Genomic DNA, 72,089 nt, shown 5'->3' with positions numbered 1-72,089 from the left:
TCAGAATGAGGGCCTTTATATCACTTTTTAGTAATATCTTCACAAATTCACATTGCAACTTTATTCGTTTTGACCTACAAGTATCCTGATAAATATTATATATTTTTCTAAACACTGTGTGGTGTATTTTTGTGGTGCTATATGGTGGTATCGTATGATTTATTGCACAAATACTTAACACATTGCCTTCTAAGTTAAGCCTGACTGCTCGTGCCAAGCTACCAGAGGGTGGGCACAGGCTAATTTTGGATTGTGTGTGACTTACCCTGACTAGAGTGAGGGTTCTTGCTTGGACCGAGGGTAACCTGACTGCCAACCAAAAACCCCATTTCTGATATTGGTGACCGGCGGTGAGGATAGGACTTGTACTTGTGCAGTGACATACAGTAGCTAAGTATTTCACTACCTACCCACAGTTGAAGGTCAACTTGATTTTTATCTCTTTTTGCAAATTCATTTCTCTTCCTGACAATTTTCAAAAACTAAATCCTCACTCAACATGTCTCTGACTGGGTCTCAAATAGGAGACTTTGACCTAGTCCTGTTGGATACATATATGGTCAAACAGCTAAGAGGGTTCTGCAGGGCAATGAGGGTACCCACCCAAGGGGCCTCCAAAAAGGAGGACTTTCAAGTGGCGCTTAGGGCCTGGGCAGAAGCCCATTTAGAAGAGGATGATGAGGAAGAGGAGCCAGAAAATTTCTCCTCAGAGTATTTGTTGCTATCTGTGGATTATGTTACCACTGCAATTGTGCCCCCTACCAGACCAGGGAGCAGTGTCTCTATGCAAAGCCTGACCGCAGAGGAAAGGAGAGAGGAAAGGGAGTTCCAATTGCAAATGGCAAAACTGAAAATTGAGGCTGAACAGGAGGAAAGAAGGGCAGAGAGAGAAGCCAAACAGAGTCAAGCTGCAAGGGCAGCCAAACAAGCTGGAGCTGAAAGAACAGCCAAACAAGTGGAAGCTGAAAGAGCTTTGGCTGAAAAGAAACTATTGTTGGCTCATGAACTGAGCCTCAAGGAGCTGGAGATCAAGGCGAGACAGTCTGAATCCAGCAATAATGGTGGCAGCATACAGACAGGACTTGCTGGAGAAAAGAAGGTTTGTATACCCAAAAATGTGGTGCCCAGTTCTGTGGTGGGAGATGACATAGATAAATGGTTAGCTGCTTATGAAGTTGCACTAAGGGCTCATGAGGTTCCTGAAGGGCAATGGGGGGTAGCTATGTGGGGTTATGTGCCGCCATTGGGGACGGACACACTTCTCACATTGGATCAACCTGATCAAAACACATACCCACTTCAGAAAGCCACTTTACTTGCCAAGTTTGGGCTGACCCCTGAGGGATACCGTCAGAGGTTCAGGGACAGCACCAAACAAACCACGCAAACATGGGTAGATTTCTTTGACTTTTCCAGTAAGGCACTGAATGGATGGGTGGGGGGCAACAAAGTAGATAAATATAAAGGGCTACATGACTTGATTCTGAGAGAGCATATACTCAAAGTTACCTATACAGAGTTGCGCCAGCACTTGGTATATAGTAAGCTGACTGATCCCAGGAAGCTTGCTGAGGAGGCGGACCTCTAGGTTAGCACCAGAGTGTCCAAAAAGGTACCTGGGGGACACCCACAAAGGTGGTCAGGGTTCCCAACAGAAGAAAGAGGGGGGAGATAAACTTACAGATGAGGAACTCTCAAAAGGCCCCCAAAAGAATTCCCTGGGAGGGGGTTGCAACCATTCCTTTTCCAGATTTGGGAAAAAAACAGGGACATATGATAGGTCAGGGAAATCCAACCCCAAATGCATGGAGTGTTACCAGTATGGTCACTATAAAGGCGACCCCCAGTGCTCCAAGAGGGCACTATCCACTACCGGACAGACACCTGGATTGACTAGTGTAGTGCTTGGAGGGGAGATGGATCCAGATAGCTTTGGGGAGCAGGTAGAGATTTCCCTGGGAGAAAGAGAAATGGTCCCCAAAGCCCACATGCCCCGAAATACTTCCAAGTACAGGCAGTGGGTCCCTATTAATGTATAATATCAAAATAAGTGCACTGTTCCACGACAGAGAGAAAACAAGAAAGAGATCAGAGGTGGCGAAACTATACTGAGTATACTCAGGAGAGCCCTCAAGCACCCTTTTGGGTGACAGGTATCATCATCGGGCTTGCTCCTCGCCAGACTGGTGCTGCAATGCCTGGCGGGCCGCCCAGCATTCTGGGTGGCACTCAACCATAATAAAATTGCTAACAACGGAGGTCTGGGGAAAGAATTGAATCGAAGATGGAGAGTGTGGAACAAAAGACAAGACTCTAAAATTAGCTCTGAACCTAAGCCACTATTTTAATGCGATAGAAATTGGGTTCAGGCCAATATTAAAAACAAAAGTATCAGAGTGTTACTGGGAATAATGTACCGTTACACTCTAAAATCAGGGAAGGTAGTTCACCTAATCCTGCATGGTCAACATGTTTCGCGTCTATGTTTGGTCACAAAGTGATCCAGTGACGCTTCTTCAGGACCCACAAAAAAAGTCTATGATTATAAAACTACTTCTCCTATATATCAGTAATATTATCAAGTGCACATACAGTCACTTACAGAGTGGAAGACAGAATATGCCTAAGTCAATCGGTCAGTATAGTCGCCCTGCATATAATCAAAAAGACACAAAACAATTAGTGCCAATAATCAACACCGAAAAAACATACAATTAGAAAACAATTATAGTGACAACCACCCATAATCAGTGTATAGTACGTAAAGGTGAAAAAGTATTTGCGATGCTTACCATCCCATATTAGAGATTGGGCTCCCTAGGTCTGCGCTCGCATCAACCAAGGAAAACGAAATAAATAAAAATATTAATAAAAATTGATCATGTAGCACCGCATAGTAATACATGGAGACCTAGTGTCGGACAAATCTGAGTATTTTTGTCTAGGTTATGTCAATATATTCCACATTGGACACACTTGTGCATACAAATATGTACATATTCATTAAAAGGAGCAATTGTGAAGAGAAAATTATGTTTAAATATATTATAGTACATTAGATAACAATGCCTCTGACCTTGATTTTTTGTCAGTATAAGCCACACAGTCTTCTCAATGATCGGTTACCCTAAAAATATATATATACTGGGGTCATAGTGCCAAAAAACATGTGTTACAAATGCTCCTCTATTTGGTCATTTGATGTCCTCTCTTAAAAAATGTTTGTGCTATAATTTCCAAGAGAGGCTAATGTACAATGCTAAACGTCTGTGTGGAAGGTCATAATAGCAAAAAATCCTGATGTCTCCTAATCTTATTAGCTCATGGCATTTTTCGGTAAAAATGGGAATAGAACCACCATGTAACCAGTAAACCAAACCTAACCAAACCAAATGGCCGTAGTATGGTCTATTAAGCCTGCAAAACGCGACAGATCTCGCTTCTGGATATTAGCTTACTTTGTCACGTCCTTGGTGTGTCCGAGAACCTGCCCTCTGCTGCGCGTCTGTAGACGGCGTCTGAAAGGTGCGGGAGGTTATTTAAACTCGCGCTGTATAGCGCGAGTAACCCGGAACACCGGCTGGTGTTCCGGGTACTAAAAACAAAGAAAGGACTACCGTCTCGGCGGCCATCTTAGAAGGTCCGGAGACATCGGATAGTTGTTAAATGTCACTATTCGAGTACAAACGCCCCAAAAGAAAGGGAAGGTTGATGTTTTTAGGGGCCATGTTTCATTTAGACAGAGATGTTGGTACGAGATGTTGAAAAAGAGTTGGTAAAAGACGGGGCTTTTTTGGTGGGGGTGATGGCACTATGAAGACAACATATCCAAAGGCACCCAAATTTTTTTTTATATATATAGTAATTCCACAATTCAGAGATTATCAATTCAGTATTGAAAAAATACTCTGTTCAAGATAAAAGAAAAAAGAAAAAAGAAGAAAAAAGAAGAAGAAGTAAGTCGATCATCCATATTCATGAACAAATATATATATATATATATATATATATGCATATATTGCCCAATCTGTTTTAGTTGCATTTCAATTGATTTCAGAAAACGAGGGGGTAAGTAGCTAAAAAAATTTAATCTATCGAAGTTGAAAGTAGTGTGACTGGAATAAAATGACCCTTATTATTTCAAAAAATTAATTCAAAAATGTTTTTAACGAGTCAATAAATTCCAAGGTATGTCGTCATTCAGTCCCTCTTTATGGGTTTTCAATCAGAAGACCCATTTCTGTTCGATCTTGAATAGATAGTTAGGGTTATTGCTGTCATATCTAGGTACTTGTAGTACTATCCACCACATATCATCAGGACCGTGTTTAGCATCCAGAAAGTGTGCACTCAGTTTTGTGGTAATGCGGGAGCACCTGATATTGCTCCGGTGTTCATTAATCCGTAATTTCACTGGGCGAGTAGTCATGCCAATGTATTTTAAGTTGCAGGGACAGGAAATTAGGTATATACACTGACGTGTGTTACAATTAGTGTGTTTTTTAAGATACCAAATACCAAAGTAGTCAAGGTCAATGCTGTCTAAGCGTTTGGTGAGGGGACAGACATTGCATGTGCCACATGGATAGTGACCCATCACTGGAGGTAAGTTCCATAATGTAGTTTGTTTCTGTGTCTCATTGGGCAGGCGAGGGCGAGTATGCACAAGTAAATCCCGAATATTTGTTGATCTTTTGAAGGAAAAAAGAGGTTTTGGAATTACCGTTCCGCCACTCCGTAGTATATTCCATCGTTTATTGATTAGTTTTTTGATGGTATTGGACAATGGAGTGAAAGTAGAGACACATGTCAAACGTGATTCCAGTACTTTGGGTGTCGAAGTTAACAGTGATTCCCTATGGTTGTTGCGAGCTCTTTTATAAGCTGAATTGATGATTTTATTAGGATAGAATCGATCCTGTAATTTGTCTTTCAAATCGCGGGATTGAGTCTCAAAGGTTTGGACAGTGCTGCAATTCCGTCGTAACCTCAAAAATTGCCCGAATGGAAGATTATCCCGCAAAGCTTTTGGGTGATGGCTATTGTACATGAGTAGACTGTTCCGATCAGTAATCTTATGAAAAGTGGTGGTGGTAAGTATGCCATTGTCAATTTTGATCACCAGATCCAGGAATGATACTTGTGTGAGAGATGAGTGAGCTGTAAATCTCAGGAATGGGTCCAGAGAATTGATCCAAATGGTGAATTCGTCAATTTCATCATAAGGACCATTCCAGATGATAAGAATGTCATCAATATACCTCTTCCATAAGGAGATCTTATTATGGAATGGATTGGATGCTTGTAATATGAAAAGTTTCTCAAAATTATACATATACAAGCATGCCAGACTAGGGGCAAAAGTACTCCCCATTGAGGTCCCTTGAATTTGGTGAAATAGAGAATCTTCAAATTGGAAGAAATTGTTTTTCATTGCTAGAGTGGCGCACTGCATAATAAAATGGACAGGAGTAGTAGATGTCCAAGTGCTAGTAAGTAGAGCAGATTCCACTACTTGTAAGGTCGAATCCTGTGGAATGTTCGTGTATAGAGCTTCCACGTCCAGTGTAATGAGGGCTTTCGCTTCATTAGATCCGTTAATGCTCTCGATCAAATTAAGAACATGAGTCGTGTCCTTCAAAAAAGTGCTTGATTCTTTTACTAGTGGTTGAAGGAAAAAATCGCAGAAAACGGAGAGAGGTTCTAGAATGGATCCGATGCCTGATACAATGGGTCGCCCAGGGGGTGGGAGAGTCCCTTTATGTATTTTTGGCAGGCAATAGAAGTAAGGAGTCCTAGGATGTATCGTATCTAGGAACTCGGCTTCCTTAGGGGAAATCCATGCATTGTTCCTAGCCTCTTCTATCATACTTCTGATAGTTTTCTGTAGATCTGTAGTAGGATCATGGGTCAAGTGGGCATAGTGGACACTGTCGCTTAAGAGTCGTTGACACTCCTGTCTATAATCTTCAGTGTTCATAATCACAATCGCCCCCCCCTTGTCGGCTGGTTTGATAGTGATTGTTTGATCAGAGGCTAGGTCTTTTAGAGCCTTCCTCTCAGTGGCGGGTAAGTTCATGAATGGTCTGTTGGGATTGATAGTGTCTAAATCTGCCAAGACAGCTTTTTCGAAAGTCAATACCTCAACAGGGAGGGAATGTATTGGGGGAATAAAGGTAGATGGTTTCTTGAGACCTGTGTCATTATTCTCAGATAGAGCCGGCCTATCCAAGAAGAAAAAATGGAGGCGTATTTTCCTGAAAAATTGTGCCAATTCACAGTTTAGACGGAAAGAGTCTTCAGATGGAGTAGGGACGAAACCCAAGCCTTTGTTCAAGGCTGAAAGTTCGTCAATAGATAGGTTTTTGTTGGAAAGATTGACCACTAAACTCTCGGTGGAGGGGGAGTTTTTCCCTGGCTTCGGGTAACCATTTGGGGTTCTTCTCTGTTCCAATGGACCCGTCTGCCTCTGCCTCTCCTTCTTCCTCTTCCTCTGCCCTGGCCGCGGCCTAAAAAAGGTACGTAGGGTGGCATAGGGCGAGGTTGGAAGAAGGGGTAAGGAGGTTGCCAAAATAGGGGTTGATTGGGAGGGTATGGTGGTTGGTTATATATGGGTGGATGGTTGAATATAGGTGGTTGCATCCCGTCATCAGTGCTCCATCCATCGGATGAAGAACTGTTGCTATAATTGCGAGTTTTTCTGATGGAAGATGTGGAGTCATCGGATGAACGAGACTGTGTATCTGCATCGTAGTCCTCCTTAATATAGGGATAGACTTTTTCACGATCAAATCTTCTGATGTCTTTCTGTAGTTTAGTTATTTTCTGCTGAGTTAAAAACTCCTTCATCTCATTTAGTTCTGTGTTAATCTCCAGAAGGCGGCTTTTAAAAGAAGACAGCGTTATTGAAGTTTTGATGGTGCTTTCAATACAGGTGATCTGTATCATAATTGATTCAGCTAGCCGCTTTGAAGCATTGATAATTAGTACTAGCCAATCTCTGGTGCATTTCCACGCGGATTTCCCTGGGAGGGGGTTGCAACCATTCCTTTTCCAGATTTGGGAAAAAAACAGGGACATATGATAGGTCAGGGAAATCCAACCCCAAATGCATGGAGTGTTACCAGTATGGTCACTATAAAGGCGACCCCCAGTGCTCCAAGAGGGCACTATCCACTACCGGACAGACACCTGGATTGACTAGTGTAGTGCTTGGAGGGGAGATGGATCCAGATAGCTTTGGGGAGCAGGTAGAGATTTCCCTGGGAGAAAGAGAAATGGTCCCCAAAACCCACATGCCCCGAAATACTTCCAAGTACAGGCAGTGGGTCCCTATTAATGGGCAGAAGGTGGAGGCTCTGCGTGACACAGGAGCCAGTATGACTACTACCCAGAGTCAGCTGGTGTCAACAGAGCAGATAGTACCTAATACATTCCACCAGGTCATAGTCGCTGACAATCGTGAGAGTCACCTACCGGTAGCTCTGGTTCCCTTTGAGTGGGGGGGGTACTCTGAAAGTAGCTGTGAGTCCTGCCATGCCTGTAAATTGTCTGTTAGGCAATGATCTTGAGCATACTGCTTGGAAAGAAGTAGAGCTCAGATCTCACCTGGAGATGTTAGGGTTACCTGAGTGGGTCTGCATGACCACAGGGTCCATGGCTGCCAGGTAAGGGAGTCAAGGGCGTCTGGAGCCTGGAAAGATGGCCCAGACAGCTGCCAGAAGGGAGGTCCAGGGGTGAGGGAAACCCGCCTCCAATGTTCCCACGGTGGTAGACGAGGACCCTGAGGAGGAGGAGGCCCCTGAGGAGGAGGAGGCCCCTGAGGAGGAGGGCGCCCCTAAGCCAACCAAGGAGGACATAGCTGCCCTGGGTAACCTACCTGAACTTGCTGGCTGGCAAGTAGAAGTGGGGCCAACCAGGGAAGCATTCTGCAAGGCACAGAAAGAATGCCCCACCCTTGAGGGTCTGAGGAAGCAGGCCACAGACCACGCAGCAGGTGACACCTCTGGTGCTCACCATATTTACTGGGAGAATGAGCTCCTTTACAGTGAGCGTAGGATTCCAGGTCCTGGGGCACACCGTGTGCTGTTGGTCCCACAGTGTTACCGGAAATTCCTACTAGGCCTGGCTCACGACATTCCCCTGGCAGGACACCTGGGCCAAGACAAGACCTTTAAGAGACTTGACACCCACTTACATTGGCCCAGAATGAGGAAAGCCTCAGATAACTTCTGCAGAGCTTGCCCCACCTGCCAGGCTAGTGGGAAGGCAGGGAAATGGCTTAAAGCTCCCCTGCTCCCACTCTCAGTCGTTGGCACCCCCTTTGAAAGGGTGGGCATCGACATTGTTGGTCCCTTGGACTCCAAAACTGCCTTGGGCAACAGGTTTATCCTGGTTTTGGTGGACCATGCCACCCGCTATCCAGAGGCAATCCCTCTGAGAACAGTGATTGCAAAGGTGGTGACCAGAGCCCTGTTGAAAATATTTACCCATGTGGGATTCCCTAAGGAGGTCGTGTCTGACCGGGGCACAAACTTCATGTCTCCATACATGAAGACCCTGTGGGATGAGTGTGGGGTGACCTACCAGTTTACCACCCCTTATCATCCTCAAACCAATGGGCTTGTTGAGAGATTCAACCAGACCCTGAAAGGCGTGATTGGTGGCCTGACTGAGGCCATGAGGCGTAAGTGGGACGTCCTCTTACCCTGCCTGCTATTTGCTTATAGAGAGTTGCCCCAGAAAGGGGTGGGGTTCAGCCCCTTTGAGCTTCTCTATGGTCACCCTGTCACGGGACCCCTAAGCATTGTTAAGGAGGGCTGGGAGAAAGCTCCCAAGGCCCCTCCCCAGGATGTGGTCAGCTACATGCTGGCCCTCCGCAAACAAACCCAACGCTTCTGGAAGAAGGCCCAGAGTAACCTCGAGGCCAGTCAAGAGGTGATGAAGGAGTGGTACGACCAGAAGGCCACTCTAGTTGAGTTCCCACCTGGAGACAAAGTTTGGGTGATAGAGCCAGTAGAGCCCAGGTCTCTCCAGGACCGCTGGACTGGCCCCTTTGAGATCAAGGAGCGTAAAGGGGAGGCCACTTACCTAGTGGACCTCAAGACCCCTAGGCACCCCCTAAGGGTCCTCCATCACAACCGGCTCAAACCTCACTTTGAGAGGTCTGAGGTCAGTATGCTACTAGTCACAGATGAAGGCATGGAAGAGGAGAGTGAACCTCTCCCTGACCTCCACGCTGTCAAAGAAGGGGATGGGTCAGTAGGTGGTGTAATTCTCTCTGATGCCCTGACTCCAACCCAGAGAGGGGACTGCTATGAGCTGTTAGAGCAGTTCTCCCCCCGTTCTCCCTTACTCCTGGACTAACTCACCTCTGTGTGCATGACATTGACACAGGTGACAGTTCCCCTGTAAAGAACAACATTTACAGGTTGTCAGATAAGGTGAAGGCCAGCATCAAGGAGGAGGTCTCCAAGATGTTGACTTTGGGGGTTATTGAGAAATCCAGTAGTCCCTGGGCCAGCCCTGTGGTATTGGTTCCCAAGGCTACTGCCCCAGGTGCGAAGCCAGAACTCCGGTTCTGTGTGGATTAACGGGGTCTCAATTCAGTCACCCGAACTGATGCTCACCCCATCCCCCGAGCTGATGAGCTTGTTGACAGGCTAGGCGCTGCCAAGTTCCTGAGTACGTTCGATCTTACTTCCAGGTACTGGCAGATTGGCCTGACTGAGAGGGCTAAGGAAAGATCCGCTTTTTCCACCCCTGATGGCCATTACCAATTCCGGGGGATGCCATGTGGGCTGAAAAATGCCCCCGCTACCTTCCAACGGTTGGTTAACGGGGTCCTAGCTGGTAAAGATGCCTTCTGTGCAGCTTACCTGGACGACATAGCTGTCTACAGTTCCAGTTGGGAGTAACACCTGCTCCACCTCAAGGAGGTGCTTCAGGCTCTGCAACAGGCAGGCCTGACTATCAAGGCTGGTAAGTGCCAGATTGGGCAGGGTTCCGTGGAGTACTTGGGACACCTAGTAGGTAGTGGCAGGGTGCAGCCTCTCCAGGCCAAGAATGAAACTATCAAGGCCTGGCAACCACCTAGAACACAGACTGAGGTGAGAGTCTTTTTGGGCCTCACTGGATACTACCGCAGGTTCGTCAAGGGCTATGGTACCATTTTGTTCCCCTTGGCAGAACTCACTTCCAAGAAACAACCTAGGTTGGTGAATTGGACAGAGGCCTGTCAGAAAGCCTTTGATTCTCTGAAGGAAGCCATGTGTAAGGCCCCCGTGCTCAAGGCCCCTGACTACTCCCAGGAATTTATTGTGCAGACAGACGCTTCAGAGCATGGCATAGGGGCTGTTCTAGCACAGCTGATTGAGGAGGGCTTAGACCAACCAGTAGTCTTTACGAGCAGAAGACTATTACCACGGGAACAAAGGGGGAGTGCTATTGAGAGAGAAGCATTTGCTGTGGTCTGGGCACTGAAGAAGCTAAGACCCTACCTGTTTGGGACTCACTTCCGGGTTCAGGCACACCACAGGCCCCTCAGATGGCTCATGCAGATGAGGGGTGAGAACTCTTGAGATGGTCCATTTCCCTACAGGGGATGGGCTTTACGGTGGAACATCGCCCAGGTGTTGACCACACCAATGCTGATGGTCTCTCCAGATACTTCTGCCTTAACGATGAGAGCTCCCAGGAGGTCGGGTAGCTCTCCCCACTTTCAGCTGGGGGGGACACATGTTAGACCTGACATGCCTTAGGGTGGTCACCCCTAACTTTTTGCCTGCCTCCCTCCACCTTTTGGACCCTGTTTTTCTGGCTTTTAGACTCTGCACACTTTACCACTACTAACCAATGCTAAAGTGCATATGCTCTCTCCCTTTTTAAAAATGGTAACTTTGAATCATACCTAATTGGACTATTTAATTTACTTATAAGTCCCTAGTAATGTGCACTATATGTGCCTAGGGCCTGTAGATTAAATGCTACTAGTGGCCCGGCGGCACTGGTTGTGCCACCCACTTAAGTAGACCCCTTAACCTTGTCTCAGGCTTGCCATTGCAAGGCCTGTGTGTGCAGTTTCACTGCCACTTCGACTTGGCATTTAAAAGTACTTGCCAAGCCTAGAACTCCCCTTTTTCTACATATAAGTCACCCCTAATGTGTGCACTAGGTAACCCCTAGAGCAGGGTGCTGTGTGGGTAAAGGGCAGGACATGTACCTGTGTAGTCATATGTCCTGGTAGTGTAAAACTCCTAAATTCGTTTTTACACTACTGTGAGGCCTGCTCCCTTCATAGGCTAACATTGGGGCTGTCCTCATACAGTGTTGAAGTGGCAGCTGCTGATCTGAAAGGAGCAGGAAGGACATATTTAGTATGGTCAGAATGGTAATACAAAATCCTGCTGACTGGTGAAGTCGGATTTAATATTACTATTCTAGAAATGCCACTTTTAGAAAGTGAGCATTTCTTTGCACTTAAATCTTTCTGTGCCTTACAATCCATGTCTGGCTGGGCTTGGTTGACAGCTCCTTGTGCATTCACTCAGACACCCCCCAAACACAGGGTACTCAGCCTCACTTGCATACATCTGCATTTTGAATGGGTCTTCCTGGGCTGGGAGGCTGGAGGGCCTGCTCTGACACAAAGGACTGCCACACCCCCTACTGGGACCCTGGCAGACAGGATTGAACTGAAAGGGGACCTGGTGCACTTCTTAGCCACTCTTTGAAGTCTCCCCCACTTCAAAGGCCCATTTGGGTATAAAACAGGGCCTGTGACCTACCTCATCAGACACTTGCTGGAGAAGAAACCTGAACCAGAAACTACATCCTGCCAAGACGAACTGCCTGGCTGCTCAAAGGACTCACCTGTCTGCTTTCTACAAAGGTCTGCTGCCTTGCTGTTGGCCTGCTGCCTTGCTGAGCTCTTGTCTGGCTGTAAAAGTGCTCTCCAAGGGCTTGGATAGAGCTTGCCTCCTGTTCCCTGAAGCCTCAGGACCAAAAAGACTTCTCTTTTTCACTTGGACGCTTCGTGCGCTGAAATTTTCGACGCACAGCTTGTTCTGCGATGAGAAAAACGCTGCACACTGACAATGATCAACGCAACGCTTTCGGGACGACCGTAACTTCGACGCACAGCCTCGCAAGGACAACGCCGCCCGACCTCCAGAGGAGAAATCGACGCAACGCCTGCCATGAGAGCGAAACTTCGATGCACAGCCCCGCAGAATGACGCGCAGCCAGAAAACAAGCAGGAGAATCAACGCACAGACCCAGGGCATCTGGTAATCCCCGCGACCCATAGAAAGAGACTGTCCGCGCGCCAGAAAACGACACACAACTTCCCAGCGTGAAAAATAACGATGCAAGTCCATGTGTGCTGGGGAGAAATCGACGCACACACTATTTTTCCACGTATCTCTTCTTCTGCAGCCCTTTGCGAAGATTTTCCACTCCATACCAGGTATCTTGTGCTTCAAAGAGACTTTGTTTACTTTTTAAAGACTTAAGACACTTTATCTAACTTTTCAGTGATATCTTCACAAATCCACATTACAACATTATTCGTTTTGACCTACAAGTATCCTGATAAATATTAAATATTTTTCTAAACACTGTGTGGTGTTTTTTTGTGGTGCTATATGGTGGTATTGTATGATTTATTGCACAAATACTTTACATATTGCCTTCAAAGTAAGCCTGACTGCTCGTGCCAAGCTACCAGAGGGTGGGCACAGGCTAATTTTGGATTGTGTGTGACTTACCCTGACTTGAGTGAGGGTTCTTGCTTGGACAGAGGGTATCCTGACTGCCAACCAAAAACCCCATTTCTAACAAGAGGTGAGTGGTTTCCATTCCAAGTCCTGTTTCCGCCATGCTTTTGATAGCGTTGGTACCGCCCCGGAAAAGGTGGCAGATAGGCTTGTTGTAATACAGTGGGCGGAACCTTGTGTTCCGCCTGTCTGTTGGTGGTTACCGCTGCGGTGTTTGTTTCTACTGCCGTGGCGGTTGGAGTGTTAAAGTGGCTGTCTATGTTGGCAGTTTCCGTCGTTCTCGTGATTCCATTTTTTTTTCTGCTTGCTGTTGGCTGTATTACCACTGCTTTAACACCGACCGCCAGGGTTGTAATGAGGGCCATAGCTGTTTAGGGACTATGGTGGTCATTCTGACCCTGGCGGTCTTTGACCGCCAGGGCGGAGGACCGCGGGAGCACCGCCGACAGGCCGGCGGTGCTCCAATGGGGATTCCGACCGCGGCGGTAAAGCCGCGGTCGGACCGGCACCACTGGCGGGGTCCCGCCAGTGTACCGCGGCCCCATTGAATCCTCCGCGGCGGCGCAGCTTGCTGCACCGCCGCGGGGATTCCGACCCCCCCTACCGCCATCCAGATCCCGGCGGTCGGACCGCCGAGATCCGGATGGCGGTAGGGGGGGTCGCGGGGCCCCTGGGGGCCCCTGCAGTGCCCATGCCACTGGCATGGGCATTGCAGGGGCCCCCGTAAGAGGGCCCCTACATGTATTTCACTGTCTGCTGCGCAGACAGTGAAATACGCGACGGGTGCAACTGCACCCGTCGCACAGCTTCCACTCCGCCGGCTCGATTCCGAGCCGGCTTCATCGTGGAAGCCTCTTTCCCGCTGGGCTGGCTGGCGGTCTGAAGGCGACCGCCCGCCAGCCCAGCGGGAAAGTCAGAATTACCGCCGCGGTCTTTCGACCGCGGAACGGTAACCTGACGGCGGGACTTTGGCGGGCGGCCTCAGCCGCCCGCCAAGGTCAGAATGAGGGCCTATATACTGAGGTCGTTTTTTATAGACATAAAGATAGAAACAGATTACTGACAAAACAAAAGATAGAGACTATAAACAAGAGAATAATGGCCTGATTTAGAGTTTGGCAGATTGTTTACACCGTCACAAATGTGACGGATAGCCCGCAAGCCGCATTACAATCTCGATAGGCTATTATGGGATGGTAAAACGGTGGACAGAATATTCGCCACGTTTGTGACAGCGTAACTCCCTCCGCTGCAGTTTAAATCAGCCCCTTAATATTACATACCCATTTTGACAGTCAGCATCTTACCTAAAACGTGGTTTATATGGATAACTTCAATGACTCTTGAAAAAAATCATGAAATAAAGGGAAAAGTGTTCAAAAACAATACCGGTTAACTTGTTTTTTGACATGCATGATGAAATATGCCATGCCAAGAGCGAACAATTTTGAATATGACAATATAACCTAAAAGAATACAACATTTAAAGTTCTGCGAACTGCCTCGTCCAAGCATTCTTTAGGTGTGTTTTCATCAATTTTAGAGTGCAAGGCATTAAATAAGGGAAAATGAAGAAGTTTTTAGTTCCACTTCCTAAGTAAGCACTCTAGCTATGAGCAATAAACATTTAGTACAACATTTCATTTGAAAGTCATTGCTTGAATGCAAGAGAAAGAAACAGAGAAACAGAGTAAGAGAGTTCACTAAACCACCAGGAAGTAATTTGCATTCTATTCGCAAGCTCAAAAGAAAAGAAAAAAGGCGATTTAATTATTCATTTTAGAGAAAAAAATTTCACGTTGCGTGGTTGTGCTTAATTGCTAATGTTTACTTTAAAGAAAAGTACATCTTTTGAGATGGCTATAAATGCTAATTGCTCAAGTGTAGAAACATGATGAGCACTTATCAAGAATTTAAAAAATGCTTACTGAATTTCTATATATGCCATTAGCTGGGGGTTGGACTGTACAAGAGGATGAGCCTACATGCCATCAGCAGTAGCAGCTTTCTCACCAGTTATTCTACCTAGAAACGGTTTCAAAGTTGACACGATGTAATGTTTTTTAAATCTGGTGTAGGTACCTAGCGAGGGCACAGATTCAATTGATGGTATGAGCAGATGATCTATCAAAAGAGAAAGGAGCCATACTCATACATTTGTAATAATTGGACGACAGACATTGCATATATCTTGTTAAAGCGCAATAGGCTATTAAAGTACTTTTGCTATCATACTATTCAAAGCACCTTGTATGGTCAGCAGGTATTATTATTGAAGGGGCAGTGCCATTTACATTTTACAAATAATATATACCCATTTAAACTGCATACCAGGTTGCAATGCTTTGTGAACATTAAACAATATCACTGAAAGATTTTTTGTTTGGTTTACACCCATATTTTTGCTTTGATTGTTTTTGCTGGCTGTGGAACTCTGCGCTTTACCACTGCTAGTAAGTGGTAAAGTGTCTGTGCTCCCCCCTTCATCGTGATGAAATTGCCATAGCCCTATTGGCATACTTGCCTTGCCTAGAAGTCCTTAGTATATGGTAAACGCAGTAGCAAAGGGCCTGTAAGTTAAATTTCATAAGTGGCAGAAGTGGACGGTAGCAGCCATTGTGCCATCCACTATAGTGACATTGCAAACGTGACTGCAGGATTGCCACCTATAACCTTGCTGTGCAGGTTTAAACTGAAAATTCGACTGTCGCGTAGGCTCTCATTATTCTAATGAGACTACTGGATTTTGAGCGGCAGAATCGCCCGTGGTGTGGGAGACTAAGTCTGACCCACTGCAGGTGATACCTGTTACCCCAATCCGGGTTCTGCTCTGGCTATCTAGCAGTGCCTCATCTCTACCCAAGGGCAGGGATGACTGGGCAGCCGAATGCATTACATAATTGGTTTCTCAGGGAAGTCGTGGTCACTCAGGTCTCATCCGTTTCTCTCAGTTATATTGGTCTCATATATACAATGACAACAGAGGACGTATATGTTTCAATAATGATTTTAATTAAGCAACTGCATCTTAGATTGCAAAGCGTGAGCTCCAATAACCAGGACGACACAACATGACAGTATTAAAATTGTGACAAGGAGATTGAAGCATAAGAATAACGCTACCATATTGTCACTACAGTCAGTAGACGAATTCCTACCTAGACTATACTAGAGCACAGCGTGTTAAGCTCTAATTCTGCCATTCAGGGTCCCCTGGGAAGACATCATCCCCCATACCTGAGCAAAGGGCTGAAGTCTGCATTACCATCTGTAGCGAAGCATTCAGCAATCAGCATACAGTCGTGGTTCTCTGGCTGGAATCTCCCTCTAACGTCTAAGGGACAGGGAAGTGTTTTATAATAAAACAGCTGATGTTCTGAGAAAATGTCCCTATGTAAGGATGTGTGTTTTCTACGAATGTTGGAGACTAAACGTATACCACGTTCACCGGCAACCTATCTTGCTGCAGTCTTGAAAGAAGCACAGAGTGAGCAAGAATGTCTTGTTTGAGAACAGAGTGCTGGCCTTGGCAAAAACAGTTAGATAGACAGAAAATAAAACAAGACAGCAAAAGTGGCTATTGTAACAATGATAAAACGAAGCCGAATAAAATATATCTAGGTTTAAAAGCCTAGAATGCTAAAATAACGTACATGGAGCTACAGCTAAAATAGCTACACAACTCCACCTTTCAAAATAGGTTCTTATGACAATACTAAAACCCTATTTTTAAATACTAATAAGTCACCCCAAAGTAGGCCTATTTGCCCATACGGCAGGATACATAGTAAAAGTAAGACATGAAAAAGTTTAATGTTACACATATCCTTACAGTGAAAAAGTAATTTTCACTGTTTGATAGAAAAGCAATGAATTACAATAATAAATGTAATAATGTTATTGCCGCCACGAAACAATTATAATGTTAATTTTGGGACTTTGTGAAATATTTATTACAAACCTGATTCAGTGGTAAAGTTAGATTTGTAATCAATATTTGGGAAAGGGTACTTATAAATTACCTTTTCCCTGCTTAGAACCTCTGGAGAACCATTTGCATGACATTTAACTGTCACTCAGAAGCCACATAGCCCCTCCGATGAGGTGTGAACGGGCTCCTATAGCTTAGACGTAGGTCTAGGGTGTGAGGTGTTCTGCTCCTTTCTCTGGATCATCAGGGCGGTGTCCAGGAAAGTAATTAGCTTCAAGTAGGCCTATAATGGAATCATAATACAGCGGATGGTGTATCAGTCACATTTGTGACAGATTTGCCCGATCCACCAAACTCTAAATCAGGCACTAAGTCTAAAGTAAAACTAGCCGACCACGTTGAACCTGCTGCCTGTTTCTGATCTGTGCTTCATCAGCCTTAATTTGCACCTAAGCACAAGTCAAACGTAGGTGACAGCCAACAGTAACCACTCCTGGACTTCTGAACTGGTTAGACACAGGCCAGGCAATAGTACAGCCTATTGCCCTGGACTCGCAGCATTGTAAAGGCTCCTGACACCCAGACTTATTGGGACCAGGGTTATCAGACCAGTGAATTCTGAAAACATAGAAACTTAGAATTTCTAGATGAGGTATTTCAAATTTCTTTAGCTATATTCAGGGCCCCATTTAATTTTGCATTGCAAAATGTGTGATAATTACCTGCCGGCCCAATATATATAAATGACCATTATACTGGAATTTAGTCAGTTGAGTGATTACGCTGACACAGCAACCTCAGACCCCAGATAAACCTATGCGCTTTATAAAAGATTGATTGATTGACCTATTCAAATTTTTGCAGGTCAGAATGAGGCATGTGTTTTGCTATTGATGTTCTGTGCACCAATTAGAACGTTTCAGCTTGTTTCTGATCACATTATTCAGGACAGTTTATAATGTTTATCATGGTGAAATGATGAAAACTACATGTGTGCAATAATTATAATGTGCCTTAACAAATATGTACATAAATTACTGTATAACTTGAAATCATGTTTGTTGTCCCATCACCCGTTTGTGCACAACTCAGGAACTCTATAGACTTCAATGTAGGAGGTTATAAGTATTTGTATAGAATTTTTTTTGCTAAACAAAGTATTCACAAAGGTTTTGCTCTAGTTAAACCTTATATTTGCATTTTCCTTAAAACCTTTAAAGAAAACCTGAGGATTTCAGGGCTAACAATCGTGACAGAGTTCCCTAACCTCCAAATTAATGGACCCCACGCCTTCCTGATTTTGAATCACATGGTCCATAGTTCGAAGATGGTGGAAACTATACTGCCTCCACTGTGGTCATCTAACTTCTCTGATGGCCCAATGGAGTGATGAATGTCAAAGATTTAGCTTTATACCCAGCCAGTTAATTTAGGTTTGCACATATTTAGCCATTTTTCAATTGCCGTCACTGCCAGGAAAAGGGGCACTGAAAAGTGCTTATACCACTATTGCCTTGGGAGAAAACTTCCATGGTGAAAGGGAATTGTTTTATTTTATTTTCAGAAAGAAAATCCTGATAACTGTATCCTCTAAAGTTATAGTGAGTTAGCTGGAACTGCCTTAATGGAGGTTCCTGTCCGTGCTTGAAATTTTGCTGGGTTGTTGGACATTTTAACATTTGGTGGGTGGCACCTCTGTCAGAGTGATGGAGTAATTTACTCCAACCCCTTGGTGGAGGACGGGCTATCTGTGAAGATCTAAATTGGCCCCTTAATAGCCTGTTAGAAGTACAAATATTGCTTGCAACTGTTATTTTCCACATAAGCATTGTAAGAGTTTGGGACATTAGTTGAGGGGGCGAGAACACACCTCAAAGAATAATTGCAAACCTTGTCAGGAACCACAAAAGTCGATAAAAAAACCTATATTTATCCCTCTGGTAGATTGTCACCAAAGCAGTCAGGCTTACCTTAGAGACAAAGTATAAAGTATTTATGAAGCACTCAAAAGTAACAAACTGAAAAACCCAACAAAAGAAAAATCCGAAAACTATTTGAAAAGTAAACTTTAATAAATAGAAAGAATATCAACACAACAGAATCCAATCAGTAGAACGAGACCTATGAGTTTTTAAAGGTTTGGGTAAAACCAGCACCCACAAGAGCGAATCATCAGCTGCGGGTATCTGTTTGCACTGGACCGGGACAAAGTCAGAAATTGAGGACAGCCCGCATGGAGCATGAGCTGGGCAAAGGCTGAGGGTTGACATGCTGGAAGTTGTACCCTTTATCTTTGTGCCTTTGTGTTGGTGTGATTCAAGGCTTCAACTCCAGGTAACCATCTATGATCTTGAGGACAGCACTGAGGTTCGGGACTTACTGCCACGGAGGTCAGCAGAGGGGACCACGTCAGATTCAGTTGGGTCTGGTTAGCAGGAAAGCAGAAAACCCTCTGGAAGCTTGTTGTTTTCCTTCAACTCCAACAGGAGGTCTGCCAATTGAACCTTGGCGTCACTTTTGGGTGCCTGGGCTTTAGGGAAGCAAGTTCAATCTTCCTTCTTCAGACAGGAGGACAGTTCTTTTCTAAATCTTCTCATGTCCAAGAGTATTCTAATTTCAGGACCTGGGGTAGCCAGTTTTATCTTGACGGTTGGTTGAAGTTCAGGCGATGGTTACTGTACGTGGATCCTTGGTTGTGTGGAGCCTTGTGTGAGTGTCTCAGCAGCTATAATTGCCATCTTTTCTATACAGGGAGTTGCCTGAGATAGGGTGAGGCAAGTTAGTTGGGGAGGCAGAGGATGAGTCTGGCTGCGGCGTTCTGTATGATCTGAAGTCTTTGTAGGAGGTGTGCAGTGATTCCTATGTAGAGGGTGTTGCTGTAGTCCAGTCGGCTGGTGATGAGGGCCTGTGTCACAGCCCATCTCATTTATAGGGGTAGCCATTTGAAGATCTTATGTAGCATGCACAAACTGAGGAAGCAGGCAGAAGTGACAGTGTTCATCTGTGATTTCATGGTGAGCTTGTTGTCAATGATGATTCTGAGGTGTCTGGCATGGTTGGAGGGAATACATGGCAGTCCTAGTCTGATGGCCACCAGGGGTTGTTCCATGTGTTGATGCTATTGCCAAAGATCAATACTTCCCTCTTGTCTGTGTTCATCTGCAGGCAGTTGTTGGGTGTCACCTGCAAAGGTAATTTGGTTGAGACAAAGGGATCGGACAATGTTGGCCAGTTGGGTCAAGCATGGAAGAGCGTGGGGCGGAACCCCGGAGACACAGCAGGTGAGCTCTTTGGGTTCAGAGGTAAAATGTAGGGGGTGGCTCTTCTGGGTTATTCTGGTGAAGAAGGAGGTAATCCATCTGAGTGCATACCCTCGGATGCCGATGTGGTGGAGTCTTCAATCAGCATGTGGTGGAATACGGTGTCAAAGGCTGCCGAGAGATTATGGAGGATCAAAGATGCTGTTTCTCCTCAGTTGAGGAGAGTTCAGATGTCATCAGTGGCTGCAATCAGAGCAGTTTCAGTGCTGTGATTGTTGTGAAAGCCAGATTGGGAGGCATTAAGTAGCTGACTCTGTTGTAGGTATGTCATGAGTTCCTTGTAGATGATTTTTTTCAGTACCTTTGTGGGGAATAGAAGCAGGGAGATTGGCCAGTAGTTTTTGGGTTCACTGGGGTTGAACATTTTGAGTAGTGGTCTGACTTCGGCATCATTCCAGGAGTCAGGAAATGGTGCAGTGGTGATAGAGGTTTTGAGCAGGGTGGTGATTATCTGCTCGTCCCTTTGGTTTCCAAGGTTGAAGATGTGGTGTGGGCATGGGTCTGTAGGAGATCCGGAGTGGATGGATTTCATGGTGGAGGTGATATCCTGGGTGATGAAGAGGTTCGAGGTGGTCAGTGTTTGGTTTGTGTCAGTTATGGTGGTGGTGTATCTATTGAGGAAGTCCGTAGGTGTGGGTTAGGGTTCAAAGTCTGTATATGGATGGCATCTTGTCGTGGAAGAAGTGGGCAAGGTTGTCACACAGCTCCTGTGAAGGTGTGATGTTTGTTTCACTGGCAGCCAGGTTGGAGAATTCCTTAGCGATGTTTAAAAGTTCCTTGGTGTTGTTAGCATTGGTTTTGATGCTTGCAACAAGGACTGTCTCCTTTGTTGCCCTCAGCAGGCAGTTATAGATGTTGAGGGAGGTCTTGAAAACTGCCCTGTTGGAGGGATCCCTGCTGGCACACCATCTCCTCTCCAGCTGTTTGCTGTCTCATTTCACTGTTTTGAGTTCTCGGGTTTACCGGCTGGCCGTTTTGGAGGATTTTCTCTGTTTTTTGCTCTTGATGGGGATAATGTTGTTGGTGCAATTGGTAGTGGGCTTGAAGGTGCTGATGGCATGTCTCCAGCTGGCCTCTGAGATTTTGTTGACCTCTGGTGAGGGCGCTGGTCATCTTGGGGGCTGAGGTGTGGGGGCTGGAGATGCTGAAGTGGACAATGGATATGAGTTCTGTAACATGGCTGTGTGCGTAGGGTCGTGGACAATCTGGGTCAACCGGAGGCTGCTCATACAGTCAAGGAGGTGTGCAGTGTTGTTATCACGGATTCAGGCGGGTCTGATCAGGACTCCGGTTAGGGCACCCCTTGAGGTCACCAAATATCCTACAGAGGTACTGTACTGGGACAGAAGAGCAGCTAAAGGCATACACGGACAGGACAGCTATTAGTAAAAGCAGAGCAACCCTTGTGTGAACAAACAGGAAACAGATTACTAATGGACAAACACAGTGGGGTTGTACACAGAGTAGGGCGCAGAACCTCCCACAGTGACAGGGAATTCAATGCCTCTGTGCAGTTTGCTCTTACAGATAGTCACCCTGCCAGCCCCATAGAAAGGAGGCAGCAGAAGTGATTCTGTTTCTGGACACTAGAGCACAAACAAGGATAGTACTTACATACACGAGGCATGCTCTTTTGGGTCCAGCTGGAAACACAGTGGCAATTCCTGGAAAAACAGCAATAGCACTCTGTCACTGTTAGGCACGAAAGACAACGTATAACACTAGACAAGGATGGGGGCTGGAATTGCCTCCTGGAAAACAGGAGCCAACCCCAGTACAAAGGAGGACACTTATACACTGGTGAAGACTGATAGAACACTTACCAGACACAAATACCAAGAGGAAACAGAAACAGAAGGAATAAACTAAGAGGCAGAGGCAGGAACTGAGAACGGGTTCAGGTTGAAGCAAAGGCAGGACTAGGACTGGAAAACAGGGCACAAACTTCTGGCTGGAACAAAAAGAGACAGGACTTGGAAACAGAGAACAGGTTCTGGCTGGAACAGGCAAGGGCAGGGCTGGAATACAGGGAGCAGGAATAAGCAGTAAACAGGACTGGGAAACAGAGAGCAAGTTCAGGCTGGAACAGGAACAAGACTGGAACACCATCCGATAAAGGGTCTGTAACACAAAGGAATCAAACTCCAATGCACGACGGGGATCTTGAAGAAATGGCTGCTTATAAGCAGTTCCAAGGTGGGCTGCACGGGAGAGGTTTCAGGTGTGTATAGTTTCAGACACTTGCAAGTCCTAGAGGAGAGGATCCGGTGAAAAGGAGGAATTGGATGTCTCCCATAGAAAACAATGAGAAACAGAAGCCAGGCTTTCCTGACTACCAGGCTGTGCATTATGGGATTTGCAGTCCCAGAAAGCAAATGAAGTAGTACACAAGTATACCATGGTGAAAAGAGAAACAAACAGGAGTCTGCAAGGGACTCTAGATAAGTGTTCAATGTGATTCCCAGGCTACAGAGAGTCTCCTTACAGCGCCCCCTAGAAATGGGATGACAGAGTCATAACAGTTGTTGTCATTGGGGTCGTTGATGTGGAATTTAGGTCGCAGAGGAAGATGTAGCCTTAGAGTCTAAGGCTAGGGACGCAGTGAAGTCTGCAATGGTGTTGCAGAAACTCGAGTGTGGGTCTGGAGGTCAGTATTTGAGGGAGACTCTGATGGTTGTTTTGTTGCCTATGTGGAGCTTGAAGTTGAGATTTTCCATGGGGGTATGGGTGTTGTTGGTGGTGCACTGCATATTCTCATTGTGGATGATGGTTGTTCCTACTCCTACCTTGGCGTGGTCCTGGTGAGTGATTTTAGAAATCTCTGGGATTGATGTGGCAATGTCTGGGGCAGATTTGGGGTTGAGCCAGGTTTCAATGAGGAAGACAATGCTAGGTGCAAGGTTAGCGACAAGGTCCCATAATTTGGTGGAATGCTTGTATAGTGGGCATGTATTGAAAAGGATGTACATGAGTTGTTTTTTTGTTTAGGTGGTGTCTGTGGTGTGTTCGGGGTGGGGCTGGTCAGTGGGCTAGTGTGTGTGGCGTGGCCGGTGAAGTGTCAGTGAGAGCAAGTGAAAGGTCTTAACTTGGAGCGTGAGTTGGTGCGGTGGCAGTGTTTGTTGCCGCATCTGGGATTCAGGGTGTAAAGCTTAGTGATGGTGTATCTTCGGGGGGAGGGATGACTAGTGATTGTGGCACTAGGTGCAGTCCAGGCGCAGATGGGTGCAGACTGGCTTGCCTTTGGTGCATTTTTGGCACACCAGCAGCAAAGGTCCAGGGGTAGGTGGGGCTTCTGTTAGAAGGAAGAATGGTGAGTGGGAAAACCAGTTTGAGAAAACCCAGGCAGGAAAACCCAGACAGCTGGAACAAGCAGGAACTGGAAGCCACAGGCAAGTGGCCCGCTAGGTGTCCAGGTGCCTACCTGGATGCGGACTTCACCATTAGATTGGATTTTGAAATTCATATTCCAATTAGTCAATTAATCAATTGTCTAGCTGGTCCCAAACAGAAGTTATGCATTATTATGGGTCATAATGTAACTCATTGCTTTTCAATGAGCGAGCCAGCCATGATGCAGTGAAAAATCACATTGGATATATTTAACTGATAGGACACATGCAACTGTAACCCCTTTAATGCCAAGCCTTTTTTCCCCTCCAACTTTTGGCTATTTGCGGTAGTTTGCGCTGAGGATCCCATAACTTTTTTTGTCCACATAAGCTATCCACGCCATATTTGCGTCCTTGTTTTTCCAACATCCAGGGGATTCTAAAGCTACCCAGGTTTTTGGAATTCCCTGGTGAGGACCAAGAAATTAGCCAAATGCAACTAAAATGTTTTTTTTTTTTTTTTTACAAAAATGGGAATACATTTCTCAAATATAGACAAAAGTCTGAATTCGGCAAGGGGTCATTTGTGTAGATCCTTCAAATTTCCCTATAGAAAGTAACAGTTGAAAACAAAATATTGAAACTGAGTAACGTAGACAACGTAGACAGAAAACAGCCATTTCTGTCTATGTTTTCATCTGCAACGTTTTGCAGCTATGGCAGATTTTCAAAAGCAATATGCCGTTACGTCCGCTGGACCCTTCTGACTGCAGGGATATATAGGGCTTGTAGGTTCACCAAGAACACAAGGTACCCAGAGCTAATAAATGAGCTTCACCTTGCAATAGGCTTTCATTCTGTACCAGGTATTCAGCAATTCGTTTGGTAAAATATAGAGCAACAAATAGGTATCAAGGACGCCTATGTGTTTTCAAAATAGGCACAAGATATGAAGTTTAGAAGCAGTGGTTATTTGCACATCTCTGAATTTGAGGGTACTCATACATACCATGTGTATTACAGGGCATTTCTCAAAATGACTTCTTTCTTACACACTGTCTTACATTTGAAAGACACAAGTGCAGAGAAAGACAATACTTGTTCTGCTATTCAGTGTTCCCCCAAGTCTCCTGATAAAATATGTTATGTCACTTGTTTGGGAAGGCCTAGTGCCCAGGACAGGAAACATCCTAAAACACAAATCTGACATATCATATTTTTCCACTGAAAACTCATGTGTTTTTTGCAAAGTGCCCAGCTGTGGATTTTGGGCTCTAGTGTAGTGGATCCTATTTAGTTTTTATTGGGAATCAGGAGTTTGCTTAGCCTTTTGGCTTGCATGTGTGTTTCCCTGTCACCTAGTGACTTTTAACCTACTTAGTCTGCTCTGTTGTGACGTATTTAGTTAATTATTTCTTCCAAGATGGCTGCTATGTTTATAGTAAGTAAGGTGTTTTGATTTCACGTTATCAGTGCCACTCTGGGAAGGCATCACTATCAGCGTCAAAGACAAGTGATATAAGTAGGTATTCACATCATGTCCCTTTCCCATTTACGTTTGACAGGAACATAATATACTTTTGGAGAGAATTGTTTATGTAATTGCCACCCAAAGCATGCCTTCTTATCTATTGTCTGGGAACATACCTGTTTCCAGGGTCCTACAAGATCTGTATAAATGCATCTCACAAAGACAAGGTTATCAGAGAGATTCCTACCTGATGCCATCAACGCTATCTATGCTACATGTCGCCTTGATGCAGACCCAGCCTTCGTGTCCCCAGGGAGTCTGACCTAGAGACCTCATTCCAAGGTAAGGAGGGTTGGGGGGCTCTTCTCATGGATATAATACTGGCAGATTAGGTTTAACACACCTAGCTCTCTTTAGGTTGGAGATTAGGTTCTTCGTGCTAAGGTGTTAGGCCCTATTTCACATCTCATGTTGTTGCAAGATGATGGGGATCTTTATATCCATGACTCTCTTTTTTTACAATTCTGCTTCTTGCATTGTTTATTAGCCTAATGATTGAAGCCAATGTATTTTACAGTAGATTGCGGTCTTGTTTATAAAACCTATTGAAAACTTTACTGCATGTCCTTCATTGCTCATGTGAGAAAAGGGTAATCTCCATTTAACCACAACTCCCCTGAGATGTCGCACTCTTCAGTCCATGCGTAAAGGCTGCCACAAATCACCTTTCAATATCTGTGTTTTCAGTGAGGTAATGCTTGTGAGCCAGGAGGATTGGGCCCACAGTTGTGACTTGTTGTAGGATCGGCCTAGTCGCCTACAAACAAAATTGCTGTCATCCCTAAACCAGCAGTCTTGGCTAGAGGAAGAGTCCAACTACTACACTAGCTGAGACAGCACTTATGGAAATCTAGCAAACCTGTACATTTTTTAAAACTAGACACCTAGGGGAATAGAGGATGGGATAGCTTTTTGGCTGTCAACAGGTTCTGTCACAGAGAACCCTTTGCAAACCTCAAAATGTGTCTAAAAAACACATTTTCCTCATATTTTGGTGATGCAAAGTTCTGGACTCTGAGGGGAGTGACAAACTTAATTCCAATCAGCATTCCCTCATGTCTTCTGATAAAATTGATACCTCAATTGTGTGGGTAGGTGTAGTGCCCATGACAGACAACACCCCAAAATGCAACATAGACACACCATATTTTTCCACTGAAAATGGACAAGTTTTTTGAAAAGTGCCTAGCTGTGGATTTTGGGCTTTAGCTCAGCCTGCACTTAGGGAAACCTAGCAAACCTGTGCATTTTTAGAAACTAGACACCTTGGAGAAATCCAGGATGGGATGACTTCTGCAGCTCCCACCAGGTTCTGTCACCCAGAATGCAATATTTGCATAAAAAACACAAATTTTCCTCACATTTCAGTAATGCAAAGTTCGAGAATCTGAGGGAAGCCACAAATTTCCTTCCAGCCAACATTCCCCCAAGTCTCCCAATAAAAGTGGTACCTCATTTTTAAAGATATATCTAGTGCCTGTGATAGGTAATGGCCAGGAACATATTGTGGAGACATCAAAATGATCTATCATAAAACAACCTGGTTTTTCAAGGGGGTAACCTACGTTTTAGATCCTGGGCTTAGCAGCCATACAAGGAAACCTACCACACCCAGACATTTCTGAAATCTAGACACCTGGGGGAACCCAGGGAGGTGTGGCTTGTGTAGGTGCTCCAACATTTTCTTACATAGAATGCTGTGCAAACCACAAATTTAGCTTGTGTTCCGGGGGCTGAGAAAGCCCCGGAGCACTTAGGTAGGGAAATTGAAATAAGCCAATCTGCTCATTTCACTTCCGTTTTCATTGAAATGACATCAGCGCAACATGCTCACTGATCATCAATTCAATGAAAACAAAGAAACAGCCTTGGGAGATGGGGCAGCTCTCCCAATCCTCAATTGCCATGTGCACGGACGGGTGGTCACCATCTGACCACATGAGCACTGTAGAGTCGGATGGCTCCCGGCTGTGCAACTCAAAGAAGTGGTTAAATATACATGTTCTACTTTTTTTAACAATACTTTCTGCCCTATGGACAGCTACAGCTACCTTAGGGGTGACTTATAAAAAATAAAAATATGGGTTTCAGCCTTTCATTTTTTTCTATTTAGGCAAGCCAAGGGGGCAGGTGGAAACTGCACACACACTGACTGCAGGGGCAGCCTGAAGACATGTTTTACAGGGCTATTCTAGTAAGTGATATAATGCATGCTGCAGCCCACTAGTAGCATTTAATAATTACAGGCCCTGGGTACATGTAGGACCATACAATGGTACTTATAAGTAAATTAAATATGCCAACTTTGGAAATGTGCCAATAAGCTTTATTCCAATTCAACCATGTTTAAAAGGGTTAGCACAAGATCTTTACCACTGGTTGACAGGATTATAGTGCATAGAGTCTTACAGCCAACAAAAATGGGTTCGGTCTAGAAAGGCACAAATCTGGGGGAATACCACACAAAAGATGTTCCTCTTCAACAAGCATCCTGTGAGCCAAAAGGATCATCATTGGTTATTAAAAAAATACTAATCAAATTAGAGTTTCAGGTAGAATCTTAATCTGTGGTAAAAATGCAACTCAAAATGAAAGGAGTAATATGTGGGAAGAAATGTGTAATTGCTTGTGATTCATTTAGAGAGTAAAAAGATTAAACACGATGGTCTCTTAAACTCTTTTAACTTCTGAAGGGCTTTGAGTAGCTCTATGATACACCTCGTGTTTTAGAGACGTTCCATCTATGATCAGTGTTTTAAATCGCACACCATTTTGGTGTTTGGAGTTCCAATTTGAAGGCTCTAGCAGAAGCAGTGATTCAGTTGAGTTGTTGAGGCGATCATTCCTATAGTAACGCACAGTTTCCTTGTGCTTTCTTCAGAGCTAGGCCACACTGTTTACCATTTATATGATTTTGAATATGGGAACCTCTCCTGAAATTGTTATACCTCACCTCCTACCCTCCAATGCCTCAGATCCATTCCTTTACTCTTCATTGCATGATGTTTCTTTTAAGTGCTACAAACCTAAGCTGCAACTTTCTCTCTTAAATCACACTCCAGTTTTAAGGTTCCTCCAGGGAACTGTAGTAATTTGCGTTCTTATAGAGTGCAGACAAACAGAAAGAAGTGTCAGGGTGCTTTAGATTTGTGCATAACAGACTAATAGAATACAATTTCCATGATATGAAAATATGTGATGATACATATTATTCATCTACATATACTTGCTCAGATCATTACATTTTAAAATAATCACAGGCAAATGAACAGCTAAATTTAGATTTACCCACCTGAGGTACGCACACCAGCTTTAGTTCTCTTTTGAAACTGCATAAGTCTCAAATATGTTTACGGGTTTCAGGCTCCTTTTATTCAAATATTTTGCTATACATTGCGAACTCTCCCAAGCTAGTATTTTTACATAATAACAAGTCTTTCCCTAGGAAGCTTCCTTATGTTTTTCGCTCAGTGTACATAGGCCTATTTTTGTGCCTGGCCAAACAATGGCATATTTGTGCGTCGGACTAACAAGAGCAGCTACTGTGACATTCCCAAGTGGCTACAAACCACCTACATATATTGACCGACCTGTCAGACATTTTATGAGATGAGGTACTGGGGAAAATCTACGTATAATAATGTTTTAATACCTCCATCAGATAGGAAAAAGTGGGTGTTGCTGGTACAATTCATTACTCAGATACAGTACTTAAAGAATTCATATTTTGCCCCCAAAATATTGTTCACTGTCCAAAATATGTCTGATGCAACTGGATGGAATAGAGCTGGGGTGTTACTTGTGAAACGTAACTTGAGAATAATGGGGAACTCTGGAAACCAGTTAGAGTTCCCCTCTTAATTTATCGAACACCCACAGGAGAAGATCCACATGAGCCCCCAAAGTTCCACAAGGAAGCACATCACGTGTGGACCGTCACACTGGACTGAAGGTTTACTGTTCTAAAATTTACAAATGAAAAGAAATGCAGAACGATGAGATCTGTGTGGCAATGTCACCTTTTTTACATGTTCTTTCTAGATTGCTAATTACGCTTGGGTTTGTTTTCGCTCATATTTTGATTCTGTGCACTGTTACGATGCACATATTTGTGTATATGCCCGTAAGATGAAATACTGTATATATCCAGTTCTCTTATATTACTTTCTAGTAGCATCACAATATTTTGGCATAGCGTGTACATCAGTGGAGTGGAAGTTAAATGTGATTCTTGGACTGCAGTATGCATTTCTTTGAGACTCAAGAATGAGGGGCATACAGCCTTGACTTCCTAATAAAGCTGTGGTTAGACTCTCACAAAAGAGTTCTAGGGTGATTGAACCCATATATTTCTGCACCAACAAGAAGTGAGATGTTGTTTGCACTTTTTTTAAACCAAAAACAAAATCTTGTTGGTTCACGGAATAGCGTGTGGGAAACATGCATAAAGTTTGCAGTTTGTTCAAAAGTCTGGAATAGCCAGAACCAGTGGTTTACTATTTTTTCTCAAAATTTACTGATCATTCATCACCTGACAACGAAGATTCTAATGAACGAAAATGAGCAGTGAATAAATCCCATGTATTTCGGAGTCTGGATTAGTGGGACTGGGTGTCCTTTGAAACATTGCAAATTCTGAATTACTAAAAATGGCAGGACATTCTAAAGATGTGATTTAAAAAGTGTTATTAAGCCCACTGGAGTAAGAAGGCAAAAATATAGCTAAAGTTAAAAGATAAAAGAAAATATAACACAATCGTGCATTCTTACTCTTCACCCAGTTAATCCGGTACAACAGTAGAGTTGATTTGTTTGTCATCAGAAACAAAAAATACATAATAATCCTATTGTGGAGGAGTAGAAAGAAAGGAGCTTGGAATTAGGTTGGATTTTGGTAATCTAGGTAGTTGCATTATTAATTACCGGAGTCGACTAAGGAGGACGTGGGTGAAGCGGCTTATGTAAATGTCACCACTTTTTCTAACTTTTTAATGCGAGGTCTTGTACCAAACGAGATGATGTATGGTGTTTGGTATACAATTTATACAGCACAACTACAATCAAGGCTTGTTCACGAAAAGAAGTCACATAAAACAGAGATGGGCAATATTAAAAAGTTTCCTGAATTGTAGGTCTGGTTCAGCCCATAACTCAAAGGTCAGGGCATTCTAAAGTCTGGGAAATGCACAAATATGGGAATGCATCAAAACCCATGGATGTTGCGTGGGAAAACCAATCGCAACACCCATGCAACACCCATGGGCCGCCTCCCTGATACAGTGTAAGGCAACGCTATGACTTGCACTGGGTTGCCTTACACCATATCTACAAGATGATGAAAAGCAACGCAAAGTGGTTTTGCATGGCCTTGTAGATATGTGCCTGCACTATGAGCCATCGGTGTCACAAAAAGTGATGCATCGGCGGTGCAAAGGGCTTGTAAATAAGCCCCCTAGTGTTTCTGGGCAAATATGGATGTAGGATAAAAAAGACAACAGAATCAAGCCCTGTGGCACACCACTTTTAATTGCTCTAGTGTTAGTTTTAATGATAACAATTCTACAAAAGTGATTATAACTAGGGAGATGAAGTTCAAGAGATACTATTTTTTTCCAGTTTTGACACCTGCATGGAATGGTTAATAGTGTCAAATGCTGTATAAAGGTCCAGAAGGACCAACGTTCTGACCATTCTGCTATAAACTGTTCTTCTGAGATCATTGAGAACAGATTCCACCTCAAATTCTATGGTGCATCCTGGATGAAGCCAGCTTGATACCATGATAACAGATAGTTTTTTCTTGCATTTTCAGGTAATTGATTATAGACTTTTTTCTGGGATCTATCCTAAAAATGAGTGCAGAGAAATAGACCTGTAATTGTTCAATGTCCTATGGTAATATTTGTTTTGTTCAAAAGCGACCTGACATCACCACGCTTTCACGCTGCTGGCATTTTTCGCTGTTTTTAGCTATTGTTACGGAGTCATGAAAAGCATCTGGGACTTCAGCGAGTTTGCAGGGGATGGGTCATTTCAGGAACCAGACAGACAAAATTATGCTTCGCAATTTCAATAGGTAGGTGAAAGCAAAAGACACAATAGAGTCCATTATGGTTGTGTTGCAGTGACCCAGCGTTAAAATGAATACAAAACAGAATTGTCAGTTGATATGAATTAAATGGGATCAGTGACATTAATAGAATTTAACCAGGAGAAAATAGGATTTAAATGCCATGTTCATACAATCCTGAATTTTTTATCCCCATCAGCTGGTTGATCAAACAATACATTAAATGTAACTACGACAAACTAACTTTTTATACTTTAAAGCTGTTATACCTTTTTTTTTCTCTTGTTTAGAGAGAGTGCCAGTCTGTACTTGATGTGTAACACAGGCTAATATTAAATTTCCCATACTCTTTCAATTTAAACAGTAATACCTCACAATGCTGGTGTGATACTTTGAATTTATTGCATGAACAGACCATTGCAATAACACTAAGGGCCACATGTACAAAGCATTTTTCAAGTCGCAAATGGCGAATCGGGCCGTTTGCGACTTGAAAAATGCAGTTTGGGATGGACAGACCCATTTTTGCGATTCGGTAATCTATTTACCGAATCGCAAAAAGGGTTTGCGAGTCGCAATTAAGAAGGGGTGTTCCCTTCCTAATTGCGAGTCGCAGTCCAATGTATGATTGTTTTGTGACCGCGAATGTGGTCGCAAAACAATCGCAGTTAGCACCAGTTTCAAACTGGTGCTAACCCATTCGCAAACGAGAAGGGGTTCCCATGGGACCCCTTCCCCTTTGTGAATGGGAGATACAATGTTTTTCAGAGCAGGCAGTGGTCCTCTGGCCCACTGCCTGCTCCGAAAAAATCGAAAGAAAACTTTACATTTTTTGTTTTTGAAATGCATCTCGTTTACCTTTAAGGAAAACGGGCTGCATTTAAAAAAACAAAAAAAAAACTGGTTTATTTAAAAGCAGTCCCAGACTTGGTGGTCTGCTGTCTACAGCAGGCCACCATCTCTGTGAGGGCGGCCGTTCCCAATGGGGTTGCAAATTACGACCTACCTCATGAATATTTATGAGGTAGGTCATTTGCAACCCTATTGGGAATTGCAAAGAGTGTCATTGACACTGTTGTACATCAGGTTTTGCGAGTCGCAAATTACGAGTCGCTCTGACTCGCAATTTACGAGTCGCAAAACCTGAATTTCGTACATGTGGCCTTAACTCTCTCCCTCACTTCCATCCCCTTGTGGGATGGAAGCGAGAGAGAGTGACAGGACCGCGGGGGAGCCTGAAGGCCTGCACAGACTTAGTCAGTTCCCCACACCCTGCAGGAGCTGGCATTGCTTCGTAAGCAGGGAGTTGCTTAAAATAGTAGCTCCCTGCTTGCAGGATCCATCTTTTCATCTGTTTACCTGCATGCATATTTGCATGCAGGGAAACTAATGAAAACTCTGCTTTCCTCAAGCAGTAGCTGTTTGACAGCTCCTGCTTGCACAAAGAGGAGCTTGTTTGTTTTTGCTTGGTGGCACCTCCCCGAAGCAAAAGCAAACAGCTATGTCCCCGGGACATAGGAAGAGCCGGCTCTGGGGGGTTGAAGTCCCCAGGGCCATTAATGGCTCCTCAAGGGAGGCCCCATAGCTCCCCTCCAATGTTGTATTTGCCCCAGGGAGGTGGTGGACGCCAGGGCCACCTTTATTCTTTTATTTTACCCCTGCATGCAATATAATCTATGACCTGGGGATGTGGCAGTCCCTAGGGATGTTGGTGGGGTGGGCGCAGTCCCCCTGCATACAATTCTCTGGTGTGTTGACCATCCTCAGGGTTCTGGGGGAGAACAGAGGGCCTCCCCTATATCAAAACATTAATTTGTCCCTAGGAGCTGGAGGTCCCTGGGCTCTGGGGGAGGTCATAGCATCTCCACCATATTAAAATAATGTTTTGGCCTGGGGAGGTGGTGGTCCCCGGGCACAGGACGGACCATGCGTCCACCCCACATTTTTCTTTCTCAAAACTCCTGGTAGGTGGTAGTCCCCAGGGCTAATAGAGACCCTAGGAGGCGCCTCGTGCACTCCCCTTTTTTTTTAGGCCCCCAATGTTGTTGGGACCTGGCCCACCTATGGGCCAACAAGAAGAAAAGGCTGGGAAACCGCCAGTTTGTTTAAAAAAAAAGTTGGAAAAATCCACAGATCCAGATCAGCAGATTTTTTCGACCTTTAAAAAAAAATATTTTTATCACTGGCTGGGTCCCTTTCAGACCCCACTACCAAAGTTAAGGGGTCAAGGTGTCCCTAACCTGGCCCCTTTTCTTTCTTTTTGCTTGTTTTTTTGGCACTCAGCTGAAGCCAAGTCCCAAGATGACTGCTACCATTTCCTTGTTGACGTATTGGCAGCCAATTAGATGTCAGCGTGGGGAGAGTAGGATCTGTGGAGGACCCGCATCCCCAGATAGCTATATTTTTCGGTCTTTAATATCTTCAAAACTACTGAACGGATTTACACCAAATTACAAAAAGCACAATCTGTGCAACAAGATCTACCTTTCTGCTAAATTTGGTGTAATCCTGTTCATCAGCTTGGATTGTAGGTGTGTCTAAAGACCCCATGGAAAAATGAATCAGGAAAGCGTGTTTTGGGACCCCCTTTTTTCTCAGCCCTCGCTTGACGGAGACAGCAGCTGAACCCACCGAAGTATAAGTTTTGAAAATTTTGTGTAGCTTCATCAGTGGCTCTAAAGTTATTGGCAAAACAAAAAACACTCTTTTTATTGAAACTACCTACTGGCGACTGCTGGTAAGTAATATATATCCATATGCCTATGTGTGTATATATATTCCCTTGCAAAATTATTATTGGACTCCTAGGGCGAGCTATCTGAAATAGTTTAGGGAGATAGCAGCCAGCGCACCATACTGTAGGCCTTAAGTGCGGTAAATTTATGAAACCACCAGCTCTACAGTAAATGGATTCTCGATAGCCCACCCTAGGAGCTCAATAATAATTTCACAACGGGAGTCTTCCCTCCAGCAGTTAGTGTAGGTGTAACTTGTTACTGCGCACCTTACGTTTTAATTTTGGCTACTAGTTCCAGGCCTTACAGCTCTACAAATATTCTTGATTGAGTGAGTCCTGAAGATGACCCCTATATTTCACTCATTCACTTTCACTGCACTGGCATCACTTCTAGGAGCACTTATGCTTAAATGTCTGATTTGAATAGGATTATGTTTTCATGAATAATAAAATGTTTTTTTTGTATGTTTTACTTCAGTAATTGTGGATTAAATTATAATTGTTGGTGTGGAAGTCTAGGGTCATACTTTTCCCTTCAGAACCACTTATGTGTTGTTATTGACCTTACCCAGGTCCTATGGTTACTATGTGACCCTGAGGACACCAGTACCTCTGCTGTTTGGAAGTGCAAAGGGAGAAAGCTTGAGACGAAGCAAGGGAGGTGTGACACCTTGTTCCACCACATTGGGCTACCCCAGAGGAACGTACCCCATTTTTCTTTTGCTCATCTAATCAATTGCACACTGACATCCAATGGGATTTTGGGGACCTGGGCAATGGCATCCCGCAGCTGGCAGTAATTGCTAACATTTTCTTTACATCAACACAGCTTACAATGTGTGCAACCAACTAGAGTTGAAGATAATAGATTTTTCATGCTTAATATTGGGAAGCCATGAAGACACATAGGTAGCTCAGAAGGTGAAGGCCTGTGTTGTTGGAATACAAACTGCATAAAACTGGTTTTTACTACAACAGGTTGACATCGATTTTACCCTTAATCCTGAGGTGAATGAAAGCACATAGACCACTTGCTACAAAGGGTATTGTGTGCAATGTAAATGCAGCAGCTGCAAATATTGTAGCAGAGAGAAGGAGGTTAGCAAGGAAAGGGCAGGGTGAGAGAAGGAGCCTTATACATGCAGAATTGTTTATCGTCTAGGACGCATCCAAGTGAAAAATGAAAATCTGAAGTAGCCCTCTCATTTTATATAGTGCTTGAGAGGTGAGGTCTTACCCGTAAGGGTCACATCTGAGTTGAGCTCCATTGATATCTAACCCTGTGGTTCACCACTGAACTGGATACATACCCTGATGGGGCAGAGTGGCCAGACTATGCCTCATTTGTCCCCTCTGATTGGTCTCTCAGGACTCCATCCTTTCAGTGGCTCTGAGCTAGCCTAAGCCTGACTGGAGAGCTGCAAGTTTGAATATCTGATGAGAAAGCACACCGTTAGCATCAGGTTGAACTTGCTCCAGGGCACAGTGGGCATGAGCTTCATTTCCAGTCACCACCTGGAGATCTTCATGGAGGCACCTGGGGGAACCAGGTTTGATAGTGAGGGCTTCTACTTGCTCTGCCTCAGCAAGAAAGACATCTTCATGGACGGGAGTTTCCAGATTCTGATTATTTTTTTTGAGGGGGTTGTATTCTTCCCCTACGGGGTGGTATACCTCTCTGGGATTAGGATGGAGGAGGTGACTGATTTTATGTGAACAGTGGCTGCCTTGAGGGAGGGTGCATACTTGCGTTTGTTCACCTGTGCCCTTGCGAGCAGCTTTGGTGTATAGCTCTCTGCTGTTGAAATGACTTTGTGCATGTTCTTCTTATTAATATGTAAGAATACTGTCCACTGTCATGGCATGTGAATGTTCTTTTCACTAGGGTGCTTGAAGTGTTTGATGTGTTGGATGGATGTCCTTTGATACAGTAAAATGTTTTTCTGAACGCTTGGGGTGGGCAAAACTCTGCAGAATCTTGCTGAGCTTTTTATGTAACTCCGATTAATTCTGGGAGTGATACTCTGCAAGTTCTGTCCACCCCTATCTTTAAACCAGCTCATTAAGCACCATTCTTTGGCTTTCTAGTCAACCTCATTTGATTGCTTTGTATTCAACAGTTTCTACTTTTTGTGTTTAAACTTCCCCTGGTGCTGAGCTTGTGTACCAACCTTTTGATAACATCTATCCCATCACTGTTAGCATTCAAAGATCATTTTCCTTTCCAATCAGGAATCTTTGGGTGTGTATGTGTTTTCTTGATCCCTTCTTAAAAGTGCTGTTTCACTTCTCAAGTCACCCCCTCACACTCCACATGTTGCTCAAATCCCACTCAAAGCCCCTATTGCTCATCAGTTGTCTTCCATGTCCCTTCCGTCCTACTCAACTTTTAATTGTTTTTTTAAAATTCCTACATTGCCTTCAGATGCACTCACCCTATCTTGTATGGGCAGGAAAAGAGAAAGAAAAACAGCTTAATTGTCCACTTCTGACTACACCTTTATTTTGCCAGCAAGCTGTTCCCACCTTTGCTGAAATAATTTTTCATGCTGTTAAATCATTGTTTTTCTGTCCCTTTTGATGAGTAATGTACTGTTCTTAGTTATATCCATGCAATTATCATTGATCTATCAGAGGCAAGTAGGTTAAATGTCTGATTTAGAAGTCGGGATAGGGAATACTCCATCACAAATGAGACAGATATCCCATACAGCATCTAACAATACCTATACTATAGAATGGGGTCCTAATTCAGCAGATAGGATATCCATCACTTTTGTGATGGAGTATTCCCCTCCCCGACTTCTTAATCAGCCCTTAACTTTGTTTCTTTTGTGACGAGGGAGCTTTTTTGACTCATGTCACAGTACAACACAAAAAATACACTTAGGGCCTCATTAAGAGTTTGGCAGGAGGAATTACTCCATCACAAATGTGACAGATATTGCGTCTGCCATATGACAAGTTCCATAGGATAAAATGGAACATGTAATACGGCAGACAGGATATCCGTCACATTTGTGATAAAGTAATCTGCTCCAGCAATCTTGTAATAGGGCCCTTAAACTGTCAGATGCAAATTATAGTGAGAAAATGCAACCTGTGCCTTCTCATGATGAGATTTTGGGCTGCAGAACAAGCCAAGCATCTTTTTTATATGCCTGCAAGGCCCGAAGTGAATTTAGTTAACTAGATATTTCTCAGAGTTAGTCCTTTATTTTCAGGCAGCACAGCCTAAAACATGTTAGAGGCATATCTTGCCTAAAGTGCCTGAGCTGTACAATTAGAAAATAAAGCACCAACCCAGAGGCATATTTTATTAAATCAATTCACTTTACACCCTGCAGGTGTATAAAACAGAGACTCGCATCTGTGCTGCATTATAAAAGCCGATCATGAGATAGCCCATGAATGTTAATTTGTTTCTAATGCCATCACAGTGGGGTTCATCGTTTCACAGCACTTCACACACCCATTATAGCTAAACTGCAGCAAAGCGTTTTTGAAGAAAAAGCAAGCAAGAAATTCAAAGCAGGCTCATCGAGAGAGGGTGGACAGTGGAGAGTTGCTGCGACAAGCTGTAAACATGACAAAAAAAAACAAGCCTGGGCAAAGACAATTGTTCTCACCTGTGAATACCACTGGCTTTATCAATGTTTAGACATTTTGAACGTCATTGCATCAGCTATGCATGAGGGTGAGAAAAGACCTAATGATGCAACTGTCACATCATTTTGTAGGCATGTGCATGTGTTCAGCAAAGGGCATTGCTTTATCTTTTTATCTATCAACAGAGATGGATTGGTACATTGTTTTAAAACAAAGTTTAAAGCAAGCAACAAAAAATAGATAATAGATGAGCTGATTGCAAAAATAGGCAAGATGAAGCAACACAGTGTGTGCAGGATAGCACCAAATGGGAGAGGACACAGGTGAAGGAAAGCAGCATGGAGTGTGGTGATCAGAAGCACATGGTGAAAGAGAGTAGCACAGAAGCCAACCAATCAAAGATGTGCCTAAAGAGTCTATGCTTCATGACAGGAATAAACAAAATACTGAAAAACAAATCTAATAAGAAGCCAGCAAAGGAGAGTGGCAGGAAAGAAAATAATGGTCAGCATTGCGTGGTCACCAAATCCTGTTATGTTTTTGGAGACCACACAATACGTCTTTTGCAACCAGATATGTACTGCCTGAAAGGACTAACTTAAAAATAACCTTTTTGAGGTGGATAACAAATCACTAAACATGCCGTTCCCTGTCTGCGAGAGCAATCGTTTCCTCTGTTTACCTGCCTGCATGTCTGTGGGCAGGGAAACAGAGGAAACTTATGCTCCCAACAAGGGAGAGCTGTTTGACAGATCTTGCTTGCTCGGAGCGGACTTGTGTTTGCTCTGACTTGGCGGGAGCTGTCAAAGCTCTTGCCAAGTCAGAGAAAACAGCAGTGTCCCAGGGGTGGGCACACTGTGACATAGCAGGGCATGGCTCTGAGGGATGGTGGTCCCCAGGGCCATTTGTTGGCTCCACAAGGGGCCCCATCCAACATTTAAACAGCCCAAGGGAGGTGTTGGTCCCTAGGTCTGGGGGTCTGCAACAGACTACCTATCTTCTTTTATTTCAGTCCGTGGGAGGTGGCAGTTTCCTGGGCTGTGGAGGGTGGGGCTTGGCAGCCCACTTTATTTGAAACGATTGTCCCAGAGAGGTGGCAGTCCCCTGGGCTGTTGGGAGGGGGAGTTGACCGTCCCCCCCTCATTTTGAAACAACTGCCCTGGGGAGATGGCAGTGCCCAGGGCTTGTGTGGGAGGGGCACGTGCCCCCTTACTTTGAAACAATTTACTTGGAGAAGTGGAAGTGTCCGGTGGATATCTTAGCCCCAGGAAGGTAGAGGTCCCGGGGATCCAGGGGAGTCCACAGGACCCTTCCCTACTATAATTAAAACATTTTGCCCCATGGAGGTGGCATGTATGTGCAGAAAAAAAAACAAATGTTACAGGGACGTTATAGTTAGGTTCTGAATTTACACATACAAAGCCATAGAAATTCACCAGTTAAGTAACTATAACTTGCGCCCTATGGTAACTACAACTCGCGCCCTCACCTTGCATAGTTTTCTTCTCAATAATTTTATTGCAAATGTTGTAGTGATCATATCAAAGATGCCATACAAGAGCTCATCAATTATATAATATGTGGATTAATTAGCTGTGAATGGCGAAGGCACAAGTTATAATTACCTTAGGGCATGAGTTATAGTTGCTTAAAAGAACTCTGTCTGCTGAAGTTCTATGATTTTGTAAATTCAGAAACTAACTATAATGTCCCTGTAACCTTTGTTTTTTTCTGTGAATTTCAATGTTTTTTTTTAAATTAAAGCAATTTTAATTACCATATGTTATTCCGACCCCCGCCGCTCATGGCCTTTGGCCGGGGGTTAGTCAAAAGCTCATTCCTTGCAGCCAGTCCCTTAAAACCTCCCAACCCCATGCCCATGCCACATACGTCCCTTGGCTGTGGGCAGCGCAGGATGGCAATAGGGCCTGTCTCTGTCAGTGGATCTGTGAGTGCGTGCATGAGTATTTGAGTGGGTCTGCAAGTGGGTGTGTGAGTCGTAGTGGGTGTGAGGGGATGTATGTGTGTCTGAGTGGGTTGTGAGTGGATGCATGAGTGCATATATGAGTGAATGAATTAATGTATGAATGAGTATGTTTTTTCTTTCAAATTTTTCCATATTATCGAATAATTCACAAAAGTGCCTGAATTTTAACGAATTTAATGCATGCTGACACAAAATTATTTTAAATCCCTAATTTGCATCTAAAACACACCAGTAGGTAGCTATAGTTAGGACCATGTTTCTATAGGAAAAGCTTTTTTTGACTTGCCAATGTCTTTGACACCATTTGACGAATCTTCATGAAATTTTCCACAAACAAGTGCTGCAGTGATTCTTGTTGCACGTGGAAAGTTTCGGGGTGACCTTTCAAGAGAGAGTCGAGAAAAGGGGGACTCAAAAAAGGTTAATTTTCATAGGATTCTTTAGACACGACTACAGGCCGAACAGCTGGACGGAATTACACCAAATTTAGCAGAAAGCTAGCTGTTGGTACGCAGATTATGCTTTCACTTATTTGGTGTGAACATGTTCAGTAGTTTTTGAGAAATTCACAGAAATTCTAATTTGTATATCTCTGGCAGCGAAGTATTTGCAAATAAAGACTAGCTTGTGCAGGGAAATGTGCAGCTTCGATTGGCTACCAATACTTAAAACCAGGAAGTGTTGACAGTCGTCTTGGAACTCAGCTTTAGTTGTGTCCCAGAAAAAACTGTAAAAATAAAATAAAAGGGGCCAGGTTAGAGACACACAGACCACTTAGCACTGGCAGGGGGTCCCAGAGGGACACCCCCAGATCAAAAAATGTTTTTTAAATTATTGTTTTTCTGCAAATTTGTGATACCGCAAATTTGCGGCAAAATCTTTTAAAAAACAAGCGCACACTTCTCTGCTTTCTTTTCAATAGGTCCCCGGGTGGGCCTTGTCCCGGAGACTTTAAAAATGATGTGTGGGGGCCAGAAGCTCCGGGTACCAACACCTACCTAGAACTTCTTTTTTTATAAGCAGGGGGGCCCACAGCCGCCCCTGCTGCCCTGGGGACTGCTACCCCCCAATGACTTTCCTTTATGAATATGCAGGGCGCCTGCGGCCCTCCCACTGCACTAGGGACCGCACTATCCAGAGGGCTTTCAATTAAAATATGCAAGGTGCAACGGCCCCCTTGCTGCCCTGGGGACCATCACCTCCCCAGGGCTTTCTTTTAAAATATGCGGGGGCCTGTGGTCCTCCTGCTGCCCTGGAGACCACCACTTCCCCAGGGCTTTCAATTAAAATATGAGGAAGGAGAATATACAAATCATCAAACAAAAAAGATACTTCTGAGACAGAATTCAAAATGCTAAATCTGCTAATAAAGAATTTTTTAAACCTTTCAACGAATTTTGGAAACCTAAGTGCATGCAAGGAACTCATCCTATTACGCAAGAATTCACAGACAAACTGGTAAATCATTACACAACTAAGGCAGACACACTGGACTTTTATTTAAAACAAAGAAAAACCACCAGCCCCAACCTCTTTCTTAAATTCTCCTTCAGGAGTAAGCCAACCCAGCATCTGCACTCCTTCAAACAAATATCACAAAGTGAATTTATGGATTTGATCAAACCAAACAGGCCTTCAGCCAGCCCTTTCGACCCTTGCCCAGCACACAGGCTGATAGAAAGAGCAGCATTCACCCAGATATCTCAATTCATTTAAGATAGCTTCATCATTTCAGACTACTAACTGGATTCCACCCAGGAAGAGGCACTGAATCTGCACTCATCACAATTTGGGATGATCTTAAAAAGACAGTCGACCACAATAGAGTTGCTGCACTACCTCTCTTGGAATTTTCAGCTGCCTTTGACACTGTTGACCATGCCACCCTAATTCAAAGACTCCACAAATCCGGCATAGAAGGAGCTTCTCTTGACTGGATCTTATCCTACCTTTAAAACAGAACAAATGTTATCTATTTACCCCCTTTCTCATCCAAACCCTACTTCACAAAAGCAGAAGTCCCTCAAGGATCAATCATGTCACCTATGGTTCTCAACATTGTTCAAAGAATTTCAACTCAGATGTTACAATTATGCAGATGACCCACAAATACTCCTTAAATTGAAACGCCCTAAAGACATTGGAAACTCACAAGTCTTCAGTTGCCTCAATGTTGTTGATCAGTGGATGACTTGGAGCCATCTCAAACTGAATGCTTCTAAAACAGAAATATTCACATGTGGCAAATGGAAAAATTATGACCCAATCTGCGCCTGGCCTGACGATATGGGACAACCTGCTCAAGTATCTAAGGAAGTTAAAAACCTTGGAATTTCCATGGACTCCAAGTTAACAATGAATGTTTAAGTGGACAAATTAGCACAATCAAGCTTCATCACATGAAAGCTCAGCAATGTATCTTTCCCCACCTTGGATTTCCACACAAGGTCCAGGATACTATCTCTCTTCTACTATCTAAACTAGATTACGCCAGGGGCCTCTACCGTGGATCATCTCTGTCTAGTATGAAAAAACTACAACACATGCATAACACAGCTGCCAGACTACTACTACATGTAAAGCCACAAGCCTGTATCTCCCCTGCCTTGAAGGCACTACATTGGTTACCGGTTGCCAGAAGATCCACCTTAAGCTACTTTGTACCACCCACAAAGCAATACATGGAACTGGACTGCTTTTCATCAGGAATAAAATAACCAATACAATCATCAAAGAAACCTCCGCTCAAGATTGTCACCATACCTTAAAACGCCACCATACAAGAAAAAGACTAATCGTGGTACATCTTTTTCTGTTCAAGAAGCCAAACTATGGAATTCATTACCGCCAAATATAAGATCCACAGAATCTATCTTGTCTTCAGAAGTCTACTCAAAAGTTGGCTCTTTCTTTCATAACCACCATATCAAAATAGCAATGGTCTGCATAGGCCTGTGTTGGTAAACATTTATAATCTGTTTGAGCGCATATATAGATATGTGTATTTCTTAAAGAACTATGTATAATTACTATTTCATGATAATAAAATATTTACATACTCTTTAAGCCTGTTTAACAAATGTATATTTATTCACAGTTAAATGTATATATGTGTGTGTGTGTGTTCATATATGCATACAAGTACGTCTACAATGTATGTGTATATGTGCATATTATTCAATGCTTAACATGTCCATAGGTCATTGCATAGTTCTTAGATAAATTGTTAGATTAGATATTTATGAATCCCTGCTTTCATTTTAGTTATCACAATGAGCAAATGTTATTTTAACTATTTTATCAGCAAGCATTTTGCTATGAAAAACACAAATAAATGACCCTCAAATATTGCTAATCTTGAAAGTCTGTGTTTATACAATGCAACTTTAAATCTCAAAATATTATATCCATTATTAAATTACTTACACAAATATTCCCTTACTATGTATTTGCGTATCTATTTATTACTTTAGTCCTACTGTACAAGAGAAAAAAACATCTCTCTCGTAAGCTTTACTTTGTCTCTCCATCACCCTATTCCTATATCAATCTATCCTCCACCACCCACTCTCTGACTCATCCCAAACCCATTCTACTAGTATGACATGCAAAAAAAACCTCCCTAAGCTCTTCCCCCCTCTACTGCTCCTGGCTCACCCCAAATCTCAGTTTACTTTTATGATCGACAAAACAACACTACTAAATTCTCCCTCACTTATCTCACCTTTGACTCATCCAAAACCCCTTCTACTACTATGATCTTCTATGATCCTTTCTTCAGACTCTTTCCTCCTGCATCTCTCCTTTGCTCATCTGAAGCCTCACCCTTTCACTATGAACTCCAAATTAACGCTTCTGGATTATTCCCTCCTCTATCCCTCCATTATTCTATTCAAACCTATTAACAAATTCACACATCCTCTGCTCAAATCAACCCATACTGATAACTACCACTGTATAATATTTCCCAATACTAATCCTTTTGGCGTCCGGAGTAGGGTACTACTCGCCAAAAAGTGCTCCAATGCCTTGCCAGGGATAGTTAGTGCCATATAAATACAATTACAATACTGCTTTGTTTTCAGAATGCTAGCTTCTTTCCAAACACACACACTTTTGCACATGTGATTTTATGTAAGAAAAACCTAAAAAAGCATTTTTCCTAGTTGGCTTTGGACCCCTTATGTAAGGGAGAGCAACATATGTTTTTTCAAGTGCCCATGTTCTTCATAATAAAACCTCCTAAATTTAATTATTAGGAACCCTTTTTAAAATCAATGTTACTATCCTTTACCATGAACCAACCCCATACCCTATAATTATCTTCACCACCATTTACCACTACTTATCCCTAAACCCTAAAATTAATCTTACCATTCTTTACTACTACCCACCTTTATGCCCTAAAATTACCCTTACCATTCTTTGACACTACCCATCCTTAAAACATAAATTAAATTTACCCCCTTGCCACTATCCAACCCTGAGCCCTAAAATTACCTCACTTTCATTTACCATTATCCACACGTAAACTCTGAAATACCCTTACCTTCCTTTACCACTACTCTCCTCTGAAACATAAATTACCCTAAACTCTATCTATCTATCTATCTATCTATCTATCTATCTATCTATCTATCTATCTATCTATCTCTCTATCCATCCATCCATCTATCTCTCTATCTATCTATCTATCTATCTATCTATCTATCTATCTATCTATCTATCTATCTATCGATCTATCTATCTATCTATCCACAAACACATACAAACACCCTTCCACACACACACACACACACACACACACATACACACTCACACACACACACATGCACAGATATATCCTATTGGAGTACACCAGTAAACAATTATGTTTAGGACCAACTTTGGTGCCATTTAAAAAATCTTCACAACATTTTCAAAACTAGTTTGCCACTTACTGCAGCTGCTGTTTGGAAAGGTGTGGGAAGGATTGTCAAGTGGGGGCTGAGAAAAAAGGGGGGGTTCTCAAAATGCTAAATTGTTTCCTTATGCAACTTCCAAAAGGATTTTAGACATGACCACAGCCAGAACAGCTGGACAGTATTACACCAAACTTGGCAGAAAGCTAGATTTTGGTCCAGAAAGAGGGCTTTTTGCAATTTAGTGTAAATCTGTTCAGTAGTTTTAAAGTAATTCATGGCCACTCATACACCCACTCGCACACCCACTTACACACTCACACATCCACTTATTTACCCAAAGAGCTACTCACACACTGTTGGAAAACGCTGTTTTTCAGCCCCAGGGACTCTCTCCTGTAACATAAAACGTCAGATACAACTTTCTGCATAGGTTGTGGCCAGCCAATTACAACACATCCGAATTGCACGTGCAGTAGCGAACATTTATTAATATTCGCGATTTATTCACGATCTCAGATATACAAATTTGGATTTTATTTAATTTCTCATCAACTGCTGAACAGTTTTACACCAAATAAGTGAAAGTGTAATTTACGTATTGAAAGCTAGCTTTCTGCAAAATTGGGTGTAATTCAATCCAGTGGTCCTAAGTGAATTAAGGCGTGAAGAACAAACTTTTTGACCTCCACTTTTTCTTTGTCCCAACTTAACAGATCAGATATAGATATATATACATATATATATAAATATATATATATATATATATATATATATATATATATATCATTTATATACTCTGAAAAAAACAAAAGTTACAAGGACATTTTGGTTAGGTTCTCAATTTACTCTTACAAAACCATAGAAATTCAGCATTTATAGTTAGAGTTCTTTTAAGTAACTAAAACCTGCGCCCTAAGGTAACTATAACAAGCGCTCTCACCATGCACAGTTGTCTTATAAATAATGTTATTGCAAATGTTGAAGTGAGAATACGAAAGATGGCATAGAACATGTCATCAAACATGTGGAGTAATTAGCTGTGCATGGCCTAACAGTGAGTTATTGTTACCTGAGGGCGTGAGTTTTAGTGCCCTGGAGTTTTTTAGTCTTTGCTGTCTGATATACTTAAATAGAGTTATTTGTTTCCAATTTAAAATCAAAAATGTCATTTGTTTAATATAATAATTCCTTTTATTAACAAAAGAAATTTGAAATCAGTCCAGCCGGACTCGAACACCTAAACCTCAGGGTGATAAAAATTTTATTTTATTGTTTAGCCCTTTATAGGCTATCTGGGACCTCCTTATTTATATATTTATTTATTTATTTTTAACTAAACAAAAATTCTTATAAGAAAATACACTTACGGGCTACCTGGCATTGCAGGGGAAGCCTTGAGGTTTCTTCTGCAGTGCCTTTGCTTCAGCAAGCACGGAGCTGCTTTGACAGAAGCTCCCTGGTTGGTGAAGCATTTCATCTCTGTCTCCTGCATGCATGCAGGGGACAGAGATGAAAGCTCTGCTGTTTGACAGATGGACCTGCTTTAAAGGTACCACTGTCAAACAGCTATGTCCCGGAGGGGGACACCCCAGGACATAGCAAGAGCTGGCCCTGGGGGGTGGTGTGTCCCCAGTGCCATCTGTGGCTCCATGAGGGGGCCTCCAACCAGGACCCAGCCCTAGGGGGTGGTGGTCCCCGGGGCCTGGAGGTCCAAAAGGGACCACTTTTCTTTTTTTTTTTACACTTTGCCCCAGGGGGTGGGATCACCAGAGTGTGGGAGCCCATGGGACCCCCTGGATGTATTTAATTAGAAGCCTCAGGTGGTGGTAGTCCCAGGAGTGTGGAGGGGGACGCGAACTCCCGCATACACTTTCATTAATTCCTGGGGGGTGGTGGTTCCCGAGGAGTGGGGGGCCGAGGGGCCCCCACATATATTTAACTAGAAGCCATGGGGTGACAGTCTCCAGGGTAGTTGGGGCCCCATATGGACCCCTTTTACTTTTTTTAAGCTTTGCCCTTGGAGTGGTGTTCCCCAGGGTGTGGGGGCCCCCTTCATTTATTTAAAGCAAATCCCTGGGGATGGTTGTCCCCAGGGTGCAGAGGGCACGGGCCACCACATACTTTAATTGAAAGCCCTGGGGAGGTGAAGTTTGTCTTGACTGTTTGTTTTGAGACAGGTTCTCTGTAGCCTTCTGATTTGTTATTTTTAGTTCTGTATTTCTCCAAGGTGTTGGTCTTTTTTTGTCCTGTTTAGTTTTTTTGAGTGGCATTAGGATATCAACAGCATCCTCTAGACACTCATAAAGTTTTGGAACAGAATCTGTTATGCCCAGTTCTGTGTTGGCTGTTAGCTGTGTTTCTAAGTCTTCAAAATTCAGTTTGTTCCATGGTTGATCGATGGAGGGATGTAAGGTGGCCTTGTGTGTGTTGGTTTGTGATGTTTAATGTTGGAAAGTTACCATATGGTGGTCTGACCATGTGACTGGTGTGATGCTTTGAACGGGTAACTAGTTCTGGGTTTGCAAAATGATATCTAGGATGTGTCCAGTAATGTGTGTGGGATTGTGTACAATCTGATGTAGATTCAATGTGACTAGACCAGTTGTGATAGATTTTGTATGTGGCATATTAGATTTGTCAAACCAAGGCCCATATTTATGAAAAATGGCGCACAACAGCGCTAACGCAGTTGTGCATAATTTTTCATAATGCCAGCTAAATCCATTTCTCAAAGCCATTTGTGCGCCATATTTATGGAATCCCGCACAATGGCACTAAGGAATGGCTAGCAAAAAAAAAGAAAAGGACCTGAGCCAGGGCGGGATGGTGTTAGAGGGAATGGCACTAGTGGGCCAGAAATGACTTTAGGCTGATTAGCGGCAAAAGTTCTGCAGCTAGTCAGCCTAGCATCACTTACTGACGCACAAGCAGCCAAAACATTGACTACTAAGTTTAAAGAGGAGTCATGCCCACCACACTGCCCACCACGGAGGACAGGTGTGCCCTGGGCAAGCCCAAAATACCCAGTGCCAGACAGGGGGCCCCATGTAAGGGGCCCCCAATGGCACTTAAAAAAAATATATAAAATACACTCACCTAAATTTGCCTGGGAAGGGGTATCTCCTCCTGTAGTGTCCCTGTGGTGTGGGTGGTGGTGTTGCTGGGGCTTGGAGTGGGCCTACCTTCACTCTAACGCCTGGTCTGACCCAGGTATTAGATAATGGTGCTAAGTGGGCTTAGTGCCATTATTTAGGTCTGCCTCCCACCTGCATGTCATTTCTATGCCTGGAGGAAAATATGGTGCTGGGGGGCCAGCATCATGTTGAGGATGGGAACAACTACCTTGCATCTCATTGATCCAAGGTGGGTTTGTGCAACCTACACATGGTGCTAACTCCAATATTTTGACGATAGACGATTCTAGCCTCAAAATATAAATATGGATTTAGGTTAGCACCGGTTTAGTGCCAAAATAAATGGCACAAAAGCGATGCTAACCATCCATAAAAATGGTCCCCAAGAATGCAGAGGTTGGAGTTTAACATTATAAGGTTTGAAACTGTGTCTAGAAATGTATCTGGAAATGTTAAATTGTTAGGAGGAGGTCTGTAAAGCAGGAGAAAGTTACAGGAGGAAGTTGGTGTCGGGTTGTATCTGGTGAGGAGGGCCTCACAACCTTGTATGGAAATGTTTTCTGTTCTGTTTTGATTTATTGCTTGTTTGAATATAATAGCTAGTCCACCGCCTCTTTTTGCCTCACATCCTTGTATGGAAATGTTTTCTGTTCTGCTGAGATTTATTGCTTGTTTGTATATAACTGCTAATCTACCTCCTCTTTTCCCTATAACATTTTGTGTGATGGTTTGATAGACTGGCAGAATGGCTTCATACTGTACTGGGGCTATGTCATCTCCAAACCATGAGTCTGTTATGAATAGTAAGTCAAGTTGTGTGTCGGTGAGCCGGTCATATATGTGGTGCTTGTTTTTTTAGAGTGATTGAGCATTTATGAGCAGGCAGTTAAGAAAATGTGCTTTGGTGGTAATTTCATTTTGTTTTGGAGAAGGGTGATGTTGGAAAATTGATTATTGGTAAGGACAGGTAAGTCCCTACACTTAGCAATAGGCCACTAACCTCCAATTAGGTCCAGTTAGGTCTCAATAAATTAAACCCAGCTCAACCCTTTGTAGCATGGCAACAAGCGACAAGGCTTAACTTAGGAGACAATTGTGTAAAGCATTTAAAAATCACAAAACAGTAATTAAGTAAAACACAAAACACAATAAAAATCCAACACCAATTTATAAACATAGAATATATTTTTATCTTTAAAATGACACCAAAACTAATAAAATCGGATAAGGGGAAGCGGGGATATGAATTCTTAAAGAATTAGGCCCTCAGTTTGACAATGTCGGTAAAAAATGCCTACAGCTGTGGCAACGGCTGCCAAAAGGCTGTTGCCGCGGCTACCAGCCATCCGCTGTATTATGACCACAGCCGGATTTCCGCCAGAAGGAAGGCAGAAATCCAGATGTGGCCATGCCAGCAGATGGCGGTAATGTGGCATCGCCACACCAGTCGACTGCCGTCAGCTGTATTATGATCCATAATATGGCCTGGCGGTGTTCTGCTGGAGGACGCTGCTGCTGGAAGCAGCGGCCCATCCTGTCCCCTGCCGGAGGACCCCCTGAACACAGGTAAGTCTGGTCTCTGACAGGGGAGGGGGGTGTTGTGTGTGTGTGTATGTTTGTGTGTGCCCGGATGCGGGTGTGTGTTGCATGTTGGATATGAGTGTGCATGTATGGAGGTGTGAGTGCATGTATGTTGTGTTTTGTGACTTCATGTGTGCGTGTAGGTTTGAAAGTGTGTGCAGGTGTGTGTGAGTGGATGGATGCATGCATGGATGTTTGTGGGATGATGGTGTGTGTATGTGTGTGTTAAGGGGCGTGAATGTAGGTTGGGTGGGGGGCTTTGGAGAGGTGGGGTGGGGGGGTAAACAGAGAGGGAGGGGGAAGACCCCTATCGGTGACAGGGAAGAGATTCCCTGTCACTGATAGTGCCTACTGCCATGGATTTTGTGCCAGTAAAGAAGCCACGAAAACCATCGCGGTAGGTGGGGTGATAATCCCGCAGGCGGAACAGTGAAAGCCTCTAGGCTTGAGATGGATATCTCCAGCCCGGAGGCTGTTACCTCTGTGGCGGTCGGAGTGGTACATTGGGGGTTGGCTTCAGCCAACCCGCCATTGTCATAATATGTCAGAATATGTCAGAATATGGCGTAAGTACCGCCAGCCTGTTGGCAGTACTTCCCGCCATATTAACCCCGACCGCCGGGGTCGTAATGATACCCTTAATGTTTTCGAGCTCATAGAAGCAACTAGCACTCAAAAGGTTAAAAAAGGTCACACTGGAAAGGGGACAAGTCCAGAGTTCAGGCCACTCACGAGGGAACACTGTTACACTTACTTTCAGAAGTGTTTCTAAATTCAGGAATGTGGTCCATAGCACCAGCCAAATGTTCAGAGGCTCTAGTTTGCCTCTTGGGGTCTGGGAATACAACTCCCACAATGCGCCTCTTCAACACCTCCAGACTTCTGGATGTTCTTCCAGAGGTCCTTTTTGGGTCCTTGAAGTATCCATAACTTGATCCAAGGTTCCAGAAGCTCTGAGTTGCTCCTTGGGAGTTGGGACAACAATTCCCTGAATGCACCTGTTGCAAACTCCAAACTGGCAACTGGACAGTGGTCAGCTGGTCAGTTTCTTCAGGAGTTGGTGCAGGTGACTCTGGTTAGCAATATTTCACCTGTAGCAAACAGGGAGTCCCTCCTTGAAACATTTGAAGCCAGGCAAAGTCCTTTTTGTGGTAAAGCCCAAATGTGCTGCTGGTGCAGTTCTTCAGAGTGCAGTGTCCAGGTGCAGGTCAGGGGACCAGCAGGGCAGTCCTTCTTCTTCTGATGTTCTTCCTTGTAGGGATCTGGTAGGGATCTGAGGCATGGGTGCAGCTCTGACATATGTATCCTTGCTCCTGGGTGAAAAACATGGGGGTCCTGATTATCCAATCAGGTGCAGGGTCCTTCCCGCTGTGATGACCACTTCCTTGGAAGTGTGGCGAAAATCAATCCCAGGGAGCAACATTCTTTAAAAATCCATCATGGCTTAGCATGATTTTTGGAGGTTACATCAGGCTGAGCCCACCCACTGGTATGGCTATAAATACATCCATCTCCTGCCCTCTCCTAATCGAATCAGGGGTTCACCTAATTGTCTGGGTTTGCAGGATGTGAGGGAGGTACTAGGTTGCTCCAAATGTCCTTCCCTGCCTTTGAAGACCAGTTTGACAGCCCTCACCCCTTCCTGCTTCTCCATCTGCTGGGGGAAGTTCTCCTCCCCCAGGCACATCTCTTTGTGCTCAGCCCAGGCAACTTCACACCTCATCAAGGCAGCTTGACCAGGCTACCAGAGGCTCGCAGATCAGAGCGGAGCACTACAAGGCTGAAGTTGGCAATTTTTTAGGTAGAGTTTAAAACTCTTTACCAGAACAAGTTATATTATATCCAACAATTGTTAGTTGTGGGATTTATTATAACAATTAATTTGATACCCAACTTGAGGTATCTGACACTTAAGTGGCCTTTATAAGTTAAAATAAAGTCTTCCCCTTCTAGCCTATGGAGGCTATTCACTACAATGAGGAAAACACGAATTTGGCTGTTTTACCTCAAACTCTTTTTATAAGGTCCCTGCTTATATTTACCAGGCACCCAACCCTAGGGGCACAGAGGGCACAACTCAGGCGTGACTTATATGTAAGAATAACATAGTTTAAGACTTTGGAAGTAATTTTAATTCCAAAGTTAAATTTGCATAACCCTTTAGTTTAAAAGCAGCCCGCATGGCAGGCCTGCCTTTAAAATGACCCTGGGCACCTCCACAGTGCATAGGTGCACTACCTATGCTTGGGTCCAACACCAGTCAAAATGAAAAATAGGGGCAAAAAGTTAGGGGGCCTCTGCAATCAGCCCTGTTTTCTCACAAGTGAGCAGTATATTTTGAGCTTGCAGCAGGTGTGTTATTAGTTGTGATAATTGTATGAAGGTCACAACAGTGTTGTTTTTCTTTATTGTGTTTCTAGTCCAGCAGGCTTAGGAGGCATTTTATTAGATCTGTGTGTGTTGGTGGTAAGCTCGATGGCTGAGAGTGACATGATGAGTTTAGTTATTTTTGTAGAGTAGCCTTGTTGTGTAATAGACAGGGGGATGCAAAGTTGTTAAGAGTGGCATGTTGTTTATTTTATTTGTGTCTGTTTAGGGTGGAAGAAATATGGGCTAGGGGTGATGGAGGAGCATGTGAATCATAAACTAAGGCTCTAAATTGTGAAATGGATGGGAGGGGGTGAATGAATGTTGCTGTGTTGTGGTGTATGTGGTGGAGGTTTGTAAAGAGTGAGAATTTTGGAGTAAACATTGGTCAGGATTTGTATTATTTGGTTAGTCGTGAGGTTAGGAGTGGGTATGATGGGAAGCATTATGAAAGTTTGTGTTATTTTGATGTGTTGATGTGTGTGGTTTGTTTAGCTTTTGTGGAGTAGTGAGAGGATATATTGATGTAGTGGTTTCCTGTGAAGGATATGCATGTGAGTTACTGCTGGTGAGTGGTGTTTGAATAGTACGGGGTAGTGATGTGTTTTCGAGAAGAGTGTATGCAGTGTGTTGGAGGGTTTAGACAAGAGTTAAGAATGTGTTTGTGTTAGATGGTCACTGGAAAAGATAATATGTGTGGTGGAGTGTAGTGTAAGGATTGTATGTTTATGCGTAATTGGTAAAAAAAGATGAGAAGGGTGTTGGTGGATGTTGTGATGGAAGGCTGAGTATAGGTGTTGTCATGAGAAAAAGGGGTCTGGTAGGAGCAAATAGAGGAAAGTGCTGGTGTTTTGTATGAACAGGGAGTTTGTGTCTAGATGGATGAAAGTTATGCAGAATGTGGCTTTGAGTTGTGTGGGCAATGTGTGGATGTGTTAATGGTAATGGACAGAGTTGTGTTTGGTGTGAGAATAAAGGTGTCTTAATATTGTAGCTGTGGTGGATATGTGTGTAGGTGTGGTATGTGTGGTTTTGTGGTTGTTGTTGAGACATTGAAATTTGTATGAAGTTTGTTTGTGGTGCATGAGTTGAATGCCTTTGCTGATATTGTGGAGGGATTAGGGGAGTTGCTGAAAAAAGGAAAATTGGGCTGCATCTCTGGCCTTATTCTCAACCCGGCCCGAACAGGCCCAAACAGGCACCTGCTCTTATCCTCTCCGCCCTTACCCCCTCCACCCGGGCTGACACCCCTTGAGCTCCAGGATCAAATAGCCCTATAGGCCAATGGAACCCTAGCCCTAACCCTAACCAATCAAATTTCTAATTCTAAATCCTAGAGCCAATGGGAGACCTGGCCCTATTCACCAATCACAACCCTAGCCCTGACAGCCAATCACAACATGAACCCTAATATCTTTGTCCAATAGGAACTCTAGCCCTAGTATCAACCAGAACACAAACCATATCCCTTAAGCTAACAGAAATACTAACTCCAGCAACCAATCACAACAACATATGTACCTACCAATAGAAACTTATATAAGGGCCACGTTACCTTAAGCCCAAGCCCCGGTGAACGGGAGGAGGGAGGAAAGGCGCCCCTCCACCCAGACTCTTCCTGGCTACAGACAGGCAGAATCCACACCTCCAGTAAGGGACAGATCTGAAATCACTGAAATACTGCCCACTGCACACTCAAATACATGGCCCCTTAAAGACAAAAACAAGTGGGGCAGATCCCCCCCAAACACAGTCCAAATCACAGAGCAGATTCAGCAGTCTCCCAAACATACTCTAGTTAACCACTGATAGTGTGAGGGGAGGGGTCAGGTTGCCTAGGAGGCAGGGAGCCAATCATTAGGTACAAGCCCCTGTGGAAGGGGGAGGCTCCTCCATTCAGACTCCCCCTGGATATAGACAAGTAGAATTCACACCTCCAGGTCAGCAAAGTCCACCTTGCAAGCAAGGGACAGATCAGAAACCACTGAAAGATTGCCTGTCACACACTCAAACACATGGCCCCTTCAAGGCAAAAACAAGTGGTGCAAACACCCTCCAAACACAGCTCAAACCACAGAGCAGATCAAGCTGTCTCCCAAAAAACACACTCCAATAAGCCACCCAGGTGTATGTAGTGTCTAGAAAAAGTAGGGAGCCCGAAGCAGTCCCAGCGAAAAACCAGGAGGGAAATCTCAAACAGTCATGGGCAAAAAAAAACAGCTGTTTAAAAGGACCAAGTTTGTGAAACACAGGGAGCCCAATATAAAAAGGCATGGGTAGGATAAGTACACTTTTTAACAGACAACAAGAATACACAGAAAGTCTGGGCTCCCACCAGTCTCCTAAGACTCTGTCTCACTGGGCTGCACCTTGCCACAAGTAAAGCTGCGCTCACAAAATGGAGGTAGTTGTCCTGGGGGTCCCTCTACAAACTCAAAGACCCACTGCAGGTGTGAGGGAAGGCCCCAGGCCACCAAGGAGCCAGGGAGCCAACCACCAAGCCCAAGCCCCTGTGGAAGAGAGAAGAGTGTTGCTAGCCCATTCAGACTTTCCCTGGACACAGACAGGCAGAATCCATACTTCCAAGCCAGCAGATCCACCCTCCAGGCAAGGGATAGATCCGAAACCACCACAACACTGTCTGTTGCACACTCAAATACAATGGACCCCTCAAGGCAAAAACAAGAGGTGAACACACTTCCCAAACACAGTCCAAATCAAAGAGCAGATTAAGCAGTCTCTTAAACTCACTCCAGTTAGCCACCAAGGTGTATGTACCCCTGTGAAAAAAAGTAGGGGGGTGGAGGTGGAGCCTGAGGCAGTTCCTGTGAAAAACTAGGAGGGAAACCACAAACATTCACAGCAAAAAAACAACAGTTCAAAAGCACCAAGTTTGCTGAAACACAGGGAGCCTAACATAAACAGGCATGGGTAAGAGAAATACACTTTTTAACAAACAACAAGAATAAACAAAAAGTCTGGGCTCTCACCAGTCTCCTGAGACTCTGTCCCACTGGGCTCTACTAGGGCGAAGGAAAAGCTGGGCCCACAAAATGGAGGTAGCTGTCTGTGGGCTTCCCACTGTGGGTGTGAAAGGAGAGCCCAGGCCAACCACCAGGCCCAATCCCCTGTTGAGGGGAGGAGGAAGGTGCTCCTCCACCCAGACTCTCCCTGGACACAGACAGGCAGAATCCACTCTTCCAAGCCAGCAGCGTTCACCCTCCAGGCAAGGGACAGATCAATAACCACTGAAACACTGACTGTTGAGCATTCAAACATATGGTTCCTTCAATATGCATTTATATAATTATTGAATAAAGTGCAGTAGTGCAACACTCAGCATTTTCAATTGCCAAGCAATAAGTGAAAATAAATGAGGTATCCAACTTATACAACAGTGTTGCACATAGTGGAAAGTACATTCCACAGATCACAGGAGTATTGCTTAAAGTACAAAGGCATCCAACATAAAGGCTTCTCAATAGAAAACTAAATTAAACTGTTAATCACTGCAAAGTGTTGGGAGATTTCCCAGTGAAATAAAAATGGGTGCTTTGGTGCATTCTTTCATGTTAGAGGAACAAATTTCATTACCGGTGCAAGAACTTTAAAAGCGAACAGAAATAGAATCAGAAAACATTTATACAAGTTATAAATTTTACTTTCTGTTCAGGCCACTGGCCAAGCAGCAGATGGATCAGAGATGTTTGTTGGCATATTATGAAGATCAGACTATGCTCTCTTCGCCTGCTAATTGACCTACACATTTTAGCAGTTTTAAAAATAAAACAATAGCTTCTGGCATTCTATTGGAAGGCAGGCTGTGGCAGGTAGTGAAATACACCCTGGGATAGGCGACCTCTAAACAACATATATACTTACATCTATTTATTTTGCCTCAGAAACTGAGGCAAAAGCAAAACAGTGTGTAAAATTAAATGCAGAATCCACAAAACATCTTACTGAATCCATACCGAAAGAGTGATGGGCGGAGAAGCATGCAATGAGAGACAGCTTCAAAACAGTGTTTCATAAAAGGAAAAAAGAGTTCCCAAACAGCGAGCAATCATAGAAGAACAGAAAGATCCAAATAGAGAGGTTGGAAAAATGCTATGCTCCACAGGAGGTACTACCTTAAGCTGGACAGCCTGAAACAAATAAAGGAAGCGAACAAAAAACATGCAAATGTGAGTGACAAAGGCAAAGCCAACGGTAAGCAATAGGTGGAATACATTTCTAGGTCAGCATTCATCATGTCCCCAATATGTCTTTGCAACAAGATAGTTGCGCTGTCTTGTAAGCTTCAACCTAAAAACAGATCCACAGAATTAAAGGTCATCAGGAAGTCTTTTAGGATGCTAACTCCAGCTTCTGGAGAAATCTCACATAGTTAACCCCTTGTTGCCAAGCCTTTTCCCCTCCTGTGCCGAGCCTTTTTTTGGCTATTTTGTGCAGTTTGCGTTTAGGCCCTCATAACTTTTTGTTCACATAAGCTAGCCAAGCCAAATTTGCGTCCTTTTTTCCCAACATCCGAGGGATTCTGGAGGTACCCAGACTTTGTGGGTTCCCCTGAAGGAGACCAAGATTTTAGCCAAAATACAGCAAACTTTTTGTTTTCTGCAGAAGAAGGCTAGTGGTTATTTTCCTGAAAATGGCATCAACAAAGGGCTTGCGGTGGTAAAATCACCATCTTCCCAGCTTTCAGGAACAGGCAGACGTGAATTAGAAAACCCAATTTTTCAATGCAATTTTGACATTTTACTGGGACATAACCCATTTTAACTATTTTTTGTGCTTTTAGCCTCCTTCCAGTTACTGACTGAAATGGGTTGAAACCATTGCTGGATCCCAAACAGCTAAACATTTCTGAAAAGTAGACAAAAGTCTGAATTCAGCAAGGGGTCATTTGTGTAGATCCTACAAATGTTTCCTACAGAAAATAACAGCTGAAATAAAAGAATATTGAAATTGAGGTAAAAAAACAGCCATTTTTCTCCACGTTTTACTCTGTAACCTTTTCCTGCGATGTCAGATTTTTTAAAGCAATATACCATTACATCAGCTGGACCATTCTGGTTGCGGCGATATATAGGACTTGTAGGTTCATCAAGAACCCTAGGTACACAGAGCCAATAAATAAGCTGCACTTCGCAATGGGTTTTCATTCTATACCGGGTATACACCAATTCATTTGCTGAAATATTAAAAGTGAAAAATAGGTATCAAGAAAACCTTTGTATTTCCAAAATAGCCACAAGATAAGGTGTTGAGAAGCAGTGGTTATTTGCACATCTCTGAATTCTGGGGTGCCCATATTAGCATGTGAATTACAGGGCATTTCTCAAATAGACGTCTTTTTTACACACTGTCTTACATTTGGAAGGAAAAAATGTAGAGAAAGACAAGGGGCAACAACACTTGTTTTGCTATTCTTTGTTCTCCCATGTCTGCCGATGAAAATGGTACCTCACTTGCGTGGGTATGCCTAGGGCCCGCGACAGGAACTGCCCCAAAACAGAACATGGACACATCACATTTTCACAAAGAAAACAGAGCTGTTTTTTGCAAAGTGGCTAGCTGTGGATTTTGGCCTCTAAATCAGCCGCCACGTAGGGAAGCCTAGCAAACCTGCACAGTTTTGAAAACTAGACATCTAGGGGAATCCAAGATGGGGTGACTTGTGGGGCTCTGACCAGGTTCTGTTACCCAAAATCCTTTGCAAACATCAAAATTTGGCCAAAAAAACACTTTTTCCTCTCATTTCGGCGACAGAAAGTTCTGGAATCTGAGAGGAGCCACAAATTTCCTTCCACATAGCATTCCCCTAAGTTTCCTGATAAAAATGGTACCTCACTTGTGGAGGTAGGCCAAGCGCCTGTGACAGGAAATGTCCCAAAACACTGTCAGGACACATTAAAATGATCAAATACAAAACTTCGTGTTTTTGTGGGGAGGGGCACCTGCGTTTTTGGTCCTGGGCTCAGCAGCCTTCTAGGGAAACCTACCAAACCCAGACATTTCTGATAACTAGACACCCGAGGAAGTCTAATGAGGTATGACTTGCGTGGATCCCCCAATGTTTTCCTACCCAGAATTCTCAGCAAACCTCAAATTTAGCAAAAAAACAATCAAATTTTTCCCACATTTCTATGTGGGATCACTGCACTGGGACAAATTTCATACCACCCAATTTTTCTCCTCAGTCTCCCGGTAAAAAGTATACCTCATTTGCGTAGGTTGGCCAAGTGCTTGTGAAAGGGAAGAGCCAAAAACATGTCGATATTGAGGGGGAACCAAAGTGGGTCCAAAAGGGCAGTTTGCAAAAAAACATTTCTAGGCTGACAAGGGAACCAGAATTTTTATCGGTATAGATGAGACATTGCTGGGTGGTAGGAATCTTGTGGATTCCTGCAGATTCCGGAAGGTTCCATCACAAAAACATAGGAAAAGGCTTGCAGGGGATTGTGGGTACAAAAATGGTGACGGTGCATGTGAAACACACCACCCTGGAATCACCCAGATGTTTAGTTTTCAGATGTGTCTAGGTCTTATGGATTTTTCTACATGGCAGCGTCCCAAAGTCCATAAAGTGCAGCCTTCACCATTCCAAGTTGGTCGATTTTGAGAGTTAACCAAGCTCTCATGGCCCAAATGTAAAACTAAAACCCAAAATAATCAAATGTCTTCTTGCTTGCTGTGGGATAAGATGTTTTAGAGTGTGGGGGAGAGCTGAAAGACTGTTACCCCCTTCAGTTGGGGTGGGGGCATAATCAGGCCCATACTGGTTGGTAGCCACCACCCCAAAATATTTAGTTTTTTTTTTTAATTCCAGGAGCACTGTGCAGCGGGACGTAACCATTACTAAGCGCGGCACAGAAGGGGTTAATGGAAGTTGCACATTTGGTCTTCTTGCTCTTTCACTGATGAAGCAAAATTATACACCCTGAGTGGACACTATTGTTAGAGGGGTGATCTGGTGGCCTACTTTCACAGAATGCATGGATACACTGCTGTCTTGATCACCGGTTTGAGCCATATACTGCAATATGTACGATGAGAATTAATAATGCAGCATATATAGAGAGTTTATTATCAAAAATATGCTGTTGTGAAGCACTTGAAACCAATTTCAAGCTCAATTACTTCTGTATGATCTTTGAATTATGCTACACTAATAATCTGATCAATGAACAGCACTTTGCACCTCCCTCTTCACCTTCACAGCTGTGATGTAACCCTTCACTTTTGCTTCTGTAGTATTCTATTCTTTCACATTTGCTTCTGCAGCATTGTGCCTTGTGAGAAACTGGATTATTATTTGGACTGGATGGTAGTCTAATTCAAGTAATAGGAGCACTTTCCTTGTTAGGTCCCGTAAAGGTTTCAGTAATTTAAATGTGAGCTCAACCCCTGGTAGCTATGGCACAGAACAGACATGCATAACTTAAGAAGATGTGTAAGCTATTGAAAAGTACCAGAATATACAATACTCCAATGTATAACAATAGGGAACATTGTTTGAACAAAATTACATCAAAACAACAAAAGTCGAATGAGGGGAACTGAAGTTATGAATATTTGTTCACACAAAATAGTGCAAAAAACACAAAGTGTCAACTGCAGACCGGGACAAAGTTAAAGTTTTACTGCAATGAAGCCTGGGTCAGATGCAAGGGCCAGGTTGATCCCATTCAAAGAGTTATCTTTGGACTTAGAAAATTTCAGAGAGGGTAAGTTCTCAGTGGGTCAAGGATGCAGGCTGGATCTGAAGACGAGTTCAGAATTGACGGGTTGATGAAGGATGAGGTCTTTATCAATCGATAAAGATGGGAAAAGCTCAGAGTGGGAAAAGTCTGGAGTTTGCACTCAAAACGCTGATGTGATTGATTGGATTGTGCTCATCTTAGACCACGTGGAGATGTATGCCTTTGGACACAGACTCTTTTATGGAAATTGGATTTCCTAAGTGGAGAAAGACTGCAGGCTGTAGCCAAAGAGAGAATGATGTCTGATGCCACTCGGTGTCTGACTCATATCACTGCTCTGGAGAAAAACGTAGCAGCATCTGTGGCGAAGTCAGGGCCACTGGCGATGCACCCTCAGCAGATCTTGAAAATGTTTCTAAATCCTAGAGTTTATCGTTAGGCTGGAGGATTATATTTTGACACATCCAATGGTTCCCAACACTCAGGAAGAGCACTTTTGGGTCAGGACTCACTGCAACAAAAGCCAGCAATAAGGCAGATCCAGTTTAAAGCAGAAGGTGGGCTTCTTGCAGCCTGTATGTCTCAATAGCTGAACAGGAGGGCAGTCAACTGACTTTTGGATTCCACCTCTTTGTCAAGGGTTCACGTGGAAGCAGGTCCAACACTTAGGGTTCTCCTCAAAGATCGCAACAGCAGGTGTAGTTCTTCTTCTGTGTCCACAGGTTTGGAAGTGTTCTGAAGAAGGTACCCTGGGGTGCCAGATTCATGCCTGGCAAAAGCTTGTTAGTGGAAATGACTTCTAACCCTTTCCTACCCAATACGAAAAAAAAGTTCTCAGGGGCATCCCTACCCACTTTTGCACCAGTTCCAAGGAGCTATCTCTCCCCTCCAGCTTGTCCATTGCTCTACCTTTTTTGTTTTTTAAACAATGCTGTTCAGCATCTGCAACATTCACTTGTAAACTCAAAACATCGGATGCTGCCTTTTGAAGGCAAGGCCTATTGGTTTTGAGAAGGCGTGTTTCAACGACGTCATGAGTCATGATTGCAGTGATCCAAGCTACCCCATGACATCATTTATTTCCTCTCTTTAACCTTCGTCTTAGGTATAGCAAATACTACATTTCTGTTTCAGCGGATATCAATTATCAGCACTGCAACTCTCCCACTTCTGACTGTGACCTCCTAGCTATTTCCTCCACTATTTTTAATGTTCTTAACTACTGGCAAGCCATCCTGGTTTAACTCTCAGTCAGATGACTACAATTTCCCTCCTCCTCCACAAATCACTTGTGTTTTAATTTGCTGCGCCTGGTATTGCACTGGGCATTGCCAACAAGGAGGATCACCACTGCTGACTTTCTCCGTTCCCTCCCAGTTTCCTTTCCAGTGCTGCTGTCACACTTCAATTGCTATAGGCAGGTCCTCTCTCTCTAACATCAACCTCTCAATGACCCAGTGCCTTCAGATTCAATGCTTCAAATTCCTGCAATGACTAACTGCTGGACTCCATCCTGTCCCAGCTGGTTCCCTCAAAGCGTTCCTTCTACCACATATCTGCTTCTCTGCCTTCCTTTCCAGCTTCTGCAGCACTCTTTCTTAACAGTATTCCCCAGTCCCCCTGTTCTCCCTAATCCAGCTGTTCAAAAATGTTCCTCCACCACCCCTTTCCTGAAGAGTCCTACAATGCCTCTCTGTTTCCTCCAGTCTCCTGCAGCATTCATTAGGACTATGCTTGCGCAGAACTTAGTTCTTTCCCTACGCATAGTGGTCAATTGACCTCTTGTTATGAGTGTGACTTTTAGCCAGTCTTGGTTTTTCATCCACCTGCACTTAGGATACAGGGGCTTGTATGGCCTTACTAAGAAACGGGAATAAGAACATACAGCCGGGGTGGGTCAGTTTACTTCTTGGAATGCTGCTGATCACCACTCGCTCCTTGAGTAGTAGCAAATAGGTGCACCCACTTTCTTAGTAAACCTCACACTTTCACTCGCATGTTATGATTGACAAAGATACACCGCTAGCAAAAGACAAAATAATACAGTTTTCTGTCGGGAACAGCCAAGTGTTTATGGAAAAGATAAGCATTAATTATGCATGCAGCTTTAAAATATGTATAACGGCTCGGTGGAAAGCAAAGCTAAAAAGTCGTCGTTATCGGAAGCAGCGATGCGTTCACTGGAACAGTTCAAAGAAAGAGCAACATATTTGTCCTAGTTAGTAGCTCCCTAAGGACTTTACCTGCGCTCTGGGACTGCCGTCAAGTGACCCGGAAGCTCTGCCACTGTTTTAAAACTAGGTTTTAAGTAAAAGCTCGAGGTTGTCATGTACACAATGCATAATTGTTCCAAAGACCAGTACTCTTTTAATATTCCCTACCTTGCTTTCCTATTAGAGTTCAGTGTTTTTAATCAAACGCATAAACAATCCCCCAAAATTTCCTAAGACTTATGGTTATTTTTCGTTGAGTCAAAAAGATGTTAACTAACAAAATAATCGAAACAACTGCAAATAAAACTGCTACAATTAAAAAGTTACTCATAAATCAACAGCTTTCCTGGCTAAGAAAAGTCAACCCTCAAACATGAATAGTTTTTGAATAATTATATCCCAATGTCCACAGATAAAGGACGCGATTCATAATTTTGGTGATGGGCTTTCCTCTGCCAGGGCGCCAGAGTAAATTCCTCTGTTGCCCAAACAGAGGTGCAAACTGCCACATTAGGAAATATCCTGTGACATTTCCAGCATTGACAGAAACTGCCTTCATGGCGGTTCCTGTCAATGCATTATAAATTTGCCCAGAGACAAATTCAAATGTACAATTTTCCTTATTCTCAAAAATAAAATCCTAAATAAAAAAGAAACAATGCACCCCTTGTTACAGGAGTTTCCTCCTATGGCGCGTGAGGGGGCATCTACCACTTTTCAATGTCCCTTACCACCAGATGATTCCTGGTGGTGATGAGCATTGAAAAACAGCTATACATCTGGCCATCTAAATTATGCAGGATTACCTATAGCCAAACCTCCAATGGCCCTTACTCGGTAGTTCATTGAAGAAGTCTGACCACAGTGCAGACAGAGGAATTGAATGGGTAGACTACAGACTTAGTGGAAGGGAACTTGTCATTGTTGCAAAGGAGTTCTCTTTCTGACAAAATATAGATCCGGCCTCAAATTCACTTCAAACCTGTGGTACTGAAAATTCTGGACCCGTGTTATAAACGTCGTCGAATCACAACGATTTTGGTATCAGCAGACCGGGAATGATTAGAATAGTATGCACAAGCATTGTATTCATATTCGGGTAACGAAATCACTTGAATATCAGAGTTTCCGTCCTGAACCCTCGTGTTCCATTTAAACGACAGCCATTTTATGATTGCCCTCACATAGGCCAATGTCTAATGCTGAAAACGAGTCTGAAGGACATGTACACCTTTGCTGAGTTCTCTGTGACCTGGGCAAGCTGACTCCACTGCCTGAAGCCAAACCTGTTTGGCCAGTTTCTTTCCCAGTGGCCGAATGAGATTAGTATCAAGGCACAACACATCATAAACCTTTCATCACACACAAACCATGCCTAATCTTACACAAACCTGTCTCTGTTTCTTTCTTTATGACTTGCTTTACAAGGAGGAGGTGCCCGTTTATATTGGGGGTCCGTGATATCTGATGAAAGTACTAGGCCTTGCCGGGTAATTGATTGAGGGCTGGACAAACTGAAATATGGGCTTGTCATCATAAACCTGCTATTTCTTTGCAGTGAAAATATGTGAATGGTCAACTGTAAAATAAGGAATGTTTGCCTAAAGCATAATATTTTGTATAAAAGAGAAGGTTAGCTTTGCAAAGGCAGCAGTCTCCTGAGAATATACACCGTGTTGTACTTCTAGGATACTTGTTACTGGCTGCAGCCAATAAACAAGATCTTTGACTTCACCAAGAAGACTCTGTGTTTCTGTAGTCTGAAACAGGAAGGACTCAAAGTCTTAGGGTGTGTTCCCTGGCACCGCTGGGTTCTGAAAAACCCAGTACATCAAACCTGGGTGGATTAATCATTGTCCACCAGGAACTAGTATAATATATTCGACATTTTATAACAGAAAGTTTCAATTTTATTAAGAGAAATTTCCGAAACGGTGGGTGGTGCATTTCCTCAAGGCCTATGAAAGTTTGACAGATGTGTTAGTCTCTCCTGGGGAACAGCAGCTTCTTATATCCATTAGGAAACCTTTCAAGGCTGTATTCTCACCTGCTCTTGGTTGGTGGGTAAGGAGGACAATGCTGCAGACAGTCATTGATATGTCACATTTTGGAGACCACTCGGAAAGAGGGTCCATGGAGTCTAAGGCCTTCTCTTTAGGTACAAGGCTAGAAGCCATAATTGATGAGATGTACTGGTCTTCGGACTGTGTTCAAGAATTCTACTTTAAACAAGTCCTGGATATGTCATCTTTAGTAGTGGATATGCTTTGAACGAGCATAATCCTTGCCCCCAGTCCTAACATGAAATGTAAACTTTCCTCGCTTTCATTATGGAAAGTGTTAGTTCTATTAAGGAAATAGAGGTGAGGATTTTTCCCACCTGGGGTTTCAAAAAACGGCCCTACCCTTGATTTACAGGGTCTATTTACTTTCTGTACTTAATATTTAGTTAAGATGTCTTTGTAAGGCATTACTTTGAAAGTTTTTTCTACTTTCCCTTGTTCTGATTGTAATACTTTGTGATTAGTATGTTTATTACAATGAACAGTTAAGCAATGAAAAATTGAGAAATTGATGTCAAGTTTTTCCTCCTTATGGTGATGACGTTTTTTGCTCAGCCCAGCGGTTGATGTATTTTATTTCCTGTTCCAGTTCAGGAGAGTTCTAAAATGCAGTAAAAAAGCTGGATTCTGAGGTCACTGTAGCATGAAGAAAGAGGGAGCCTAGAGAAGAGACAAGGAGTTATGGCACACTATCTGTGATCTGATTGGTGGAACTTGTTTCTAGTTCCTTTCCAGATGGTTCTTAGGAAACATAGGGGGTCATTCTGACCCCGGCGGTCTTTTCGCAAGACCTCCGAGTTACCGCCGCGGTAAAGACCGCCGACCGCGGCGGTATGCCGCTGCGCGTATTCCGACCGCTGGGAGCGTTCCGCCGGAATACCGCCAGCAGCCACACTGGCGGTCGGCGGGAAAGTGGAGGCTGGTCAACCTCCACCGCCACGCCAGCAGAACACCGCCCCCAGAATTACGACCCACATTTCTGTGTGGCGGTCTTCTGTTGGCGGTCACGTCCCTATGGCTCCCGTCGCCTCCCGGAGGACCAACGCACAAGGTAAGTTGATCGTCCGTGAAGGGAGGGGGTGGGGGGGTGTTGTGTGATGTGTGCGTGCATGGGGGTATGTAGAGGGGGTGTGTGAGTGCGTGCATGCGGGCGGGGGGTGCTGCTGTGCCTTTGGGCAATGTGTGTAGTTCGGCGGGTGCGCATGTCGGCATGTATGTGTGCGGGTATGTGCCCCCGTTGTGTATGTGTGTGTGTAGGGGGTGTGCATATGTGCATGTTGGGGGTGCGTGCATGTCGGGGTGCGTGTATGTGCATGTCGGGGTGGGGGGGGCAGGGGGTTTGTACCACCTCTGGGGGGTGGCAGGGGGGTGGAGGGTGTGGGGGGAGGACTCGTGGGGGGCAGTGGGGGGTGGAGGAGACCCCTATCAGTGCCAGGGAAGGGATTCCCTGGCCCCGATAGTGCCTACCGCCATGGTTCGCATGGCGTTTCCCGACCGCCAAAAACCGCGACGGTAAGCAGGGTCATGATACGGTTGGTGGTCTTGGGTCGACCGCCGGGCCGGAGTGTGCGAACTCCAGCCCGTCGGTCATGACCGCCGTGGCGGTCGGAGTGGGGAAGTGGCGGTCGATCGCGGCGGTGACCGCCGCGGTCAGAATGCCATTTTTTGGACCGCCGGTCTGTTCGCGGTCCGACCGCCGCCTCTCCGCCGACCGCCAAGGTAAGAATCAGGCCCATAGTTTTTTATGAATGTTGAAGCTGCTGGAGTTAAAATAAAAGAGGAAAGAAGAGCATAACCTCGACTCCGGTATTGACATAGAATCCACAACCCTCTTCACACTTCGGAAGACATTCTGGCACAGCTAAAATCTACTGTAATAGTTCAAAATAGAATCTTTGCCTGCTATAGCTTGATGCAGGTAAAATTCCATATCAGTCCCAGTGTAAATTAAGTACTTAAGATAATATAAGATGGCCAAATGGAAGACATAGATCTAGGTGGGAGCACCGATGGAGCAAGTAGTACTGATCCACAGCAGATGTACAAAATATTTTGCTTGGGGCAAAGAATTTTAGCATCTACATAAAGAATTCTCCAAACACTACAACATTAAAAAAGTGAACCGACACATCCAAACAAGCGCTGGCAAGAAAAAAATATGTTGTGGCGAAGGACTCTCGCAGTCTGGCTTTTGACTTTGTCAGTTTTTGTTTTGTTTTGTTATGGTTCTTCCACACATTAGTGCTGGGCATCATCAATCTAAACAATTATTGACTAAAAGCAAGAAAAAAATGTTTAAAGTAAATTTCTATGGTTTTTTTTAAATTCTGTTTCCTAACTACAACGTCCCTGTAACCTTTCGTTTTTTCAGTGAATTTATACATTTTTTTAACGTAACCTAATTTTTATTAGAGTACGGTAATCCAATTACCACCACACATGGTCTTCGGCCATGCATGATGGTTTTTGACCGCAGGGACTGGCCTGTGCCCAGGATCTGTGGCCAACCTCTATATGCACTCAAACCTGCACAAACCTGCCTGCCTTTGGCCATGCACAGCAGTAGTTGGCCACAAGTCCACATGTCCCCTTTCAGGCTGATCTCGGTCCCGGGGACCACATCTCCCAGGGTTCGGTCTTCTAAAACGTATTTTTTTGGGAAAAGGGGACATGCGGCTTCCCCTCCCCAGGCCAATTTTGCTTGTGGGGAAGGTGGGCCACACCTACCCAGGCCAAAATATTTAAATTTTTTGAGGGGAGGGGGGCTACTTGGCCCCCCTCTCCAGGCCCGATCTTGGCCCCGGGGAACCCATCCCCCAGGGCCAGGACTAATTATTTATTTTTCTGGGGGAGAGGGTCCATGTGGTCCCCCTCCCCGCGTCAATTTCGGCCCCAGGGACCCTGTAACCCAGGGCCTGGCCATGTGACCTGGGTGCCACCCAGAGAACCATGTCACAATGCTGGGGATTGCGGGGGAGCCTGAAGGCACCCATGATCCCAGCCAGCTCCAACCTCCTGTGGGAGCCAGCATTTCTGTCACAGAGCGGGAGCTGCTTAAAGCAGCACCCTCTCTGTGAGAGCAATGTTTCCTCTGTTTCCCTGCCTGCATTTCCGTGGGCAGGGAAATAGAGGAAGCCTCTGCTTGCATGAACTCTCATCTCATCCTAGTGGAGTGTTTGCTGTGACTTGGTGGGAGCTGCCAGCTCTCACAGGGTCACAGCAAACAGCTATTTCCTGGGGGAGGGGGGACACCCCAGGACATAGCAGGAGCTGGCCCTGGGGGTTGGCAGTGCCCAGGGCCATTATTGGCTCCAGAAGGGGGGGCAGCGCACCCCCCCCTGGCAAAGAACATTTCTCCAGGGATGTGTTAGTCCCCGAGGCTCATGGATACAAAACAGACCCTTTCAATTTTTTTTATAGCCCCCAGGAAGGTGGCGATCCCTGGTGGTGCTGGGGAGTTAGGCGCCCCCTCTATGCTGTATTTGAGTAGAGCCTCTTGGAGGTGGTGGTTTCCAGGAATGTGTTGGGGGTGGCTCCCTGCACCATTTTTCATTGGTGCCCCAGGGAGGAGGTGGTCCCTGGCTGTGTGGGTGGGCCTGACAGCCCCCTGCACTTGTTTTGATTAGTGCTTAAGGGAGGTGGTGATCCCTGGAGCTTTAGGGTACCCAGCAGCCCCCTCGCAGTGGTTTTGAATAGTGACCCATGGAGGTGGTGGTCCCTGGGGCTGTGGGGAAGGGCAGACAGCGCCCCCTACTGTTTTTGATAGTTGTGCCAGAGAGGTGGCAATCCACAGTCTGCGGTGAGAATGTCAATGCCCCCATCACCTGGCCCACCCGGGGGCCTCACTGAAACAATAATGGGAGCCTGCACTTGTTTTTTTAAAACATTTTCAGCAGATCCACAAATCTGTTGCAATGTCTGCTGATTTTTTATTTAAAAAAAAATGCTTTTTAGCTCTTGGGGGGGGGGGGACAGGGGGCAGGCAAGCTATTTCCTAATTATAATGTCACTAATCTGTACTTTCTTGGATTTTGTCCGCATTCTCAAGTTTTCCTCCTGTCTCAGTGGTGAAACTATTGATGATTATCATCCCTACCAAGTCATGCTTTAGTTTGGTTGATTCTTAGGGCCAGATGTATCAAGGTTTTTTCCATTCGCAAACGGTGCGAATGCCCGTTTGCGAATGCAAAAAGCCAGTTCAGAATGTATGAAAGACATTCTGAAAGCAATTTTAAGGAATCGCAAATTGCGACTCTCTAAATGAGAAATCACAAATAAGGATTCCTTATTTGCGATTTCTTAGCACATGTATGAAGCCATTCCTAAATGTCATTTGGGCATTTAGGAATCGCTATTTACCACCAGGTTGAACCTGGTGGTAACCATGTGCAAAAGTTAAAAATGCATTTAAAATGCATTTTTAAAATGTACATGTAGAGCACACATGCCCTTTTGGCATGTGTGCACCTTACATGTCCCCCCAATTTGTGTTGGGGTGCAGCAGAGGGGGCCTTAGGCCCCCAGCACCCTGGGGTTTTGCATTTCCAAAATTGCGATTTCTGGTTAAGAAATCGCAATTTTGGAAATGCAAAAAAATGTGCAGATATGGGCAGACAGGCCCATAGGTGCGAATGGGGTCAGATTCTCTATTTGCGATTCGGTAATAGCATTTGCGATTTTTAAGAAATCGCCATTACCGAATCGCAAAAATCATACATACATTTTTGCATTTCTGAAATAGCGATTTATTAAAAATCTCTATTTGAGAATCGCAAATCGGTTGTATGATACATCTGGCCCTTAGTCACTCAGGAATGTCTAGCGAAGCAGGATACTGGCAGAGTGCTTGGAACAGAAAGAATTTACTTTTTTTATGCTCAATTAAATGTGTCCATCGACTGAGATTTATGGAAAGCAGTGAGCGATTTTGCAATTCTAGCATTCCCTGTCATGCAGATATTGTTGGTAAATTGCAGTAAAGTGGGCCAGTTGATGGTATATTTGGTGAGAGTGCAACATCTTGTCAACGTATGCCCACTGGTGGTGTGGGTTTTCTTTAAAAATGTGACCTCTAATATTTAATTTATACTTTTAAGGGTGTTATAGAAGTTGTCATAACTACTGTAATATCTTGGATAGTTAGAAGTGCATGGTGAGGGCTCAAGTTACAGTTACCTTAGGGCGCCAGTTATATTAACTAGAAAGAACTCTAACTATAACTGCTGAATTTCTCTAGTTTTGTACAAGTTAATTGAGAACCTAACTATAATGTCCCTGTAACCTTTGTTTTTTCCGTGAATATCTAAGGTTTTTTAAATTCTATTTCTAACAATAATGTCCCTGGAACCTTTGTTTTTTTCCAGTGAATTTCTTGTAGCCAGTCCCTTGGCCAACCCCTATACTAACCCAACCCCACACAGTCTTGGCCTGCAGACCCCATATCCTGGGGCCCAGCCTGCATACTTAATTGTTTTTTGGGGAGGGATGGCCAATCGTCCCCCCTTCCCCAGTCTGATCTTGGCCCCGGGCAGGGACCCCCATCACTCGAGGCCTGGCCTAATTTTTTTTTTTTTAGGGGAGGCAGGCCGATCTTAGCCCTGGGGATCCCATCCCCCAGGGAGCAGCCTAAATATTTTTTCTTTTTTAGGGGAGGGGGACCACGCAGCCCCCAGCTTAGGCCGATCTCAGCCCCCGGGGACCCCATCCCCTTAGGTGCGTCCTAATTAGTTATTTTTTGGGAAGGGGTGTAGGAGGCTGGACTGGCTTGTAGTGAGTACCAAGGGGTACTTGCACCTTGCACCAGGCCCAGTTATCCCTTATTAGTGTATAGGGTGTCTAGCAGCTTAGGCTGATAGATAATGGTAGCTTAGCAGAGCAGCTTAGGCTGAACTAGGAGACGTGTGAAGCTACTACAGTCCCACCTAGTGTCATATGCACAATATCATAAGAAAACACAATACACAGTTATACTAAAAATAAAGGTACTTTATTTTTATGACAATATGCCAAAGTATCTTAGAGTGTACCCTCAGTGAGAGGATAGGAAATATACACAAGATATATGTACACAATATCAAAAATATGCAGTATAGTCTTAGAAAACAGTGCAAACAATGTATAGTTACAATAGGATGCAATGGGGAAACATAGGGATAGGGGCAACACAAACCATATACTCCAAAAGTGGAATGCGAACCACGAATGGACCCCAAACCTATGTGACCTTGTAGAGGGTCGCTGGAACTATTAGAAAATAGTGAGAGTTAGAAAATTAGCCCTCCCCAAGACCCTGAAAAGTGAGTGCAAAGTGCACTGAAGTTCCCCTAAGGACAAAGAAGTCGTGTTAGAGGAATAATGCAGGAAAGACACAAACCAACAATGCAACAACGCTGGATTTCCAATCTGGGGTACCTGTGGAACAAGGGGACCAAGTCCAAAAGTCACAAGCAAGTCGGAGATGGGCAGATGCCCAGGAAATGCCAGCTGCGGGTGCAAAGAAGCTTCTACTGGACAGAAGAAGCTGCAGTTTCTGCAGGAACGCAAAGGACTAGAGACTTCCCCTTTGGAAAACGGATCCCTCTCGCCTTGTAGAGTCGTGCAAAAGTGTTTTCCTGCCGAAAGAATGCCAACAAGCCTTGCTAGCTGCAAATCATGCAGTTAACATTTTTGGACGCTGCTGTGGCCCAGGAGGGACCAGGAGGTCGCAAATTGGACCAGGAGAGAGAGTGGACGTCGAGCAAGACAAAGAGCCCTCTCAGCAGCAGGTAGCACCCGGAGAAGTGCCAGAAACAGGCACTACGAGAATGCATGAAATGGTGCTCACCCAAAGTCGCACAAAGGAGTCCCACGTCGCCGGAGACCGACTTAGAAAGTCGTGCAATGCAGGTTAGAGTGCCGTGGACCCAGGCTTGGCTGTGCACAAAGGATTTCCGCCGGAAGTGCACAGGGGCCGGAGTAGCTGCAAAAGTCGCGGTTCCCAGCAATGCAGTCTAGCGAGATGAGGCAAGGACTTACCTCCACCAAACTTGGACTGAAGAGTCACTGGACCGTGGGAGTCACTTGGACAGAGTTGCTGGATTCGAGGGACCTCGCTCGTCGTGCTGAGAGGAGACCCAAGGGACTGGTAATGCAGCTTTTTGGTGCCTGCGGTTGCAGGGGGAAGATTCCACTTCTAGTGCAGAGAGGAGGCAGACTACCCCCACAGCATGCACCACCAGGAAAACAGTCGAGAAGGCGGCAGGATCAGCGTTACAGAGTTGCAGTAGTCGTCTTTGCTACTATGTTGCAGGTTTGTAGGCTTCCAGCGCGGTCAGCAGTCGATTCCTTGGCAGAAGGTGAAGAGAGAGATGCAGAGGAACTCGGATGAGCTCTTGCATTCGTTATCTAAAGTTTCCCCAGAGACAGAGACCCTAAATAGCCAGAAAAGAGGGTTTGGCTACCTAGGAGAGAGGATAGGCTACTAACACCTGAAGGAGCCTATCAGAAGGAGTCTCTGACGTCACCTGGTGGCACTGGCCACTCAGAGCAGTCCAGTGTGCCAGCAGCACCTCTGTTTCCAAGATGGCAGAGGTCTGGAGCACACTGGAGGAGCTCTGGACACCTCCCAGGGGAGGTGCAGGTCAGGGGAGTGGTCACTCCCCTTTCCTTTGTCCAGTTTCACGCCACAGCAGGGCTATGGGGTCCCCTGAACCGGTGTAGACTGGCTCATGCAGAATTGGGCACATCTGTGCCCAAGAAAGCATTTCCAGAGGCTGGGGGAGGCTACTCCTCCCCTGCCTTCACACCATTTTCCAAAGGGAAAGGGTGTAACACCCTCTCTCAGAGGAAGTCCTTTGTTCTGCCATCCTGGGCCAGGCCTGGCTGGACCCCAGGAGGGCAGATGCCTGTCTGAGGGGTTGGCAGAAGCAGCAGCTGCAGTGAAACCCCAGGAAGGGCAGTTTGGCAGTACCAGGGTCTGTGCTACAGACCACTGGGATCATGGGATTGTGCCAACTACGCCAGGATGGTATAGAGGGGGCAATTCCATGATCATAGACATGTTACATGGCCATATTCGGAGTTACCATTGTGAAGCTACATATAGGTAGTGACCTATATGTAGTGCACGCGTGTAATGGTGTCCCCGCACTCACAAAGTCCGGGGAATTGGCCCTGAACAATGTGGGGGCACCTTGGCTAGTGCCAGGGTGCCCTCACACTAAGTAACTTTGCACCTAACCTTTACCAGGTAAAGGTTAGACATATAGGTGACTTATAAGCTACTTAAGTGCAGTGTAAAATGGCTGTGAAATAACGTGGACGTTATTTCACTCAGGCTGCAGTGGCAGGCCTGTGTAAGAATTGTCAGAGCTCCCTATGGGTGGCAAAAGAAATGCTGCAGCCCATAGGGATCTCCTGGAACCCCAATACCCTGGGTACCTCAGTACCATATACTAGGGAATTATAAGGGTGTTCCAGTAAACCAATGTAAATTGGTAAAAATAGTCACTAGCCTGTTAGTGACAATTTGGAAAGAAATGAGAGAGCATAACCACTGAGGTTCTGATTAGCAGAGCCTCAGTGAGACAGTTAGTCACTACACAGGTAACACATTCAGGCACACTTATGAGCACTGGGGCCCTGGTGAACAGGGTCCCAGTGACACATACAACTAAAACAACATATATACAGTGAAAAATGGGGGTAACATGCCAGGCAAGATGGTACTTTCCTACAAGGGGGATGCAAGGCACTCCTCCCCAGAGCCACTCTTAGCCTCTGGGACCCCAACCCCCAGGGTCCGGCCATGTGACCTGGGTTCCCCCCAGGAAACCCAGTCATAATGTTGGGGA

The sequence above is a fragment of the Pleurodeles waltl genome, chromosome 6 (genome assembly GCF_031143425.1).
Source record: "Pleurodeles waltl isolate 20211129_DDA chromosome 6, aPleWal1.hap1.20221129, whole genome shotgun sequence".
NCBI classification, from domain to species: domain Eukaryota; kingdom Metazoa; phylum Chordata; class Amphibia; order Caudata; family Salamandridae; genus Pleurodeles; species Pleurodeles waltl.
The sequence above is the reverse complement of the archived record's forward strand: the minus strand, read 5'-3'. Positions refer to the sequence as shown.